We start from the raw sequence: 72089 nt of genomic DNA on the forward strand, positions 1-72089 counted from the left end.
TTGCCCGTATGGAATATTGTGTCTAAGATGTATTGGATGGTGTGAAGCAAAGGATAAATAGGCATTTCTATCTGTGGGTTTGGTATATGGACGTATGTTTATCCTATTATCACTTCCCCTAAAGATAGTGACGTCTAAGAAATTGATTTCTTGCTGGTTACTGTTCCAGGTGAACTTAATGTTCTCATCCTGTGCGTTTAGCCAAGCGCAAAAGTCCTCCACAATGGAGTTATCACAAATCAGAAAAAAGAGGTTGTCAATGTACCTCCTAAACATGAATATCTGATGATAATAAGGATTGGACCGGTTCATGATATATTTAGCTTCCCATTGTGCCATAAAAATATTGGCGATTCTCGGGGCGGCTGCGCATCCCATTGCTACGCCCCTAACCTGAAGGAAAAAGTTGTCCATTAATCTAAAATAATTTTTTTCTAATATGAGGTCTAGGAGTTGCAGCACAAATTCTGAGCTAGGTCTATGGTCCTGTCTAGCTTGCAGTACATCAGCTACCACCATTCTAGCTGTTTCATGGGGTATTGATGTGTACAGTGAATTAACATCCATAGTTAATAGGGCAAAGCTGTCTTCAACCTGAATGTTCTCCACAAATTGAATGAAACTTCTGGTATCCTTAATATAAGAGGGTGTGTTTGATACTTCTATTTGCAAAAAAGAGTCTACATAAATTGCAAGAGGTTCAAGAATAGATCCACAACCAGACACAATAGGCCTGCCAGGAGGTGGAAAGGTATTCTTATGGATTTGGGGAAGGATATAGAAAACTGGTATCCTTCCTGATTCTTTACTGAGGGCATCGCACACATTTTCCTCAATCTTACCCATGGCCAGAGTTTCATTAAGAACTATTTTAATGAGATGTTTTATCTTGGCCGTGGGGTCATGTAAGATCTTCTCATAGTGCTGCTGGACCATAGTGCTGCTGCTATGTACTCAGTTCTTCAGGATTAAGACTTTTTGAAAATGTACTTACCCTGCTGGGAGACCTTCAGATACTAACAAGCTACAATAGCAGGGTGTCAATGTCAGCAGCAAGCTGGCAGGGAGCTGCCTTTTGCATGAAGCAACTCATGTCATTTTATTGATGATATCATTATGCTATATATGAGATGACATCACAGATGCTCACAAAATAAAATCACACGGGTTGACATTGTTCTCATGGTTAGGTGACAATTCAGGCAAATATTTGGAGCAGCTTTACCATAATCTAAGAGAAGTTCTGGTTCAGGAGGCAAAAAGCAGCCGTTCAGTATTTATGTTGCAAGAACAGGAATAATCCTAGATACGCTAAATGCATGAAAATAAACCAATTTCTCATTTCATAGGGAATTTGGGATCAAAACTAATCCTATCGCTTAAAAAAACCCTTCTTAAAGATTAATGTAAGAATCCACTTAGGAAGGAATTAATAATGAAAGCATTAGAGAAGAGAATCCCTTTCTGTGGATCAGACTCTGTGGATATTAATCCATCATCTACATAGAAATTCACTTTGTATTTAATTACATGTGACCCATTCGCAGATCTGGAAAAAGGAGTATTCTGGATTTTGCATCTAAATCAGATGTTGTGTAAGAATCACAATTAACAAATAAGTATTTTCATTGTATAATACTGATGTAGAATTGATGACCGCATACTCAGAAAATCGGTTTAACAGTTGCTATTTGCTAAATGGACCCTCCGTTTTTAAATTATTTTTTTAAATTTTATTTTCTCATGATAGACATAACAAAACATACAATAGACCAATTTCAAATTTATAATCAAGCAAAACACAAACTTCACCATCACAAATCTTCATAAAGATAACCTCTTTAATTTATAATCATAAAGACCTATCATCTTAACCAGATACTTACATTCCACTCAAATACACTTCATCAATTTAACAAACTATTAAATGTACAGATATCCACTTACCTATTCTTGTTGATAAATATTATAGTAATTTCAGCTCCTTCTAGCCTCTAGCTTACCATAAAACAAGACTGAACAATTATATACATTAAATGGTACTCTATATTCTAAAAATTATAAAAAGGTTGCTGTTCTGCACAAAATAAGGTTTCTTTAATCTACCATCATACATTGTACTGTTTCTGTTGATTTTGCTAATTGCACTATTTACCATATTTTTGTTATCTATTTTTAATATTTTGGGAATGTGTAACAGTCCAGTTAGCAGCTATAATAATTTTTGTAAGAGTAAGCATATCTTGAACCATTAATCGATGTTTTTTGGAACAAACTAATAAACAAGCCTTAGGGTTTCTAGGTAATTTAAAACCAACCATTCTATAAGCTCAAGAGTGAGCTTTCTTCCAAGCAAGAACTGTCATTAGGGAAGATTTTTCAAGCTCTCTAGTAATTTTTCCTCATGAGTAGCACTAGAAAAGGGGATTCTAAGCCAGAGCTGTAACGAAGGTGAAGCATTTGCCTCGGGCACATAGAAAATATATAAATGATGCATCTACTATCCCAAGTTGCTATGCCATTAGGGAAGGGGTGTATTTCTATAAATTCAAATTGAATCAACCAAGCAAGGTCAGCTGGTTCATTAGGCAAAGGCGGCAGAGCCCTACCCAATGCAGCCTCTTGCTGCTTGCCTCTTTTCAAGAAGAGGAGGTTGAGGGGGGACATAATTGCTCTCTTTAAGTATTTGAAAGGCTGTCATTTGGAGGAGGGCAAAGAGCTGTTCCAGTTGGCAGCAGAGGATAGGACTCGAAGCAACGGGCTTAAATTACATGCAGAAAGTTACCGGCTGGATATTATTTATTTATTTTTATTTATTTATTCAATTTATATACCGCCCATCCCAGGGGCTCTGGGCGGTGAACAGTTAAAATTGATAAAAACAAAAACTAAAATCAATATACAAATAATAAAACAAATTAACAAGGTGCAGTGGTGGGGAGAACCTTCCCCACCCCAAAGGTGGGAGGCCGACATGGCACCGCCCCCTTCAATCACCAAACGCCTGGTGGAACAGCTCTGTCTTACAGGCCCGGCGGAACGATAATATGTCCCGCTGGGCCCGGGTCTCCATTGACAGAGTGTTCCACCAGGCTGGGGCCAGGACTGAAAAGGCCCTGGCCCTGGTTGAAGCGAGGCGGGCTTCCTTAGGGCCGGGGACCACAAGTAAATATTTATTCGCTGATTGGAGCGATCTCCGGGGAACGTACAGGGAGAGGCGGTCCCGAAGATATGCCGGTCCCAACCCACTCAGGGCTTTAAAGGTAAGAACCAACACTTTGAACCTGATTCGGAATTCAACTGGAAGCCAGTGCAGCTGGCGCAGGACAGGTGTGATGTGTGACTGGTAAGGTATACCAGTCAGGACCTGTGCCACCGCATTCTGGACCAGTTGTAGTTTCCGGATCAGGCCCAGGGGTAGCCCAGCGTAGAGTGAGTTACAGTAATCTAGCCTGGAGGTGACCGTTGCATGGATCACTGTAGCCAGGTCCTGGGGCGTCAGGTAGGGGGCAAGTTGCCTGATCTGACGCAGATGGAAAAATGCAGACTTGGCAACCGCCGTGACCTGGGCCTCCATCGATAGGGAGGCATCCAGGAACACACCCAGACTCTTTACCACTGGCAAAGTTGCCAGTGGTGTCCCATCCAGGGCAGGGAGCTGGATCCCAACATCTGGCAGCCCCCGTCCCAGCTGCAGGACCTCCGTCTTCACTGGGTTCAATTTCAGCCTGCTCTGTTTCAACCATGCCGTCACAGCCTCCAAAGCTCTGGCCAGATTGTCTGGGGCCGTGTCTGGCCGGCCGTCCATCAACAGAAAAAGTTGGGTGTCATCCGCGTATTGATGACAACCCAGCCCAAACCTCCGCACCAACTGGGCGAGGGGGCGCATATAGATGTTAAATAACATTGGGGAGAGTATCACCCCTTGGGGAACCCCGCACACCAAAGGGTGACGGGCCGATAGATCTCCCCCGAGCGCCACCCTCTGTCCCCGACCCTGGAGAAAGGAGACCAGCCACTGTAAGACTGTCCCCCTAATCCCCACGTCGGCAAGGCGGCTGGCCAACAAATCATAGTCAACCATGTCAAACGCTGCTGTGAGATCAAGTAACACAAGCAGCGCTGACCCGCCTCGATCCAGATGCCTGCGAAGGTCGTCTGTGAGGGCAACCAAGGCTGTCTCCGTCCCATGGCCAGGACGGAAGCCAGACTGGAATGGGTCCAGGACTAGAGCATCATTCAGGAATTCCTGCAGTTGTACCGCCACATTAGGAAAAACTTTTTCACAGTCAGAGTAGTTCAAAAGTGGAATCAGCTGCCTAGGGAGGTGGTGAGCTCCCCCTCACTGGCAGTTTTCAAGAAGAGGCTGGATGAATATTTGTCAGGGATGCTTTAGGCTGATCCTGCACTGGGCAGGGGGTTGGACTAGATGGTCCGTATGGCCCCTTCCAACTCTATGATTCTGTGATTCTATGAAGTAAAGTGAAATAAAACAAAGACCTTTCAAACTTACTCCCAGTCCAAGGTGGCAAACTGTCAGACTTCCTTAACCAAGTCTCCTTCCCTGCTTGTCTTTCTGGACCTCCACCCAGCTCCTCCCCACACTAGAGCTAGAGGGCTTTCCTACCCTTCTTCTCAGAGGCACAGGCTCTTTTCTGGGCCAAAGCCCATGGCTGCCCCCTGCAAAACAACAGAAAGAGGGTGAGGCATATCATAATAAAGAGGGACGGACTTGGTCATTGGAGGGGGGTTACTGACCAATCAGAGGTTCACACGCTGCCCAGTTTCCAGTTGTAGCAGTGGGAAGTAAGCTTTCCTGTGGTGTTGGGTGAGGAGGAATAAAGGGGAAATGGGACAAATATCCACCATGTTAATAGAACATGAGGCTCTAATCATTCTGATGCAATTATCGATAACTTTGCCTAATTGAAAGCATGAAAAGTACAATTGTAAAAACTAGTTGTACCTGATGTAGTTCAATTTTGTGTTTTTACATAGTAAGTCAAATACTCACATATATTAGTTGACTGTGTATGTAGCTCTCGTGATCAAAATAAATGTGTTGTTATTCTTGTTTCTTGTAATTTACATATTTATCTTTTTACTTATTAATGACTGTGAGAGTACAGGGAGGGGGGCAATTTTATATTCTTGCCTTGCGCTCCAAGTTATGGCTCTGTTCTAATTCTATATCCTCCTCTTTTTTGTGTTTCCATTTCAGAAGTGTGATTCTGGTCACCCAATTTACATGAGTCTTGGAAGTATCCAATACACTTTTTTCCCTATGTTGATATCAAGCAGAGGTTGATTCATTTTAACATCTTCTTGCACTGTATGAATTAAATACAAATCTGTTCAAAGAGCAGGAAGCCAAGACTATTTTTATTAATCTTTTCTGCAGTGGGCAATGTTGAAAAGCAGATTCATTTAATATTAAAGTTTCTTCAGATTTCAAAAGCTCTTGAAGGATCATCTGTCTGGAATTGTCTGTGGTATGTTTTCATATGTTAAAGAATTATCTTCCAGAATACTTCAAAATGTTACAAAGTAGCTTCTGTTCATGTCTAGAGTTTTCTTGGCTTGCGGATATTTACGGAAAAATAAAATACCTTCCTTCTTGATGTGCATACTGCTGAACATTATATATATTGTATTAAAATGTACAGCAGTGACAGGATAAGGTGCGATCAGCACAAACTGTTTTCAGCGTCAGGTGGGTTGATGGAATCTATTGCAACAAACTTGGTTCTACCTGTATATTTGTCAATAAAACAACAACTACAGGGACATTACAAGCTTCCAGCACTCTCTCCTCTGAAGGGGGTAAGCCCTACCACTGAAACATCTCACCATGTTCAGAACTTGATAATGTCAATAATTTATAATACTGTGATAAATCAAGTGATGGGGTGCTGTCATTTTAGTGGCTTCTTTACTCATTTAATTTTAACCCCACCTTTACCCAGTGCAGTCCTGAAGGAGCTTTTCCCATTCTCCTCCCCTCCATTTTATCCTCAGAACAACGTTGTGAAGTAGGTTGGGCTGAGAGTGAGTGACTGGCCCAAGGCCACCCAGCAAGATCCTGGAATCTCTGAGATTCTAGTCTGACACTAACTACTACATCACACTGGCTTATCTATAGCTACCAACCTGGAGTAACCGATTAACTTCCCTGTACTAAGTACATAAGGAAAATGTATTGTCGAAGGCTTTCACATAAGGAAACCTTAGTTTGCACAGAACAGAAAAATGTTGACAATTAAGATGGCATAAATGGAGGGTGGAAGGAGATGAGGGGGGTTCCCTCTGTGGCTGTGCTCCCCTCTCTATTTCCATTTCCCCTTATCAAAGCCTTATTTATATTTATTTTCCTCTTCTGTTCAAACGGTACACTTTCCCAGTTGGAAAAGCTCGTGTTAAGAACCTTTCTCATTTTCTTTCTTTTTCTCAAACATGCTAGAGCCAGACAGCAAGATCACAAATCAACCTTTGATCTGTGAAGAAAAATGGTGTGCTGTGATTGGGATTGGGGCTACATGGGAATTTAACAATTTTATAAATAGAAAGTGAGGCAAGTTGTTTAAAAGGGGCGTAATCTTGTTTTCCTATAAATACTAATAATGGTGTGGGAAGCTCAGTTTTAATTAGCAAAACTAACAGGCTAAATCCCCTTTCCCCTTCAAATCCAAATTAAAGTTATGATGCAATTTAGCTTGACAGATGGAGAGCTCCATCATGTCTGGTTTGAACCACATTCGTTCTCCTGTGTAGTCTCACTGAGGTGTTTTCCGCATGGGCTTTTTCATTTGGTTCTGGCCCCATACTGATCTCCTCACTTTGCCTTTAGTGTTCACTTTGAATTTTTGGGTTTCCTCTGGAGTTTTTTCCCAGTTTTTTTTTTAGATCACTTGTGACAGAACCCCAACTCCTAATCCTCCATTTCACTTTGTGGCTACCTGGCCAACTTGACCCTTTCTTGACAAAGGACAATCAGTTCGTTCAGATTCCCTTTTTCTCATTGAAGTACGGAGCCATTAAAATGATGGGACCGTCCTGTAATAGTTCTCTGATTGGTAGCAATAGTCTCATCAGAGATGGAGCTTTGCTTGGAGTAGGTTAGATCTGCTAATCAATCTCACTGAGGAGGCTGGCTTAGGTCAACTCCATTGCCCATAAATAGCTGGGAGATCTGGATTTTCTCTGGTCCCAGCTTTGGAACATCTGGAGACTCCAAGACAAGTGGCCCAGAGGACTCCTCCACTATCTTGATACAGCAAGGAACTCTATTCATGTTCTGAGGAACCTGCTACAATCAAAGTAAAATGTACTTAGCCTTGTTAAACCAACGTTATTGCTTTTATTTCAGACCGTGTGCTGTGTGGTAGTGCCATCTTTCCTGTGTTTTGTATTTTGTCTCTTTTCCTATTTCTTTTGAATCCGCCCACCATTCCTGTTTTTTTCTCTAATAAACCTTTCTCTAAAGATTTTTTTTTGTCTTGCTTAGTACATTACATATCTCTGTGGTATTTCTTTGAATCTCTTCCCTATGTGCCAGACCGTTTGTGTACTGCCTAGTTTGCTATATTTTTTCAGGGTTTCCACCCTGTTGCTCTGTTATTTTGCTAAGACTGAGCTTGAAGGGCCCCTTCTCAGTGGGTCAGACTAGATGTTCTCAGGAACACTGAGTGGTGGTAAGCGACTACCGTGGTGCTTTCCAGAGAAACCTCCGTCTACGGGAGTTCCTAGCAAGGAAAACTACCCCCACAACCATAAACCACACTTTTACCCCAATCTTTTTCTGGAAGCCAATTTTGAGTTGATTTTTATCTCAAGCATAATGTTTCTTTTGGTTTTGTTTCTCCTACTTATTTCTACCTACATTGAACCAACTTTTGCTTTCTTTCCTTTATTAACAACTAGCTTGATGCCCGTGCTTCGCTATGCTATTTAACTACTTTAAATCCAGTTATAATATTTATGGGTAAGTAATGTTTTTGGGTTGGGGGGGCAGGTTGAGTTGGTTTTGTATTATAATAGCATAGTACCTGAGCTTCACAAAAGTGTTTGAATAAAGCGAAGCATGTTGATGCCTAAAACTGATGATGTGAATTTTGACATGTAACATTTATTGAAGAGATTTTTAAAAGGAAAAGATGGTAGTGCAGTAAATAAAGTGAAAAATATGTACAACCTTATTTTTCTACTGAAGGACCTCTTTATAGTCCTCATTGGTGGTTTTCCCCCACTTTGGAGCCTCCACTTTGAGAAGCTTGTGGGTTTGGAAGCCAGGAGGGTTGAGCATGTTGGGGAACTCCACAGGGTAGTGGACCACATCATCCATTTGCACCACTGAGTCCACAGATCTGTACTCCATTTCTGCCCCTTCGAGTGAGTTAAGTTACATTTCATTAATGATGGCAGCCTTGTCTTTCTTGGGAGTCAGAGCGGCACAGTTGCACAGCCCGTCCATGGACTTCTTCATGATAGTGACGATATCAGGGTATATCGTGGCTGTTAGGCCTGCTAGGGTCATCACCGCTGTGCCCAGGCCTGCAGGGATGGTCACCTTTCCATTGGACTCAGGATGTGCTGGTACATGCCCACTGCTGCTCAGTGCACCGCAGGAGTACAATGTGCATATTTCTTTGCCGCATCTCTAAGTTGCTTCCTCCTTTTAGCATCAGTATATCTTGCACAACGTCTGCCAGGCAGTTTCTTGGGGGCAGTAAGAGGTGATGGCTGCAAGAGGTGTGAGGTGGAGTTGGATTGAGGGAGGGGTTGTATGGTGGGCCCTTCGGCAGGTTCATGTGAGACGTTCACATTGAAATGACCCGTAGAAAGGTCATGTACCATCTCCCCATGAACATTTAAAAACTCAGCTGCCATACTAACTTTTATATAAAATCCCTTTTCAGGAGTCTTGTACTGTCTTTCTTCAACTGTCTGCAGTTTCCTTTACCTGATTTTTACCTCAGAACACAGAGAGCAGAACCACAAGTGACAAAAGGCACAGGTTGGACACTTGTCAGCTTCTCTCAAGTTTTGATGGGAAATATAGGCGTCCTGGTCTTACAGCTTGGCTCTCCGACTGCTGTCCAATGGACTTTTCAACTGTAACTTGTCCAGCATTCCGCCAAGCTGCCTACATTTCCCATCAAAACTTGAGGGAAGCTGACAAGTGTCCAATCTGTGCCTTTTGTCACTTGTGGTTCTGCTCAGAGTTTCACAGCTGACCCATCAGCCTGCGAGCCACATAGGAAAGCCAGGCCCCACAGGAAGATTGGTAAACCTAGAGGGTGTCAGGTCTGACTATGTTTCTCATGTGATCTAACCAAAGAGACTCCATTTTAATCCTGTCAGTGTTTTAAGCTCTTCTTTTGCAGGTGACAAGCAGTCCAGTAACAGTTATCTTCAAGAGGAGGAATGTTTTGACTACAACCTTTCCAGCCTTGGGAAAGTTTCACTCTCTCAGCTTCAAGCCGTTTGTTTTGAGAACTATGGGGGGAGGACGGGACTTGCTAAGCTATGGTATTCTGTATCTTAACCTTTGCCTGTCATTCGTAACAATACTCGTGTACCAGCCAAGATATTGCATCTTGGTCAGTGGACTACAATGGTTGTTTATATTCAGTAAAGTCTTTTGGAACCAATGGACTCATGTCTAATTGCAAGAGATAGGCTGGATTGCAACTTTTAGTAAGCCACAGTCTGACAGAGGGGAAGTGTATTTTTACCTTAGGACACATTCAATGACTGGGAGTCATTGAATGTGTCCTGAGTACTGTATGTGTCCTGCATACTGTTTAGAATGTTGGGATGATGACCAATCAAGGCCGCATATGCAAATGACCTCAGGGCAGAGTGGCTGAGTTAGCAGTCACCACAAAAGGAATGCCCTCCCCAAATTTCACTCTTCTAGGTCCAGGGCTTGGGCTGGGCGTTGATGAGTCAGTCAGGACACTTGTCCTTACATATAGAGATAAGTTCCTTTAATCTGAGGTCTTAAACCAAACAGTACAATATTTGTAAAGTCACAGATCATAAATAAAAATAAATAAAATTATACTGGCAATACACAATTATCCCGTTAAGACATAACAAAGGAACATCTCAAGGATACTATAGTGGATAAAATACTTGGCTACAGATTACAGGGTTAATATCCACCAAGGATACTACCTGGGGCTCAATAACTAGTTGCTATTGGCTCGAAATAGGAAGGATCTAATGATCCTGAAATGAAGACCAAAGTAACAAAATATGATCAATGGTCTTAATGGTAACAAAATATGATCAAAGGCCCATCCCCAACTCAGACAAAGCCACAACAATGAAACTCTTCTCCTTTCTTCACCTTCAGCCAGCCAGCCCAAGGTCAGTCCAGATTGGCAGGCTGGGTTGGGAGCCAGGAGCCTCAGCCAGCAAGCTCCGAGCTGGCATGTTTGCCCCTCTGGCATCTCAATCCTGCATGGATTCTTTAGAAACAAGTTCCATGAAGGTTTTCAGCGATTTCTGCTTCCCACAGGTCTTCGGAGGTGGAGAGCTCCCCTTCCCAAACTCCTCCAGGTTTGGGGGAGAAGAGTTGGCCTGGTGTCTGGGATGGGATAGGGTGGGGAGGACAAGTTTGGTCTTAAAGTTTACCTTTCAAAAACTGCTTTTGCTGTTGTGAGGTTGTGTGTTGGCTTTTGAACCTGGAGTTAGACTGTTGCTGTTTATTTCTGGTAGTGGTTCTTCAGGGGAAGGGTGTATTTCCTACTGTTGTTGGTGAACTTTGGTTTAACTTTGGTTCCAGTGTCTACAGTTGCTGTTCATTTTTCCTGATTGTTCTTCTGAGGAGGGTTCTATTTTCTCTTGTAGCTGGGGTACTTTGGCTTAAACTTGGTAGAGTTGGTACAGTTGTTAAGTTGCTTGCTGCTAGTGGAGTTTTGGATGCAGAGGAGTTAGCCGTGTTAGTCTGTGGTAGCAAAATCAAAAAGAGTCCAGTAGCACCTTTAAGACTAACCAATTTTATTGTAGCATAAGCTTCCGAGAATCAAGTTCTCTTCGTGGACTTTTGGTGTGTGCTCCTGTTGGGTAGTCAGAAGGTGAACTTTGCAAAACTCTTTTTAACATAGGCTACTTGTAGGACTTGTTACAAAAAAGCAAAAATTAATTTTTATCTTTTAAGGACCAACAGAGTTTCCCCTTTAATAGGAACAGTTCAGGTGTGTTCATCAAACAGATAAAGGGGCTGCCTGAAATGACATTTGAGAAGGCTGCTGTCCACCTTTGCTCTGGCTCTCTTGGAGCTTTAGAACTGAACAAAACAGAGTACTTAATTATGTTTCCTTGGTGTTCTAGAAATATATTCATCATTATCCAAAAACATAGTTAAATGAAATTTACAAGTGACAAAACAACCAAAGGATTGAATGGAGAATGAATAGGAGGCTGTGTTTCCTTGAAACCATCTGACTTTGAAGTAGTGTCTGCATGTTCTTTCTTAGAGGAGGAATCAGATGTAATATTCAGCCTCTCATCTGCTGGAGCAGACAAATGCTTCTCAGGAGCTTTCAGAGGCTACTGTTCATCAAAACTGTAACACATAGGTAGGGCTTTTTTCTGGGAAAAGAGGTGGTGGAACTCAGTGGTGGAACTCAAGACCGCACAATGACGTCACTTTGGGTCAGCTGGAACAAGGGGGGAGTTTTTTAAAGTTTCAATTGCCCTCCGTGAAAATGGTCACAGGGCTGGTGGCCCCGCCCCCTGATCTCCAGACAGAGGAGAGTTTAGATCAGGGGGCGGGGCCACCGGCCATGTGACCATTTTTAAGAGGTGCTGGAACTCTGTTACACCTCGTTCCAGCTGAAAAAGAGCCCTACACATAGGAGAAGAAATTGGATGAAATAATTCAGTCACATGAGCAGGAGATGCTGTACATTTACAATTAAAAGAGGTTGCCTCACTTATCATCCTTGTTGGAAATTTCCTCTGAGTAGTTGGTACGTTTTCTGTAAGAAGAGGTCAAGGCACTAAATTTCTAAAAAACTCTTAACGGCTTTTATTCAAAATCAAAAAGAGTCCAGTAGCACCTTTAAGACTAACCAATTTTATTGTAGCATAAGCTTTCGAGAATCACGTTCTCTTAGTCAGATGCATGGAGGGCAGAAGGAAACTGGCCAAATATAGAGGAGGAGAGGGGGGGGGAAGGGAGGAAGGAGGAGAGGGGGGATGTAAACAACTCCTTTGATATGGAGATGCAGACAGCTCCTTTTGGTGTGGGGATCAGTTTGCTTGTGTAAAGATTCAAAGGAGTTTGCCGTGTTAGTTTGTAGTAGCAAAATCAAAAAGAGTTCAGCAGCACTGCAGCACAAGCCCTCGATAACCACAGTCCTCCCCGCCAGATGCATCTGACAAAGAGAACCGGCGGGGAGGACTGTGGTTATCGAGGGCTTGTGCTGCAGTGCTGCTGAACTCTTTTTGATTTTGCTACTATAGACTAACACGGCAAACTCCTTTGAATCTTTACACAAGCAAACTGATCCCCACACCAAAAGGAGCTGTCTGCATCTCCATATCAAAGGAGTTGTTTACATCCCCCCTCTCCTCCTTCCTCCCTTCCCCCCCTCTCCTCCTCTATATTTGGCCAGTTTCCTTCTGCCCTCCATGCATCTGACTCTTTTTGATTTTGCTACTACAGACTAACACGGCTAACTCCTCTGGCTTTTATTCAGTAGTTGGAAAGACTTTTGTTTTACAATAATAATAACATAATAACATTCAATTTATATGCCCTTCAGGACAACTTAACACCCACTCAGAGCAGTATACAAAGTATGCTATTATCCTCACAACAATCACCCTGTGAGGTGGGTGGAACTGAGAGCTCTGAAAGATAAATAAAATATCTGTAATAGTGGCATGCTTAGACACTACCAAGACTCTTGTATAAACCTGAGAGCTTGGAAGCCAGTCCACAGCAGATAAATCAATGAAGTTAGGAGGAACTCACAATAGTTTACTCAAAGGAGAGATGATATCCCTTTGAGACTTCCACTGTTCTTCATTCATTTTAACAAGGGCAGTTTGTAACATAACTTGATAGGGTTGCAAAGTCTACTCAGACATTATTAATATTAACAAATGTTTTAAAAATTTGTTTGCTGGCCAGCTCTCCTTATAAATATCTTTATCATTCATAGAGTTCCTCCTCCTCTTCACAGAATCATGTCCTTGGGAATTAGCATGGCCTTTAGTTTCCCTTGAAATTTGCAGACTGAAGCTGCTGTAGCACAGTGGTTAAGTGGTTCGGCCACGAATCAGCACTCTACTGGTTCGAATCCCACTACTGCCATGAGCTCAGCAGGTGGCCTTGGGTAAGCCACTCCTCTCAGCCCCAGCTCCTCAGCTGTATTGTGCAGATAATAATAACACTGACTTGTTCATCACTCTGGGTGGGGCACCAATCTGCCTAGAAGAGCCATATATAAGCACAGTTATAATAATAATAATCACCATTAAAGGAATTACTAAGAGTATGTAATTGATTATTTTTGCTAACTTTTCAAAAATTGAAATTATGCTATGAAATGTAAGCAGACATTGCTCTGCTACAAAATTTAAAGGACTACCTTGAAGCTGTTGCTATTGAAAGTCCTTTTTATTATATGGGGAGGAATCTTCCAAAGAGATACCATTCTCATTAACCTTTTTGTGGTAGCTCCTTGCAGCTGGTATCCAAAAGGGACTCATGAACTAAGGAAGAATCTGTTGCTAAAAGCACTCCTAAGACTGCATACCTGTTAGAAGTAGGAACTGTCGTGGAGGCCCCAGGACAGTTTAAGCATTCTGCTTAAAATCAAACAGTTCATCAATCTTTAGTTGTTTCGGAGTCTTTATGAGGTTCAGAATATCTGAGCTAGACTGATGATACTTTTTGGAGCTCATTTGAAGCTGAAGTTAAACAAAAGTTGTTGCAAATATCAAATCGAATCGAATTGAATACCTTTATTGGCATAACAGGACATACATATGCACAGTCAGCAAGGAGACAACAACAAAAAAAAACCCTTGCCCCATCTCTTAAACCATTCTTTTCATCTTCAATGTACAACAAAGAAATTTAGCCACAGACTTAATGATCCCAGCATTATGTGTGGATAGTTGTTTTGGAGTCTTTACGTGGTTCAGAATAACTGAGCTAGACTGATGATGCTTTTTGGAGCTCATTTGAAGCTGAAGTTAAACAAAAGTTGTTGCAAATATTCTCAGTGATATGCTGGAAATGTGCTTGCAGACTTTCCAGAAAGTGCTCTTTAGTAGCTCCCAGCTCTTAAGATAAAACCTAAGTGTTATTAAAATCTGTGTCACCAGAAGATCACACTAATTCAATTAGAGAATTCAACTAAGAAAAACTAAAAACTAAAATAAATAAAACATTTAAAAAATAAAATAGAACAGAGCTAGAAGCAGAGCAAACAGCTGTTGCTAATCCAGCACCATCTAGATCTAGGTGCCGCAGGTTCTCTGAATTTGTAGCTTTTATTTGAAAAAAAAAGGAAGTCTTTAGATATGCCATTTCTCTTATATCTCTGCAAGGGAAGGGCTTTTATTTTAAAATGAAAGCTGGGAATTCAGAGAACCTGCTGCATCTTTTATTACAATGGTAGGTTGATCGATCAATAAAAAACTGATGATTAAAAAAACCTGCAGACACCCTGGGGGGTGGCCACTTCTGAAACCAGAAAAAGCAGCACGGTTTGAAAAACATGTAGTCATGGGCGCTGTCCCAACAGAGATTGATTTGCCTTGTCCGTGCTGGCTTCTGCCTCCGAGTCCTGACTCTGGGTCAACCCAGGTTAGGCTCTCTGGTTTGGATGTGGGGGGAGGGACTTAGGTTTGGTTGGTAGAGCTGCTCCCCTTTTAGACTTCCCCATGCAAAGACTTCCCCATGTGTTCCTTTTTGATCTTTTAAAAATAACAGGTTGTATAGCAATCTATCAGTATAAGCTTGAGCAAAAAATTTAAAAATACAGGGGGTGCTGTGATATCACTGACAATGCCACAGATGATGACAGCACCCGCACTAGAAAATCCTGATTATATGAAGCACATGAAGAACAAAATAAACTGACTTCACAACTATAAAAATGCAAAGGGAAGGCAGACATGAGGAATAACTGTACCTAAACAGATCCCAAATGCTTGGGAATCGACTGCTAAGAAAATCAGGAATAAATGAAGCAGTTAAAAAGCATTAAGTAGGTAAAAACATTGTTTTTGTTTTTGGACATAGAAAAAGCCTTTGATAGGGTAGAACACCTGTATTTGTTAAAGAGTTTGGAAACTTTTGGTTTTGAGTTAAAATTCTTAGAGTGGGCAAAGATTTTATATTCTCAAGTGTAAGGGTGAGTATAAACAATATACTATCTGCTCAGGTCCCAATCAAACAAGAATTAAACAGGTTTTTAATTGTGTTAATCCTTACAAGCAGAGACAAGTCAAAAGATTTCCATGAATCTAGCTTACATTTAATGTCTCTAATAACTGCTTTAAAGTTATTATTAAACTTTGCGTTATCTAGGCTAATTACTACTCTTAAATATGTCATCTGATTGCTATTTATTTTCATATTTAATATGCCTACATTTTTCGTACATTTATTTTATAGACAGAGACATCACAATATGAGTCTATAATATTTTTTAATTCCACAGAAGATTCCATTACATTAGTTAAAAACAGCATTATATTGTCAGCATATAAATTTGATTTATCTACTGGCTAATCTTCTCAGCAGCAACACTCTAAATGTTACTTGCCACAGAGCCAACCCAGTCTCACACAGACACACAGCAGTTCTGGGGAATGGCTTGCATATACATAAAAAAGGAGAGCCCAAATGGGCTTGGAAAACTGCTGCCAGAGGAGGGAAATTTCCTGCCTTTCTCCCAAGGTTTTTCCTCATGCAAAAACTGTGTGTGTGTGTGTGTGTGTGTGTGTGTGTGTGAAGAATTTTCCCATTTCTGCAGCTGCACATGCACACAATGCCTCCATGTGCAGCAGCAGAAATGGGAAAACTCTCCCCTCCCGTACTATTCCATCTAAAGTAATTTCTACTCCTACAAATTGTCCTTGCTCATCCAATATTTCCAGTTCTGGTTGTAATTGTGGATTAAAATGAAATATTACTCCATTTTTCTTTTTAGTATTAGTGGAAACAAATTCTTTTCCCAAGTGTTTATATGACAAATATTTAATGTCCTTGTATCTAATGTGAGTCTCTTGCAAACATATTATATATTGTTTTAATTTTTTCAGACGGTGAAATTATCTTCCTCTTTTGAGTGGAGTTTAGCCCATTAATATTCCAAGTGATAAATTTGTAATTAATTTTCAGTTTTCATCTTGTACCAAGTTCATCTTTACATCCTTCTTTTGCAATTGAGGTTGTTGAGGGTCCCTTGTAGAGTGTACTGGTATCTCCATCTTCAAGTCAGTTTTATAAGCATCTGACAAAGAGAACTGTGGTTCTCGTAAGCTTATGCTACAGTAAAGTTGATTAGTCTTAAAGGTGCCACTGGACTCCTTGCCATTTTTCTACTACACCAAACCAAACCAAAAGAGCACGCAGGCTCAAGGAAGTCACAGCAACATGCAATTTATGCAGTGCAAAATAAATAGCTATGTCATACAGTCCCAAGTTTGCAGAACTGTAGTGCCCAAACAATGAACTGGTATACTACAAATTCATACAGTATGAGTTCTGCTATTGTAGGGAAAATGCTCTATTAGCTATATACATGCATAATCAAAGGTATAATGTCCACGTTTAACAGTTCTGGCAGCCGAAAAAACTGTCCACAATCGTGAAAAAAACTGGCTTTTCCCGATGTAACACTTCCAGAAATATAGGTCCTAAGACCAATGGGAAAACAATTATTTATCAATCATATATTACATATACATAATCATTCTTTTAATATCGCATATCACAATATTGCAGCCAATTTTTATCTTCGTTTTACAAGTTTCAGCATATAACTTATATAACATATATCATTCAAGAATCCTCCCCAGGAGGATCCAGGGGTGCAGCGGTAAATTAATGACTTGTACTATATCAAAGTCCTTTCAGGAGCTGGTTAGACAAGTTCATGGTTTGTTCCAAGATGAAAAGTGGAACCTTCAATGGTGCCCGGAACTAAGGCCGGCAATTTCCAATTAGTTCTTCGTCCCCACAGACTTCCTCAGGAGCAACCATTTACAACTACATAAAAATGAATAAATATTACATAAATTCATTTTGGCTCATTTATATATTCTCCAATAGTACATTGATTGATTATTTTATATATTACAAATTACCAATGGTCTTGCTAAAACATTTACATATGCTCACCCATCCAAAGTCATTTAACAGGCACATCATCAGTTCACCCAATGACGTGGAAAACTCCTACGTGATGCACTTCCTGGCGTTCACATTTTTATACTAGCACTGATCAAAAAAAGATTTACAATACAGGGAGATACCAATACATCCATGATCTCATCACAAATCGGTGACACCTGCAAGTCACAACCTCAATTTCTCAGTATATCCTGAAATAACTTACAACCTGTAATGACATAATGCCTATACGGGTTACTAAAAGCAATGTGGATTCCATTCTACAAAGGCAATACATTCAAACCAGAAAGCTTTTCAGTGGTAATTCATTATTAAGTCCCCGTGGTGATAAGGTTTTTAGCATATGAATCTACCTCGCCTCCTTTCTCAATAGAGTTAGTTGCGAGTCAGATTCTTTGGTGGTAGTAAAAAGTCCTGCTACTTTTATCTCCTCTGCCTTATGTTTCTCATCTAAAAAATGTTGTGTTAAAGGGGCTTCCTTCACCCCATTACGTATTCTGGATACGTGTTCCAGAATACGTACTCTCAGAGGTCGGGTTGTGCTACCCACATATAATTTTGGGCAAGGGCATATTATTAAGTACACCACTCCCACAGTTTGACACGTTATGAATTGTTTCAAATTAATTACAATCCTTTTACTTGGTAAATCCACTGTCTCCCCCTGCAGCATGAATTTACAAGCTGCACAATGAGCGCAGTTAAAAGTTCCCCGAGGGGGTGGTAACATACCCAATGAATAATCCTCACTTTCAATCTCCTGTAACCCAGAGTGGACCAACATATCCTTAATGTTTTTTGTACGTCTGTATCCAATGTTTGGTGTCATTTCACATCCTGGGATGTCATTAATGATGGGCCAATGTTTATTAATTATTCTCCTAATTTGCCTTGATAGTGGAGTATAATCCATTGCCCATGTGAGCCGGTCTGTTAAATCCTCACTTTTCCTACAAAATAGTGAGTCCCTAGGAGTATCATTAGATCTTTGTACAGCTTCATTAATAATTCTAAGTGGATATCCCCTCTGGCTGAAACGTTCTGCCATCCCTGCACAACCTTTATGAAACTCCTCCAAGGAAGTGGAATTCCTCTATGATCAAATAATCTGCATGAAGAGATTTGTGGATGACGTTTTTATGATTACCAAAGATGATCAATGCATTGAGGGCTTGATGAGATGGTCTAATGGTTTAAGTCAACATATAAAATTTACGTATCAGAGTAATTCACATTTCATCACCTTCCTGGACGTGGTTGTTTTTAAACAGACAGCCACACGATTGGGGGTTAGAACATTCCGAAAGCCAACAGATCGAGCGGCGTATTTAGACTATTCGTCTTATCACCGCTCGAATCTAAAGAATAACATACCATTTAGTCAGTTCCTACGTATTAAGAGGAATGCATCATATTCACAAGACTATATGTATGAGGCTAGGAACATGACGGCTGCGTTTAGAGCACGGGGTTACCCTAGACAGGTGATTGTGAACGCAAGGAGAAGAGCGGAGGCTATTCCACGTACTGCCCTATTAAAGTATAAAGTCCGTAATCGATCGCCTGATAGTCAGATTACTTGGGCTAAGGACTTTTCGCCCATGGCAGGACAAGTAGCGGGCATTGTAAAAAGAAATTGGCACATTTTGCAAGACATTCCGGGTTGTAATTTCCCCCCGCGAATTGGGTTCAGACGCACAAGGAGCCTCCGAGACATGTTGGTTCACTCGGACTTAAAGACACAGGAGGTTGCCTCTAGTCTCCCGCAGCGTCATTACCCTTGCGGCCATTGCAATGTTTGTTCACTCAGCATTGACCTTAAAAATATAGTGCACCCAAAGACTGGTCGCCCGATGTTTGCAAAACAGTTTTCAACGTGTGCTACTAAGAATGTGGTTTACCTTATCCAATGCACCTGCACTTTATCATATGTAGGAAGCACTTCGCGACCAATCAGGTTAAGGATCCAGGAACATATCTCAAAAATTAGAACTCAAAACCAGGAAGCGCCCCTGTCTGATCATTTTAAAACGCATCACAGGAATGAAAGAGAATTCAAGTTTACGGTAGTCAGCACTCCGGGCTATGCAAACAGGTTTTTTTTGCAGTCCGAAGCACGCTGGATTTTTAGACTCAATACTTTGACACCAGCGGGTCTGAACAACGAATTGGATTATTCGGTATTTTTGTAAATTTTAGCCTGCCCACTTTTTGTAAGTCTGTTTTATCAAAAAGCCACCAAGTGGCAGGTTTACAATGTCATAGGAACGTGTATTAATTGATTATTTATGGAATATGTATTTATTGAATATTTATGAAATGAGTATTAATTGAATGGAGTATTTATTATATAAATTGTATTTGGGAAATATGGTATGTATGGTAGTACTTGTTCAAAAGTAATAGCAAGGGCACTGTCTCTGATTTACTGACATCTTGTATGGAGGTTGTAGGTCTCTTTAAGCACTGATTGGATAATTGAGGGGAACAGTATAACAGCTGTTACTGTGAACGTATGAGTACCCGTTCCATTGTATTATTGACTGCTGTATGTTCGGAGTTTAGATTCGTGTAGATGGTGATGTAAGTATATGATTTAGCTACATATCTGAAATTGACAGTTTCGGTTAGCAGCTTTAGCTTAATTTGTTACGGCTTATTTTGCTATGGTCTATTATAGAATTAACGGCCTGAAGAAGAAAGTTGCTTGAAACGAGCGAAAAAGAGAAAAAGACCGGTGCAGCTCGTCGCCGCTGTGGATATAATCTTTGCCGTTGACAGTTTTTCGGCTGCCAGAACTGTTAAACATGGACATTATACCTTTGATTATGCATGTATATAGCTAATAGAGCATTTTCCCTACAATAGCAGAACTCATACTGTATGAATTTGTAGTATACCAGTTCATTGTTTGGGCACTACAGTTCTGCAAACTTGGGACTGTATGACATAGCTATTTATTTTGCACTGCATAAATTGCATGTTGCTGTGACTTCCTTGAGCCTGCGTGCTCTTTTGGTTTGGTTTGGTGTATATTGGGAAGTCGTTCCCTTCTGTTGGTTGATTTTTCTACTACAGACTAACATGGCTAACTCCTCTGGATCCAAGTCAGTTTTGTATTTTTCAAATAATTCCCTTGCTTTAAGGTCTGTTGTTTGTAGGTGAAAGATACTCGTTCCAGTTTGTCCCGTCTGTATATGATCTTTTTCTGTCTGAGCTTCTCAGTTAAAAAGGTTTAGTCTTTTCTCTTACGTAACATTCTCATTGGTATCTCTTTCAGGACAGTCACATCCATGTTGTCTACTTTTAGCTTCTGTTGATAGTGTTGTTGTAAGACTTGATCTTTTCTTTAATTTTGCATCATGAGTGTTGATTCCATAAACAATATTAATTTCTTGATCCAATTCATCTTGATCCAATTGTAGTAATTCTGCTAGGGCCTCTAGACTTTTGTCTCGAATATTTTCTCCTGCAGCTTCTGGAATGCCTCTAAATCTCAAACAGAGCTCCCTCTCCTTTAGTTCCAGAAATAGTAGCAGAAAATTTTTAAGCAAGCATAAAGCCGAGCCCAAAGATATAATGTACCTAAAACAGAGCATAATTGATTTCCATGACATGTTTAGCAGCATGGAAACTTGCTAATAGACACATACCTACATCAGCAGACAGTACCCAGTACCGTAGCTTTTAGACACCGTCCCTACCAAGGCATTGGGTGGAGATACCACAGAGAAAGCACATGTGGGCAGGCAGCTGTTGATTTTGCCCAACTGCAGGATGGTGTCTAGAGAAGACCCTGTCCAGACAAGTGAAGCTGCTATGGCGGAACATAGCGGGAGAGGCAGCTGAGGGACCTAGATATGAGAGACATATATGAGGGGCCTAGGCCATGAAGGGCTTTGCATGTTATAGTCATGAACTTGAATTGAGTCCAGTAACTGCTGGGAAGCCAATGAAACAAACAATATGCATGCTCTGTCTGGCTCCTAAAAGTAAATGACTTGTCCTGTTCTGCACTGGCTGGAGTCTCCAATTTGACTTTGAGGGAAGACCTATGTAGAGTGCATTACAACAGTCTAGGCTTGATGTTGTTTTGCCATGAATCCAGGTGGTCAGATCAGCTATCTCAAGATAGGAGGCCATCTTCCAAGGCTAGTCTTAGTTGTGAGAAGGCCTTTTTTGCAGCTGCATTTACTAGCTTGTCTAGCAGCAGTGCTGGGTGTAGTATCACCCCCATTTTCTTTACTGAGTCAGCCAGGATCAACTGATCCCATCAAAGGTCAGAACTCAGAAGCCCAATGTCCTTCAAGATCTCTGCTTTTCCAACCAGCATCACTTCCGTCTTATCTGGGTTAAGTTTCAATTTGTTTGCTTTCAACTAATTGACAACAGCTGTCAAGCAGTGACTCAGTACCTCTAGTTCGTCCCCGGAGGATTTGGATAACACTATATAGAGTTGGGTGTAATCTGCAAGGAAAGAGATCTTGGGGTTGTAGTGCTCGATGCGTAGACTAACTGTAACCCTAACCCGAGGCTGTAGTGGATAGCTCAATGAAGGTATCAACCCAGTGTGCCCAAACAGTGAAAAAGGTGAAGTCTATGCTGGGGATGATTAGAAAAGGATTGAGTATAAAATGGCCTCTGTATATATTTTTTTTGTTTTATTTACATTGCTGTAAGTATGTTCCTGAAAGGTAATTTCTATGTGTTTTACTTGTTTTTGGTTTGTTTGTTTAGTTTTGTATAAGATTTCTGCTTGCTTATGCTTTGTAGTGTTTTAGTTCTGTATCAGTGTTCTGTTTATTTTCAAATTTTCTGCTGTCCAATACCTTATTGCATTGTTTATTGAAGATCCCAGCGTTGAATCATATTGCATAGTATAAATAAAAACTCACCTTGAGTCTCAGTGAGAAAGGCAAACTATAAATAATGTAAATAAATAGACACATACTCTGCCCTTCTCCCTGAGACTCAAGGCATAGTGTAAGGTGAATACAAAGTAACAGGAAGGGACATCCCATAAGCAGTGCAAGAGGGTCTGGATTGCAAAAATCTGAAAACCAGCAGAAATCTGAAACAATCCTGAAACAAAGAGGAAGCATTTAAGCACCACATTTTAAATGATGCAGAGATTACACAGAAAGAGCATACTTATAGTAACAGACAGGGCATAGCAGAATAGTCCATAGTCCCTATCCTTTTACCAAAGCATCTTTCTGAAACATTTCATTACAAAACATTCCTACTACCTTTGTTTAAAAAAGCCCTCCTAAATAATTCACTTTTTTATAGTTTGCAGAAAGCCATGAGATATCTTTGTAACCTGTTCAAGCAGGCCGTTCCATAAGGTGGGGGAGGGGGTTGCCAGGTCCCTATATCCTCCCAGCGAGAGGAGGGGGACCTGACACGTACTCCATGTCTGCTGCTTGCTCCACGTTCACGCGCGCGTGTTCTGGCGCTTGCATGGTGACGTCACTTCCAGAGGTGACATTGTCATGGCAGCTGTGGGAGCACTCCCATGTTCTGCATGGGGCCAAAATTGGTCCCAAAGGAAACATGGGAGCACTCCCGCAGCTGGCGTGATGACATCACTTCTGGAAGTGATGTGGCCGTGCCCCCTGGGAGTGTGTGCGTGGTGTGTGTTTCCAGAATGCCTGCCAGAGGCAGCAAACTTCCCGGGAACCTGCCTCCTCCCACTGATGGCTGACAGATGAGTGAGCAATAGGGCATACCCCTGGGAGCTTGCCCGCCACTGGCTGGCACCTAGGAACCCCAGGTAGGGGCCTCAACAGAGAATGCATGTGTACAGGCAATGGTTGGTTTTGCCCATTTGCACTGAGAGATGAAAAAGAAGATCCAACAGAAAATCAGGGGCTATTCTATGTGCTTACAAGTCCCACCAAGCAAAATACCCATTAGGACAGCAGGCCAACACAGATAAATTTAGCACCATCCAGATTTTTATTCTGCCTCAAAGACAAAGAAAAAAAAAGAAAAAATTAACATAACTCAGGCAGCCAAGAGCACACCAATTTGTGCATTTAGTCATATATATGGTTGCAGCAAGCTGCTGAGGAATTAAGCATTCAGAATTAGCCATTTACAACATATTCTGGAAAACAATTAATCCATTTTACAAACGGGAAGACTAAGATTATGAGTCAGTAGTTAAAAATAATCTGTAGTAAAGAACTCAAAACCCATGCGGCAGAACTGTAATTGAATCCATTGCACAGTATTCTTAAACCAAACAAACTCAATAAGAGTGCTGGATTTTTGTTTTCTTGGGAGGGAGGAGATATGCATGTAGAGACATTTTTAACCACACTTTTCTCCCCCCTGTCAGCTTCCTAAAACGAAGCTATCATTATGCATCTAAGAGATATCTGTATCACGCTTAACAGTGTACCCTGCGTGGCTCTGTGGTGTCTCTAGCAGTAAATCCTTGGGGGCTGATACCATTCCTTCACCCCAGGCGAATGTGTGGGCGGCTTGTTTAATTATGTATTCCAAAATCAAGTTGTTACTAGAGATGTACAACCTGAATATATACCTTATTGATAATTTTGGGGGTATATTCAGATATCTTGAATGACTATTTGGATTTCTTGGTAATGCCGGTATTCCAAAAGGGATTCAGAAATTTTCAGAATAACCGGACCGGCATTTTAAAGGTCACAACTTTTTTTGCCTTTCCTTTTTGCAGGTTTCCTGGGCAACAGGAGGGAGAGGGGAGGGAGACTCTCATGCAGGCGAATGAGATCAGGCCTTAGGACAGCTCTGTCAGCCCAATGGCAACGATTCTTTCATAGCCCATCACTTTCTGACCAGGGCCAAAGAGGATAAAAAGCAGGTCTAGCTGCGGTTTGACTGGATTTCTGGGCGAGGGGTTTTTTTTTGGTGTGCTTTGTGTTTTTAGAGTGCTGTTCAGGGCTTTTTTTCAGCTGGAACACGGTAGAACAGAGTTCTGGAACCTCTTGAGCGGCACAGAGGGCAATCTCAACTCCCCTCTGCCTGGAGATCAGGGGGCGGGACCACCAGCCATGTGACCATTTTCTCCGAGGGCAACCCGCTGAGTTCCACCACCTCTTTTACCAGAAAAAAGCCCTGGTGCTGCTGATGGGCCCCTGGCCGCTGTGATCTGCCTGTGCCTTACTTCATCTGCCTGCCTGGGAAGACCTCGTGTGCCAGGAGGACTGTTTTGGAGTTTAATTTAAGATATTATTTAAAGTCTTCTCTTTTATTTGCAAAGTGGATTGGAGGGGGGCACCCTTTGTTTTCTTCTCCAAAATATTTTGCTTTGGTTTGTTCCATGCTGTTGTTTTGAAGGGCTTGTTTGGCTTTATTTTTTCTTGGGGGCCTGGATGGGAGGTGGGAGCCTTTCCCCATCAATTTCTGGTTTTCTTTTTGCTGTTCTTAGTTATTCAAAGCCTGGTGCTGTTCTTTGGAGTTCTCTGTCTTGGGTTGTTTGAGATTTTTACATTAACTACTTTGTACTTTAATTATTAAAAGGTTAGTGTTTTGGGGTGTGATTGATTGCTGTTTTAAAAAGTTTCACCTTTTCTTTTGGTATTGTTCTGGTTTTACTGTGTTGTGTTTGGAGGGACTGGTTTCGTGGAGTTTTGGGGTGTTCCTTTTGATTCTAAAAAATCCAGTTGCTCTCAGGGAAGTTTCTTGTTAGGTTTTAATAATAGTCAGGGCTTTTTTTTCTGGGAAAAGGGGTGGTGGAACTCAGTGGGTTGCCTTCGGAGAAAATGGTCACATGGCTGGCGGCCCCGCCCCCTGATCTCTAGAAAGAGGGGAGTTTAGATTGCCCTCCACGCCACCGAGCAGTGCGGAGGGCAATCTCAACTCCCCTCTGCCTGGAGATCAGGGGGCGGGGCCACCAGCCATGTGACCATTTTCAAGAGGTTCCGGAACTCCGTTCCACCGTGTTCCCGCTGGAAAAAAAGCCCTGATCTAATTGTTAACTGTTGGCGAGGGTTTAGGTATTTTAAATACATTTCAACTTAGCGTTCAGTAACAGTTATCCAAAAATGGGCTTTTCTTAAGCTTCCAAATTTAAAGAGGCCAGATTTTTTTTTAAATTGCAGCATAGATTAATGGGTTTTTTAAAATTATTAAGATGACTTTGCTCTGGGCTTCAAAACCATTGAAGCCAGCTGGTTTAAAAACAGGGTTTTAGGCTGACCTTATAGTCTTTCAGGTTTTCAGAAGGGATTTGCTTAATTTGGGTGGGGGGAATTAATCCTTGTTTGTAGGCTAGAAAACTTAAATTAAAATAAATTAAGGCTTTTAAAAAGAGTTCCACTTTCACCTCCAGGCTTGTTCTAAAAAAAAAACAAATTAGCCAGCTTTTAGGCTAGAAAGTCAGACCATTTTTTAAAAAAAAGATTCAACTGAAATAAGCCTGGGTGTAGATTTTTCTTGGGTGTGTGTGTGTGTGAAAAAGGCAATTGCAGGTTAGTGTGGAGGAGGAAAAAGTCAAGAGTAGCAGCCAGGTTTGTGTATCAGGTCCAAGAGTGCAGTGTAGTGCAGCTAGCTTACTTTGGTGAAGTGGTGGTGGAGGGATCCTTTAAGTCAGAGTTGACTTATGGTGACTCCTATTGGGGTTTTCATGGCAAGAGACTGCCAGAGGTGGTTTGCCACTGCCTGCCTCTGCAGCCCTGGTCTTTGCTGGAGGTCTCCCATCCAATTACTAACCAAGGCTGACCCTGCTTAACTTCTGGCTCACCTGGGCTATCCCGGTCAGGGCACTTTGGTGAAGTAGTCCCGTGGAAAAGAATGAGTGGCAGGAGGGGAGTGTAGTGGGGCCCTGGGGGAAAGGCTGAGCAAGAGAGTAACAAGGTGCAGGGGAAGGAGAAGGCTGCAGCTTCCCCACCCCCTCTTTGGCTGGGTGGTGCAATGAAGAGGCCTTGCAAGGTCCTCTTCATTGAGGCTGCTGCTGAAACTCCACCCACAGAGGTGCCTGAGTCAGCAGCTGGCCCTGGGCAGGGGACTGCTGCTCAGGCTGCCTTTTTGCCCGCTTTGGTGGCTCAGCAACAGGAAAAGGGAAAGCCTAAGATGTTTGGGAGGGCTGCACATGGGTGATGAGTGAGTCTTCTGGCTCTTAAGTTCATTGCCCTGCACCCCCCCCCAACCAGAGGCAGTTGGAGAAACTAGGGGAAAGTGGGAGTCTCTTCTCCTATTACTCCAGAGACTAGCAGGTCTTCCATGGAGGTGAGAGAGACTAGAGATGACACAAGAGGAAGAGAAGGAGGTGCACCCTGAGGTGTTGCCATCTCAACACTTTCTACCTTGGACGTCTCCTTCTGCGCTCCTCCCAATACAGTGTCTGCCCTGAGCTCCTCAGAGGAAGCAGCTCCATGCTGGTCACAGGTGCTACTTAGCTTGGATGCCCCTATTACTTCCGTGGTCTGGAAGCACTTCCAGAGGACAGAGGATCCCCATTTTGCACAATGCCAGCTGTGTAGGGCCAGGGTCAGCCAAGGGAAAGACATGGGTCATTGCTCAGCTACTCAGCTCAGGAACCATTTGAAGAAGCTGCACTAGGTGGTGTGTCTTTGGAGCCAGCCCAAATGGGCCCATTGCAAAGCACGGGAATGATGATGTCACTCCCGGGAGTGATGTTGTGACGCCCTCGGAGTGGTAGGGGGCGGAGGATGGGAACAGGGGATCCCCCACTCCCACCAGCGGATCTGGGATCCCTACTTGGGACCCAGGCCTGCTGAAAAGTTTACTCTAAGGCCTCAGACTTCCTTGAGACCTACAGGCCCAGGATCATGACAGACCCTAATAAATATTTTTGTCCTGAATAGTCAAAACAAAACATCAAAGTAACAAAATTAATCTTTGGGGACATAATTATCATGGCTGTTTTCTTCCAACTTCATACTGCTCTATTTATAAAAATAGCTTCCATTCGAAAAGCTGTTTACTTCCACAAGAAAGCCAATATATTCTCATTCTCCCTCTCTGATCTTCATTTATGTTTATATACTTACATTGCAATTTTTTAAAGAGATGTAATTAGATTTTATGAATTCATTATGTTGGCCCAGTACTGCTCCTCCAAGTAAAGACACAGGACAACCACCGTTTGGTTCTTCTTTATTTAAACCATTTATACTCTGTCTCAATGACTCTCAGGGCAGATTGCATAGTTGCAGATATAGTTACAAATTGCATAGTGGACCTTATACATAGTCAACAAGAGGGGACATCTAATAAGCAGCGCAATAGGCTTTGGAGTGCAGAAATCTGAAAACAAGTAGAAATCTGAAACAAATTGAAACAAAAGTGTACACATTTAAACATGACAAGTTGAGCTTTGCAGAAATTACATAGGAGGAGCATACATACAGCGATACACTGTAGTATAGACCACATTCCCTATCCTTTTTAAAAAGAATCTTTCTGAACCATTTCATTACAGAACAGCCATATTACCTGTGTAAAAAACATGAATGATTCAGTTTTGGTTGTTGTGGGTTTTCCGGGCTGTATTGCCATGGTCTTGGCATTGTAGTTCCTGAAGTTTCGCCATCAGCTGTGGCTGGCATCTTCAGAGGTGTAGCACCAAAAGACAGAGATCTCTCAGTGTCAAGGTGTGGAGAAGATGTTGGCAGGTCATTTGTATCTACTCAGGAGGGGTGGGGTTGAGCTGAGTCATCCTGTAAGAGTTTCCCAGGGTGTGGAATGCTAATGGCGGGAGGCTTCACTGTATCCTGAGGAGGTTCTTTTGCATATTTCCAGTTCTGGTTTCCAGTTCTGAAAAACACCAGGCTAACAAAACATTCTATCCCCGACAATAGCCCTGCAGAGAAGATTAGCACATCAAGCACCAATCCATATGCAAAACAGGGTCAGGCAGGCCCTTCCATAAGATGGGGGCCACAACATAGAACGCACACACGTACAGGCAACTGTTGGTTTTCCTCATTTGCAAGGCTGGGCTAGCCGAAGGACCTGCTCAGATGAGCAAAGCTGTTGCAGTAGGGCACAGGGAGAGAGGCGGTTCTGCAGATATGATGGACCAAGGCCATGGAGATTTTGGTATGTGACAGCCAATACCTTGAATTGAGCCCAGTAAGTGATAAGTAGCCAGTGGAGTGACTGCAGAATGGGAGTAACATGCATGCTTTTTAGGGCGGCATGGCAGGAAAACTCCTAGTGGTTTGGAGGAGGCAACCCGCCACCAGCTGGCATCACAAGCAAACTGATATGTGCACCTCCATGCCTTGCCATAATGACATCACTTCTGGAAGTGATGTTGTCATGTGGGGATGGTGGGAGGGTGCGTACACTTTGCATCAGAATCTGCTCAAAATACAGCTTTTTGGGCCAATCCTTGAGGCGTTGGCTCTGATGTGAAGTTGTGCATGCTCCCACCCCCTCAATTGATGATGTCACTTCCAGAGTGGTGATGTTGTGGCAGGGTGTAGGGGATGCAAAGGTAAGTGCAGCAGCCCCTTCACCCCCCCCCCCCGCCCTACCTATCTTCTGCCAGTTGCCAGAGAGACTTGGCAACCTTAACGCTTCTCTGAGCGCCCAATAATAACAGAGCTGTACTGCTCTGTACCATCTAGCCTAGAGGAAAGGGAGCTGCTAGAGCGGTGAGTCTTTTTCTGTTGCCTTCCTCAACTGCTGGGGGAATTTGCTGAGGTTACTGTGTGGGAGGACAGTGTTTGGGGCTGTGTGAGTGTGTAGAACCTGCTGTAAAGTGGTGCCAGTTGGAGTAAGTGTTTCTGTTTGTCTCTTTTGCCTGAGTTGGAGCTGATTGCAGAGGGGGATCATTACTAACTGGAGAGTGTCTGTTTTGCCTGGGGCTAACTGCTGGCCCCACCCTCACTGAGTGAGCCTTGATTGAATTAGGCTCATCCTCACCAGAGGCACATCACAGCCATCTGGGCTCTGAGAAGGAGAAGGAAAGGGACCTGCAGCTAGAGGAGTACTCTTGGAACATGCTTGGAAGGCGATGATGTCGACAGAAGGCCCCTTTCCAGTCACCTGCATGGAGTGTGCCATGTTTGTTTTCCTCCCAGAAGAGAAGACGGACTTCACTTGTCAGAAGTGTAAGCTGGTCAGGCTCTTGGAGGAGAAGATTAAGAGACTGGAAGAGAGGATCCCCACCCTTCAGGAAATCCAGGAAGGGCAGGATTTTGCTTGGCTGCTCCATGTATAATTCTAATTAGCAAATTTTAATGAAGACTGAATATTTCTCCATGCAACAAAAAACAAAAAGAGGAGTGTTGGTTAAGGGTGTGCAGTTCGGGAATCCGAATCCTGAAAAAAACCCGAATCACCCTGATTCGGGGTGACTCGGGGAATCCCGAATCGATTCGGGAATCCCGAATCGGCATGCCCCGAATTGATTCGGGGTGATTCGGGGCGATTCGGGAAAGCTTTTTCAATGGGAAAAAGAAGCCTGGGGGAGGCATTCCCCCCCCCGAATCAAGCCAAAATTGGCGGGAGCCTTCCTCTAACTCCCCTCTAACAACCCCCCAGGTTTCAGACAGATTGAACTTTGGGGGGTCCCCCTATCCTCGCCTATAAAAAGGCATAGCTTTAGGTTGCTGCTGCTAATCTTCTATTTTGTGCTTGCTGCTGCTGATCTCCATTATTTCCTATGGGGAAAAAATGAAGAGGCAGGCTTCCTTTGCCAGGGGTGGCATTTTGCATGCAAAATGCCCCCCAACCCTCAGGGGCCATTCTCCCACCTTTCCTCCCACCCCCACCAAGGCTCAGCCTGCTCCCACTTTGGGGGGGGGCATTTCATGGCCTCCCCAAGTAGGTGACCTTTTCTTTACAACCTACAGCTGGGGGTGGCTTGTCTTGACAAGCCCCCCAACCCTCGGGGGCCCTTCTCCCACCTTTCCTCCCACCCCCCACCAAGGCGCAGGCAGCTCCCACTTGGGAGGGGGGCATTTCGTGGCCTCCCAAAGTAGGTGCTCTCAGCCCCCAAAGTCCACCCCCTACAGCCCCACACAAACCCAATTCCCCCCCAGCTGCCACACACAGACCCAAACCCCACATTAGCCCCTCACAGACCTAAATCCACCCCCAGCAGCCCTACACCCATAACCCCAGGAACAGGCTGGCCAGCCCTCCCCCTTTGTTCCCTATGCTGGGAAATTCTAAACTCTCTTTCCCAGGGCAATTCTGCACAGCCCAGGGGTGCCACAATGGTGGGCAAACTTCTGAGTGCCAACTTGTCCCTGGGAAAGAGCACCTGACCTGACACACAGACAACCACCCCCTGACACCCCCACCACCTACAGAGATGGCTGGCCAGCCTCCCCATTGTTCCCTATGATGGGAACCAACTGCACATCAAAGAATAAAACATGAACAACACAAAATACAGTTTTTAAAAAATTATTTTCTCCCTTTCAAAGTACAAGTAGGCAAAGCATTATGACACATTACACCAGCAGTCCCCCACAAAGAAAAATAACACAACTCTCACTTAACATCAGAGAATCACAAAAACACAATTCCTGTCAAAAAAACTTTATTTCTTTAACTGCTTTAGGTTACACAGTAGGAGGGCATAACAGGACATGATAGCAGTGTACTACACAAAATAATACAACCCACTTCACCGTTTTTGACAGCAATTGTGTTTGGGTGATTCTCTGATGTGAAGTGGGCTGTTATTTTTGTGTAGTACACTACTTTCATGCCCTGTTGTGCCTTCCTACTGTGTAACCTAAAGCAGTTAAAGAAATAAAGTGCTTTTGACAGCAATTTTTGGGGTGATTCTTTAATGTGAAGTGAGTTGTGTTATTTTTGTGTAAGATACTGCTGCCATGCCCTTTGGAGGGCCCCCCTGCTGTGTAACCTAAAGCTGTTCAAGAAATAAAGTGTTTTTGACAGGAATTGTGTTTTTGTGATTCTCTGATATTAAGTGAGTTGTGTTATTTTTGAGAGGTGGAATGCTGGAATGCCCTTTGGTGTGCCCCCCCCTGCTGTGTAACCTAAAGCTGTTCACGTCAAATCACACTAATTGTCCCCCACACAAAAGGACTACACAATTCACTACACATCAAAGAATCTGGCCAGCCTTCTCTGTAGGTGGTGGGGGTGTCAGGGGGTGGTTGTCTGTGTGCGCCAGGTCAGGTGCTCTTTCCCAGGGACAAGTTGGCACTCAGAAGTTTGCCCACCATTGTGGCACCCCTGGGCTGTGCGGAGTTGCCCGGGGAAAGAGAGTTTAGAAGTTCCCAAAGGGGGAGGGCTGGCCAGCCTGTTCCTGGGGTTATGGCGGGTGTGGGGCTGCTGGGGGTAGATTTGGGTCTGTGAGGGGCTAATGTGGGGATTTGGGTCTGTGTGTGGCAGCTGGGGGGGAATTGGTTTTGTGTGGGGCAGTAGGGGGTGGACTTTGGGGGCTGAGAGCACCTTCTTGGGGAGGCCATGAAATGCCCCCCCAAGTGGGAGCAGGCTGAGCCTTGGTGGGGGGTGGGAGTAGAGGTGGGAGAATGGCCCCTGAGGGTTGGGGGGCATTTTGCAGGCAAAATCCCACCCCTGGCAAGACAAGCCTCCCCCAGCTGTAGGTTGTAGAGAAAAGGTCACCTACTTGGGGAGGCCATGAAATGCCCCCCCAAGTGGGAGCAGGCTGAGCCTTGGTAGGGGGGTGGGAGGAAAGGTGGGAGAATGGCCCCTGAGGGTTGGGGGGCATTTTGCATGCAAAATGCCACCCCTGGCAAAGGAAGCCTGCCTCTTCATTTTTTCCCCGTAGGAAATAATGGAGATCAGCAGCAGCAAGCACAAAATAAAAGATTAGCAGCAGCAACCTAAAGCTATGCCTTTTTATAGGCAAGGATAGGGGGACCTGGTTTGGGGGGCCATAACATGGCCCCCCAAAGTCCAATCAGTCTGAAACCTGGGGAGTTGTTAGAGGCGAGTTAGTGGAAGGTCCCCACCAATTTTGGCTTGATTCGGTGGGAAATGCCTCCCCCAGGCTTCAGAGAAGCCTGGGGGAGGCTTTTTCCCTTTGAAAAAGCTTTCCTGAATCGCCCTGAATCGCCATTCCCAAATCGGCTTGCCGATTCGGGGACAGCGATTCCCGAATTGGCTTCTCGATTCGGGTATACCCGAATCAGGAAAGCCAAACCACTGTGCCTTTGCACACCCCTAGTGTCGGGCTTTTGCCCAAGAATTAATTCAAGCCTAATACTCTGCATGCTCTCAAGTACTGTTAAATAAGGCAGCTGAACAGGATTCTGTTTGCCTTTCCACTGCAGCATTTTACTCCTTCGCATCTCCCCACCACTCTAACAATCCCAAATCAACCAATTTAGAAAGAAATGGAATGAAGGCCGCAAGAGTGGAATGATGGTCCCTGGGACCAATTGAACTGCTCTGGGACTGGAATGACATCCCCCAGAGTGGAATGACGGTCCAGATGCAACCAGAGTCCCTCAAACCAGAAAAACTGTTCTGAACCTTGAATGACAGCCCCCAAAGTCGATTCATTGGTCCCTGAGACCAAAAAACCTCTGGGCATGGAAAAACAGCCACAAGAATACAGAGCTCTTGGGCCTGTTCCCCACACCTTCCCCCCACCCCTGGCCAGGTAAAAGGCGGTGGGGGGCAGTGGTTGGGGAACTCAGAACCCTAACTATGGTGGTTGTGGCACCACCAAAGAACAGGGAAGTGATCGTGCAAGTAATCTTTGCTGGGTTTCATCACACTATGTTTCTTTTAAAGGGCTGTATTTTTTAAAGTTTATTGTATAGAGGATCAAACAATGAATCACCCCGTTTCCTTAGACCTGAAGGTTTCTTTATTAACAATAACTGTAGGGCAGGTAACTTGGCTTGAAAAAGAAAGAATTAAGAATACTTAACAAAAGGTAGTTCCTGTACTAGGGATCTCAATCACCTGATGAGGGTGGAGGATCCCCTGCTTTCATCCTCCACCTCCACTTACCTGGCTGACAGGGGAGGAAGGCATGGGAACAGACCTCCTGAGCCCTCCCAGTGCAGCACGATGATGTCACTCATGGGAGTGACATCATTGTGCCCCCCCCCCGAGAGCACTCCTGTACTTTGCAGGACTGTTTTGCAGATATTTGAATTTGCAGATATTTGAAAACAAGCAGAAATCCAACACAGAGCTGAAACAGAGCACAAGCAATTAAACCTGACATATTAACACAGAAACTACCCAGCAGAGACATACAGACAGCACAGTGTTACCGGGAGTGGTCTCCTTGCAATAAATATGATTTATGGGGGGATTAGCAAGCAAGGAAGACGGCTATATGAGAGGCAGTAACTGGGATCTATCACCTTTGTATACCAGGTCCCTTCCGACAATAGAACAGCAAGTCTGGTGCTTAATATCAAACAATAACTTTTATTGAACACAAGAACTTCATGCACATACACACAAATTACTGGGGGAAAATAATTACACACACACACAGAATCCTAGGAAATGTAGCCAGAGCTTGGGAATAGAGAGAGGGAGTAAATATGTCTGCCTATCCTGGAGAAGGGGTCCAGTCCATGGAGGAAGAAAGTAGCTTCGAACGCCAGCATCCTCAGCCAAGAGAGCAAGAGGCTTAGGGAAGTGACTCTAAGGGAGAAGCCAGAAAGCTTGCATACTTTGAATGGGGCCAGAGCTCTACCTTTATAGGTAAAATGTGCCCTGAGGTGGAGGAGAGTCCTCCTAGCAGTTAGGACAAAGATTCCAATGGTCAGTTCCTGGGTTAGACAAAAGGCTTGAGTACTTTGATTGATAGCTGCCTGGGTGTGTGAATGCAGGTGCAAAACTAGTTCTAGCTCTGCACAAAAAGGGTGGTTTTTCTTAACCGGAACTAGGTTAAGCACTTTCTAGGGAGGGGATACATTGTGCCAGGAACAACTGTCTATACTTTTGAATGTCATTTGATTGGCGCCTCAATCATGGACAGGAGCTCTCATCATGGAAGGAGGGAAAGGAATGTGCTAAGTGGGGGTGACTCTGTGAGTCCTTTGTTGCTCTGGGCACCGGTGAGGCCAGAATGGCAGTAAATCCAATCAAGCCGTGGTCACTCCGCATTCCAGGGCAGCATTCCTTGCATGCCTGGTTCTCCCGGGCAGGATGTAGCAACGGCAGGGGCCCTCTGGTGTTTATACAGGAGCCATTTTAAACTCCAGAGGCTTGTACACTTTAAATATTACACGCAGCTATATGAAAACTGCGGTACAACTGGCAAAGGCCGGGCTGACTGCTTACAACAGTAATATAGTCCACAGTCCCTTAACTATGGCATCTCTCTGAACCATCTCCTTACACTATATCCCCTCTCGGTGTAAAAAACTCACCTGAATAATTCAGTTTTGCATAGTTTGCAGAAAGCCAGGAGAGTGGGAGCCCTCCTAAGCTCACCAGGCCGGCCGTTCCATAAGTAGGGTTGCCAGATGGGGTCTGGAATTATATCCCGGGGGGACAGATGGGAGCAGCAACAGCCTTGTTCTTTGTTAACATCTGTGCATGCAGGGCACGGGCATTCCCATCCAGTGCAATGATGTCACTACTGGAAGTGATGCTGTCCACCGACCGACTTCCTGGTGCCCCAGGCTGGCCTACCACTCTTGGGTGGTGCTGCACAGCTGCAGGAGGCCAGCCAAGCCCCTTGGCAGGCAGGACGCTTCCCCAACCTGGCGGTGGTGCCTCACAACCTCAGGAGGCCAGCAGGGTGCCCAGGCTGAGAGGCCAGTTTTCTGGCCGGCCGACAGCAGCCTGCAGCTGCAAGAAGCTGGGCAGCCAGGCTCATTAAGCAATGAGGGAGGGGCTGGGCCAGGTGTCTAGTATTCGAGGAATGTTTTCCCCAGACAGTCCTCAGCAAAAACCAAACACCTGGAAACCCTATTCATAAGGCAGGGCCCACAGGCAGTCATTGATTTTGCCGTTTGAGGGTGGCTCCTGTAGAAGGCCCTGTTCAGATGAGCGAAGCTGTGTGGTAGAGCATAGGAAGAGAGGCAGTCCTGCAGATAAGAGTGGACAAGGCCATGAAGAGCTTTGTCTGTGATAGCCAGAACCTTGAATTTAACCTGGTAACTGATGAGTAGTCAATGGAATGACTGCAGAATGCATGTTCTGCACAGCTCCCAATAATAACTGGGCTGCAATGTTCTGCACCAGCTGGAGTCTCCAAGTTGACTTTGAAAGGAGACCTGTGTAGAATGTGGATTGTGTTCAGTATGCTTCACTATGAAAATGGTCCAAGTCTCACAGATTTTAAACCCAGATTTTAAATCTCACAGATTTTAAACCCATGTATGAAATAGTGATACAAGAGAATTTTACAGAGTCGGCTCAAATATTAGTTATTCTTTTAAACTATAGCTGCTAATGTTTAATTTACAAACAGATTTAGAATAAAATAGCATTAATTGTTCATGCTATCAAGACTTTGGGATTACAAGTAGCCCCGCCCCCGGTCTTTTAGCTGTACTAGCTGAACAATCTTTTTTTATATTGATGAATGAGAATGGTTTCCTAATGTTTCCTCAATGGCTGTAAATTCTTAGGACAAATTCTGAAATCTATAGGAGGGAAACAGTTCAGAAATAATAGATTTTAAGAAAAATACTTTGTTGTCAGTATGAGATTTTCTATCCTCGAAATATTCTGATACTAGGTAATGTATGAAAAAAGAAATGATCATGGTTCTTACCACTATTATTTACTTAACCTCCACTGCAAAAATAAACTCTGTACACCCTCCTCTTCTTTCTGATTTTTAACCAACTTCCAGAGTATTAGGAAGAATTTTGCTTCGTTATCTTTTTAAAAACTCTTTGAACAGCCTGCTTACAAATATTAACACTAATTGCTCAGGGTTTCCTAACCTGCAAGTCTCCTGGCTGAACAATCCTTTTGTTAAGATGAGGTCTTAAAATGTCAGCTGTTTGGTATTAATTGTTGGGAGGGATGAAATGACACCAGGAAATTCTCTTAAAAGGGAGTTGAAATAATTAACATATAAGATAGTTTCAGTTGGGTAGTCATGTTTGTCTGCAGTAGATTATCAGTAGCACCTTAAAGCACCTTCTCCCCTTTGTCCAGGGAGATAACACATATTAGAAAAACTAACTGGAATAATATCCAGGACTTACTAGAGTGTGATAAGTTTCCAAGAATTGGATACAAAAAGACTAAGAGTCTGAGCAGGGCTTTTTTTCTGGGAAAAGAGGTGGTGGAACTCAGTGGTGGAACTCAGGACCACACTTTGGGTCAGCTGGAACAAGGGGGGAGTTTTTTAAAGTTTAAATCACCCTTGGTGAAAATGGTCACATGGCTGGTGGCCCCGCCCCCTCATCTCCAGACGGAGGGAAGTTTAGATTGCACTCCGTGCAGCGGCGTGGAGGGCAATCTAAACTCCCCTCTGTCTGGAGATCAGAGGGTGGGGCCACCAGCCATGTGACCATTTTCAAGAGGTGCCATAACTCCGTTCCACCACGTTCCAGCTGAAAAAAAGTCCTGAGTCTGAGAGCAGAACCACAAGTGACAAAAGGCACAGATTGGACACTTGTCAGCTTCCCTCAAGTTTTGATGGGAAATGTGGGCATCCTGGTCTCGCAGCTTGGCTCTCCGACTGCTGTCCAATGGACTTTTCAACTGTCACTTGTCCAACATTCCGCCAAGCTGCCTACATTTCCCATCAAAACTTGAGGGAAGCTGACAAGTGTTCAATCTGTGCCTTTTGTCACTTGTGGTTCTGCTCTGAGAGATATCCTGGTCCACTCGGATTTTAAAGTGCAACAACAACAAGAGAATCTCCTATATGGCCATTATGCATGCGGCCACTGTTATGTACGCTCTTTATGTACCCGTATTGAATCATTTATACATCCTCGCACTGGCTCTCCACTTTATTCTAAATGCTTTTCAACATGTGCAACTTTGAATGTAGTGTATATTATTGAGTGCACGTGTTCTTTGATATATACTGGCAGCACAACATGTTCCATTAGACCTCATATTCAGGAAAACCTATCACAGATTCATACCAGGAATAGGGAAGCACCTCTCTCTCTCAGCATTTTGAACACCACCACAACCATGAGCGAGAATTCAAATTTTCAGTACTGCAGGTGGACGGCACTGTTGTAATTGTACGTTGTAGATTTTGGGCAGGATGAAGGTTTTCAAACAAACTGAATTCCAAGCTGGCGGGCTTGTTGCCAACGAGCAAAGAAGAAAACCAAATTAATTGAACTTTGGGACTTAGCTTTTACATGGACTTACTTACTCTGCATTGGTTTACTATTTATCTGATTGAATACAAATTGTTATATATTGGCACTTAGGATAATATATGATTACACTTAAGAACTTGGACTTTATAATAACATTAATATTCTATCATTGGCTTGGATTGTTTTTGGTCTCCCCGGGAGGTTTCCCTCTGTTTGTTGTTTGCACCTGAAAGACCAACAAGAATTTCCAGGGTACAACCTTTCGAGAATCAAGCTCCCTTCATCAGATATGAGTAGGAAATATGTTGCCATTATAATCAATCAGAAAAGCACTCAGCACTAAAAATGACAGGAGTAAAAAGTCAATTAAAATTTAGCAAAAGTCTACATTCAGATTGTTTTTTAAAAATTAAGGTAGGAAGAATCTGGATTCTTTGAACATTGATATATCCTAAAAGAATCAAATATTCACAGGTTCATGCATCCCTAGAATGAAGGTATCTAGTCACTAATTGACCATGCAGAGTCCTCTTGGTAGAAATAGCAGGTGAAATTTGAATAAGCAGGTAGATTGTGCACTGGATTGCTTTTTAGAATTGGGAAACACAATTCTGATTGTGGGTTTCATCCATGCTTATTCAAGAAGGGGTTGCTGCTGAAAATTGCAACTCCATATTGAGTTCTCTTTGCTCCAATGTTTAGACACACCTGTGATATTGATTCATATCACTGGAAGCATCACTATTTGGAATACTGGATATTGTGACACCAAAAAGATTGGACCACCTTCCCTATGAGAAAAGGCTGTGGAATTTGGGGCTATGGTGTAGAACAAAAGTGACAGGCAGCTCAGTCCTAAGCCCTGAGTCAACGCCTCCACTTGTGCATCGACGTAAATGAGGTGACAGTCTGCTGCTCCCTATGGACATGTGCAGGAGAGTGCCATGGGTGCCCAAGTGCAGCAAAGTGAGGTGCGGCCGCTGCCAGGAGCACCCACCCACCCTTCCCCTGACAACCCTTCTCACACCAGCCAATGGCCACACTGCTCACGTGACGGGCAGGCGAGGGCACAGCCAATGGGGATGCCATGATCCCCGCTACCCACCAACATCCCCCCTGTCAGGGAGTAGGCATCCCTGCCAGGGAGGGGGGCAGAGGTGACAGTGAAAGTCCAGATTGAACACCCACCCTCTTGCTCATCCAGCCCCCATTTCCAATGAGGGCCAGGCCGGTGGCCACAGCTTCATATGCCTGGAAATCCCTGCTGCCACCGCCTCTACCATGAGAAACAGGTTCCCCCTCCCTGAAAATTGGGACCAGAAAGCCTGCAGCACTTGGGAGCAGCCTTCAGGATCCAGAGAGACAGGTGTGTGTGTGTGGGGGGCGTTCTTCAATGAGTGACAGGAACGCCCATTGGAAACCACGCAAGAGGTCAGAAGGGAGTGCAAAACACCCACAGACTTGTGGCGGTGCCATTTGAACACATCACTGCATCACAATGATGCAAGAACGTGGGTTGGACTTGGACCTCAGGAGCCACACTTCAGTCCAGGGGTGACGCCCCCAGGGGGCTTACAGCCCGCAGAAGCAGAGAAACTGCTCCAGGGGCCACCATTCACACACCCCGCCAGATTTCCGAAGCCCATCCCTGCTTCTGCAAACAGTGAAATGGAGGGTGGTCCATCTTCCCAGAGGAGGAGCCCTGGAGATCCTCCACATCCCCCACCTCCTGGCAGTAACTTCCACCTTCCCCTCTGCCTGGCTTATCAGATGCCAGCAGCTCAGTCTGTCAGAGAATGAACATCCTCAGTGGAGCCTCTCCCCTGCCCTGCCAGACTTTCATGGACTACACTCAATTCCCATCCTACTGCCTGAAGTTACATTGAGGGGAGGGAAAGGGGCAGGGGAGCTGGACAGGGTGCCACTTGACACCTGCTCCTCCTGGCAGCAGAGCTCACCCCATTGACCCCAGCCCAAAGCCAGGAAAAATTTGTGGGGATGTGTGAGAAGACGTCCCAACGGGGAAATGGGGGCAGCCACAGCTACTGTCAATGTCAAGGAAGAGAGCAAACAGACAGCAGTTCCTTGTTTTTCAACACATTTTATTAAACTCAAAAAGGTGCACAGGTTCTCTAGAAGTATTTTCTGCCAATGTGGCCGAGCTGCAGGCTGCCTGGGTAAACTGCTCCCTTGCAGGACCTGAATGGCACTCGCGGAGGCTTACCGGGGGGGGGGGGCTCAGACAGCCATGCTCTTTGGTCTCCCGGACGAGTGGCGATCTGCCTGCAAGTGAAAAAGACACGTGTTGCATGTGACCCAGGCTGGTGCATGGCTGAGGCCAAGCCCAATCTGCAACGTCTGGGAAGGTGTCCAACAAAACGATGGAAGCACCGCTCGTGCAACACTTTCTCAGTCATCATAGAGAACCTAGGGATCATAGATACTCTGTGATTCAAGCAGTTAAGACCTCTCCTTTTGGGGATATGCAACAGGAATTTTTGAGGAGGGAGTCCCTTTGGATTTTTAAGTTAGACACTGTAGCTTCCAGAGGTCTACATCTGATGTTGGACTGGTCATGCTACCTTTGAATTTGGGTCTCTTTCTGGTTTGTGCTTGCTACTATGTGCTGTATCTTTAAATGTCTGTACTACTTGTTGACTATTAGGGTATATGTAGGGAGTTCCCTGTTCATTAGTTTCACCTGGTATCTGGGGTCCCATTTGGGTTTAGAGAAGCAAGATTATTTCTGACCTTGGAACTGTAAGTAAATGAGTTTATGTAATTCCATGACACAAATTTCTGAATGTATATTTATTGAATTAGCATTTTTGTTATGATTTATAAATATTTCAACTGTCTATCAATGCTCTTGAGAAAGCTACACCGAAACAGGAATCCAGCTTGTGCCCTGTTGAGCGGATGATGGCTGTGATTCTTCCCCCGCGTGTCCACTGCCTCCATTGTGGGCTCGTCGCTTCGCAAGCCAACTTCCGCTTGCTCTCGACTTTGGGCTCCGGGAAAGGAATATAAAGAAGAAGAGAGCTTGGTGTCCCATCACATTTGGGCTTTTGTTTACTTGGGCTTATCTGTGGGGTTGCATTTCTTTGTGGTTTAAATTTGCGGCATTTGCCTTTTGGAAAGTGATGCTCTTATTTGTCATTGATTCATTGTATTGTTTGTGGATTAGCACTGATATATATACTGCTTGCAATTTGAATGCACGAAGACCTAGCTGTTTCAGATAAATGGACATACTTTGTTAAAATTTTAGGTGTATGTACGTTATTTTACAGCTGCATGGTGTCTTGTTAATATTGTGGGTCATTTATTCTAAAAGTAGCCTCCTCTTTTCATTAAAGCACAGTCAGATCCTGCTCAAACAGGCTGCTTCTTAGCTCAGCCGGGCAGTTCTGCCCCTCCTCTGGCCAAGCAGGCTCACAGAGAGAATTAGCACCTTCTTGGGCAGCTGCTTTGTCCACTTCCTGTTGCAATATCATAGGTGGATGGTTGAGCCTGGCCTGCCTTCCCAGAGGCCCACGGAGCTGCCTCCCCAGCTGAGCATGCAGTGCTGATGCCTGTAATGTGAGGTGCCTCTGAGCATTGCAAAGGGAGCAGAGGAGCTCCATGCCAAACAGGCCCTTGCTGGTCCTCTCTCTGTTGGTTCTAGAGTAAGGGAAATCAAAAAGAGTCCAGTAGCACCTTTAAGACTAACCAACTTTATTGTAGCATAAGCTTTCGAGAATCAAGTTCTCTTCATCAGAGTTAGGGAAGGTACTCTCAAATTCATCATGTTTTAAACTAGCATCTACAGCAGAACTATTGAGATAGTCCAAATGTTTAGCTTTCAGTAGTTAGCATCTTTGTCCCATAAATCATAGCTCTCAAATTTAACCAATTAGCTAGAGAAAAATAAAGCAGGAGTCCAGTGGCATGTTAAAAACAAACAATTTCTCCAGTATTGTCGAAGGCTTTCACGGCCGGAGAACGATGGTTGTTGTGGGTTTTCCGGGCTGTATTGCCGTGGTCTTGGCATTGTAGTTCCTGACGTTTCGCCAGCAGCTGTGGCTGGCATCTTCAGAGGTGTAGCACCAAAAGACAGAGATCTCTCAGTGTCACAGTGTGGAAAAGATGTAGGTCATTTGTATCTACTCAGGAGGGGTGGGGTTGAGCTGAGTCATCCTGTAAGAGTTTCCCAGGGTGTGGAATGCTAATGGCGGGAGGCTTCACTGTGTCCTGAGGAGGTTCTTTTGCATATGGATTGGTGCTTGATGTGCTAATCTTCTCTGCAGGGCTATTGTCGGGGATAGAATGTTTTGTTAGCCTGGTGTTTTTCAGAACTGGAAACCATGCTCTGTTCATTCTTAAGGTTTCTTCTTTCCTGTTGAAGTTTTGCTTATTCTTGTGAATTTCAATGGCTTCCCTGTGCAGTCTGACAAAGTAGTTGGAAGTGTTGTCCAGTATTTTGGTGTCCTGGAATAAGATACTGTGCCCTGTTTGAGTTAGGCTATGTTCAGCGGATTTTTCAGGTTGTCCAAGTCTGCAGTGTCTTTCATGTTCTTTTATTCTTGTCTGGATGCTACGCTTTGTGGTCCCGATGTAAACTTGTCCACAGCTGTCTTTTGGTGCTACACCTCTGAAGATGCCAGCCACAGCTGCTGGCGAAACGTCAGGAACTACAATGCCAAGACCACGGCAATACAGCCCGGAAAACCCACAACAACCATCAATTTCTCCAGTGTTCACAAGATTGGTTCATCAGAATACATCTACTTTTATGACCATTCACAGCTACAATCTTAAATGCAGGGCATTTGTTCTCAAATTTCTCATTCATGATTAGCTTGAGAATCTCTTCTCTGTTTATTGTTTTGTTTGCAACTAGTTAATGTTGAGTGAGTTAAGAGAAAGAAAATTTGGAAAGAAAATTCTTCTAAACAGAACATAAGAATTATTGCTCTATTTGTCACGTCAGTTAACAACATTCACATCACGACGTTGAAAAGAGCTTTTTAAAATTTACTTTATTTGTTGAACTTAGTTTAGCTTTTTAGCTCTGCCCTTCAAGCTGAAAGCAAAAAGTTGCGCATGAGAAGGTTCTGCTTGTTGTTACCTGAAGACCGTAATTGCCACTTCCTTACAGCCAAAATAAAAGCATTGCGCTACCCATGGCTTTGTTGCTATGGCAACTTTAGTGTTTGCTGTTTCTCAACATGTCATAGAGAAATAGGGCAAGAAAAGGCCTCTATAAAAGATGACGGGCGTGCATGTTTTCTCTCTTCAACCTGCAGATGGTTTCTAAAAGAGGAATCAAGTGTATTATTTCCTCATGGCCCTCTTAAGGGAGAAGGCGTTGTTGTCAACAGCATTGTTCCCATTGCCATCTCTCATCATTCTCTCCAAGTATTTCTTGTTGACCATTTTAAACTTGGGATCTTAGTGGAACCCCCTGCTGCAAGGTCATGCCTGCAAGGAAAGTTTTATTAACAGTAGAATTTGCAGTGCAGTGGTAAAGCAACCATTATAATCATATCTCCCTTAAAAATCCTTTTCATTGAGAACAAAATCCATTTGTCTTGTTTTTGGACCCTCCCCCCCACATACACACACAGTTGAGTACTACAGTAGATGATATATGCAGTTGTTTATATTAACAGTCTGAGGGTTACAGGAAGAAAATAGCTGAAACTGGCAGCTATAATTCAAAGAGAGATGAAATATATCTCTAAGCCAACCTCAGAGTGTGCACTCCCCAACCCCTAGGCACATTTGTGAAGTAAGAATTCTTCTCGTCCGGGGATGTTGATTTGATAGTAACTAATCAAAATTTAAGTACGTCCTGTTAATTAATCTCTAATGGATAACTAATCTGAATGAAATTTCCTCCAGCTTTTGGATTTAAACCAAATTTATTCCTTTTATCACGGTGGTTCCACAATATCTTCAGCTGTATTCTGTTTTCAGTTTCCATTTCTCCACACTGTCAGTTTTTTGTTTTCCTGGAACAGTGAAGGTGAGGTGAGGTGAGGGTCATTGAGGAAAGAGAGGAACTCAGGATGTCGAGCCTTGTCCAAAGTCCATGTCACATAACATTTTTTCTGCCTAGCTGTTCTGTTTCCCCCATAGTCACTACTGACATACTGGTAAAAACAGAGATCCAGTCTGCTGCTAGGCATACAAACAAAAGAGGCACCCCCGGTAAAGACTGCAAACCTCAGCAGAGAAATCACACCAAGGGGTAGAAATGAAAAATGAACGCAATAGCTAATTATTCTAGAAATTTATCAGTAATTTAGAGGTGCAAAGTGACTAGTGCAATAAATAATACTTACAAATATTTAAAAGCCTATTCAAAAATCAATCCTCATACTATTATAGAAAGACAAAACACACTCATAATACTTGACACTCACAATATTTGCTTAACGATATGCAAGTGACAGCCATTTCTCAGAAAGAGACGTAATTTCAGTCCAGTTCTGAAATGATAATGAAATTTATGCTCTTTTCTTTCAGATTGCTGTGCCAGAGAAGGATGCTCCAATGCGGATGCTAGTACAACAGGTAAATATTCCACAGTAATGTTGTTTCAGAAAAAATAAACTTTTTCTTTTCTTTTTGTTTTAGGTGGAGCCGTGAAGACTAGGAGAAGGACTCAGAAGGATCCCCCTGCCCAACAAGTGGCCAGCTATAAATTGATACTTGTTTCATACAAAATAAGCTTCATCAGGGGCCATATGTTCAGTCCACCATACCAACAAGATTCCTACAAATAAAAAACTTTTTTTTACAATTTTGTCCATTTTCTCAAACAACCATATACATGTACCAACTGTACCCAAACTTCAGCCAAGTATAAGAATCAACAGTTCTCAAGTGTTTATTCTCGGTGGACCACAAATTCGGCCATACACAAGTGTTAACGCACCATGGTAAACTATTTCTAGAATGTGCAGCTGCTAGAGACAGCAATTAAAGATACAGTAACTAGTACAAGGAATATTGCTGTATATCATTTTTACAGAAAGCAGGTTAAGTTTAGATCAATATTGAGATCCCAAGGTTGGAGACTTCCCAAAGTGTATGTCCTCTCCAATTTAGACACTTCCGATTAGTTGGAGGTTGATACTTCAGGAGATGGGGACGCTAATATGAAAACTCTAAGAAACAAGACAGTACCAGTTCCCTTACGTCTTTTTTAGGGTGAGGTACCAACTGGCCATTCAGGAGAGGGAAAAAGAATGTTTGATATTCAACCTTTCTTCATGCCAGTTGACTTCAATCGAAATGGATGTGCTGGAAAGAGGGTTGGGCTTTGTTCCTACTCTGGTTTACAAATGCTTGGAGACCCGCATTGATTTATTCAAGTTAATTAGACAAAAAAAACCTTTTAAATTATTTTTGATGATCAACCACAATGTCAGAGAGAAGAAATTGGAATTAAAACTAGATCTATCTTTATGCCCAACGTCTCAGACCCCAAAATCGATGTATTTGAGTATGCAGTTCTACGAGATTTTTCTCTTACTGAAAATAAACCTTATAGAACCTGGCACAACTTATCAAAGAATGAATGGGCAGCCCTCAAGAAGCTATATGGGTACCCCACCATCACAAGAAAACCAGCAGATAAAGGTATTGTAGTGTTAGATACAGAAGTGTACATGATAGAGGTGCATCACCAATTGCAAGATGCAAGTAGCTATTTATCGATTACACAAGATCCCACGACTTAAACAGCCGGCTTAATTAAGGTGGTATTAGATGAGGCTTTGGCCCTTGGAGAGATCTTGGAGGGGATATACAGAGCATTAATGAATAAAACACCCTGGGTCCCCTTATTTTATATTCTACTCAAGATCCATAACGGGACTTTTCCAGCTCCCGGCATACCCATTGTATTGGGTAGCAGTTCTATTCTAGAACCTCTTGCCATTTATTTGGATACATTCTTCCAACCCTTTGTGACAAGTACACCTGCCTATGTCAAAGACATAGGAGCCTTTATGCGGATGATAGAGGGTCACTCCATAGGGCAAGAATTTGTTTTCCTTACACTAGATGTCATGTCATTATACACTTCCATTCCGCATGAAGGGATGCGAGCTGTTTTAGAGACCACTCTATACCAATGGAAGAATCAGAACCCAACTACCCCATTTCTTCTCCAATTATTAGATCTCATTTTGGAGAAGAATTGGTTTAGATTTGTCAAGCAGTTCTATTATCAGATTAAGGGGATAGTCATGGGGTGTTCCACTGCCCCTAATACAGCAAATTTGTATGTAGTGAATCTGGAGTCGAGGTACATATATAATCAGGACCCCCCACCCATTCTTTGATAGGATGGATTTATATAAATGCTTCATTGATTGTTTATTTTATTCAGGGGGCAGGACCAAGTTGAAGTGTTTGGAAGATGGAGGATAACAACAACAACATTCGATTTATATACCACCCTTCAGAATGACTTAACACCCACTCAGAGCAGTTTACAAAGTATGTCATTATTATCCCCACAACAAAACACCCTGTGCGGTGGGTGGGGCTGAGAGAGCTAGAAGCTGTGACTGACCCAAGGTCACCCAGCTGGCTTCAAGTGGAGGAGTGAGGAATCAAATCCGATTCTCCAGATTAGAGGCCCGCACTCTTAACCACTACACCAAACTGAATCAACTAGATGTAAATATCAAATTTTCATGGCAGGCAGATCCTAATTATATGAATTTTTTGGACATAGTTATATATCGGGACAACCAATTGGGAATAGACTGTTTAAGAAGACAATGGATAGAAATTCCTATTTCAAATAGTGATCATATCACCCTAGACACAATAGGGACAATATACACTATGGACAAATGCTCAGGTTGAAACGAAACTCCACCTCCATAATTAATAGACACTGGCATCTTGTATCCGAAATCAGAGGGTGTGAAAGACCGCCAACAGTCGGCCTCAGATGAATGACAAGCATCAGGGACATTCTTGTACATTCCAATCAGAGAATCTCAGATGATATTTGAAATAGATCCACTGGGCACTTTGTCTGTGGCCACTGCCGTGCTTGCCCCATAGTACTCACAGGAGATACAGTTACATTAAGGGATAGAACATCAGACATTAGACTAAAACATTTTTCCACATGTCAGACTGTGGGGGTGGTATACTTAATTGTGTGCAGTTGCAATAAATTATATGTAGGCAACACTATATACCCAGTAGGCACACGAATAATGGAACATGTCCAGAATAAGAAATCAAGTGATGGATGCCCCGTTAATAGAGCATTTTGTCTTACCATCAGAAAGAGACTGAGTTTCAGTACACAGTGTTATATGTCAACCAAAGGTACTGCTGTTAACATACGAGAATTAGTACAGAAAGAAGTGTATTGGACATACATTTTGGGAAGTCTCCAACCTAGGAGTCTCAATATTGATCTATACTTAACCTGCTTTCTGTAAAAATGATGTACAGTAATATTCCTTGCACTTGGTCACTGTATCTTTAATTGCTGTCTCTAGCCACTGCACGTTCTATAAATAGTTTCCTGTGGTGTGTTAACACTTGCGTACAGCGAATTTGCGGTCCACCAGGAATAAGCACCTGAGAACTGTTGATTCATAGTGTTGGTTGTTATACTTGGTTGAAGTTTGGGTACAGTTGGTGCATGTATATGGTTACTTGAGAAAATGAACAAAATTGTAAAAAAAAGTTCTTTATTTGTAGGAATCTTTTTTTTCTCCTTTAAATTTTTCTTTATTTAAACTATAAACTACACATCTCAAGACAGTAAACAACAAACCTAGAAAACAAGGGGGGAAAACAAACACACATTTCTAAACATAACATACTAACAATACATATATCTATAAGATTGAGAGGAAGAGAAACAAAAATTAAAAAACACCTAGATTACACTACAAGATGAGTTCCGATTTTCTCCGCCACAAGTATATATCATTTCTAGAGTCCTACTTATTCTAAGTTAGTCACAAAACCCCTCTTCTTTCTATTGTTCCTGTTTCTTAATCCATAAATGCAGATGTCATCAAATCCTTGTTATCCATTCCATGCAAAAAGTCTATTAATGGTTTCCATTCAGTCAAGAAGTTAGCTAATGTCCTTTCTCTAATCAATGAAGTAAGTTTTGCCATTAACGCAAACTCCAAAACTTTTGTCAACCATTCCTCAACTGTAGGCAATGTTGTAGTTTTCCACTTTTGTGCATAAAGTACTCTTGCTGCTGTAATAAAGTATAAAAACAGTGTCCTAAAACTTTTTTCCAACTGGCTGTCCATTATTCCCAACAGAAAAGTCTCTGGTTTCAGCTGAAGTTTAATCTTCAAAATCTTCTGCATCGATGATTGTATCTGCAACCAAAAACTCTTTGCTTTCTTACATGTCCACCACATATGAAAAAATGTCCCTTCTTGTTTAGCACATTTCCAACATACGTATGACGCTCCCTTATACATTCTAGCCAATTTTTCAGGAGTCATATACCAACGATAGATCATTTTGTAAAAAAATTCTTTAATACTGGAGCTTAGTGTAAATTTCAGCCCCCTTATCCACATATTTTCCCATTGCTCCATTAATATATCATGTCCACAATTTTTCGCCCACTTAATCATGCATTCTTTTACTTGCTCTTCCTCCATCTCAATCCTCAACGAAAGTTTATACATTTTAGAAATAACATGTTCATCATTTGTACAAAGGGCTATTTCAAATTCAGTTTTGGATTTGGAGGAGTGCGAGGAGCTGTTCCAGTTGGCAGCAGAGGGTAGGACCCGAAGCAATGGGCTTAAATTACATGCACAAAGGTACCGGCTGGATATTAGGAAAACCTTTTTCACGGTCAGAGTAGTTCAAAAGTGGAATCAGCTGCCTAGGGAGGTGGTGAGCGCCCCCTCACTGGCAGTTTTCAAGAAGCGGCTGGATGAATACTTGTCAGAGATGGGCACTGGGCAGGGGGTTGGACTAGATGGTCTGTATGGACCCTTCCAACTCTATGATTCTATGTAATTCTATGTAATTTCTCAAAGTCATAATGACTCTTGTCTAATTTGAATCTCTCAAAAAATTGCATATATGGGAACCACTGACAGGCGTGCCCTTCTGCTCTCCTGATTTAATTTTAACTTGGTCTTGTGAGAATTCCAATAAATCCTGATAAGTTAACCATTTAAGTGGACTAACCATTTCCCTTCTAAAATGAGTTTCCAGCGATGACAGCCAGAGAGGTATTTTCAAACAGAACCTGGGTTTGTATTTATTCCATACTCTCAGGATTGCACACCTTACATAATGATTATTAAACTCTGCATTGGCTTTAACTTTGTCATACCATAGATACCCATGCCACCCAAATTTTAGATCATGGCATTCCAGGTCCAGCAATCTTCTATTTTTTAACAATATCCATTCCTTGATCCAAACCAAACAGTTAGCCGCAAAATATAATCTCAAATCTGGGAGGCCCAAACCTCCCCTTTCTTTTGCATCCTGTAGAACCTTAAATTTAACCCTTGGCTTTTTGCCTTGCCATATAAATCTCAATATATCCTTCTGCCATTGCTTAAATGGTGCCTCTGTCTTAATATGGTTGTTTTGGAATAACATACAGCTCATATTTGACAAAGTAATACCCAAATATTTTACCTTTTTCTCAACTTTAAACCCTGTTATGCTCTCAAGTTTCATCTGATCTTGTATTTTCATATTTTTAGTTAAGACTTTGGTTTTCTGCTTATTAACCTTAAAACCAGCCACTACACCAATTTCTTTCAATTTTGTCATTAGAGTTTCAATTCCTTTCAAAGGGTCCTCAAAAATCAACACCAAATCATCTGCAAGTTTGTAGGAGTTTGTAGTTCTGAAACAGGAGTTTGTAGTTCTCCTGTTTCGCCTTAACACCTTGAATTCTCTCATCTTGTCTTATGTCCCTATTCAAAACTTCAAGCCCAGCAATCTCGTTATCATTTCAGAACTGGACTGAAATTGTGTCTCTCTCTGAGACACGGCCATCACTTGCATATCTTTAAACAAATATTGTGAATGTCAAGTATTGTGAGTGTGTATTCTCAATATCTCTCCTTTTGTTTCCTGACTTTGTATGGAAGTTCTAGATCGCACAGAAGTGTGTAGCACAATGATATATAATATATATTGTGGAGGGGAGGGGTTTTCTATGATTGCAAAAAAAGGTCAATTAGTATGTTAGTTACTCTTACTAAATGAAAATATATTATTTTTAAAGAGAAATTAAGATATTTAATATTCATTATAGGTAAGGGGCTGTGATTAGTTAACCTTTATTAAAATAAATGGGTAGTTGTGATTACTTCAGTTCAAAAGGGAAAAAAGAAGCTTAAATGCCAGAAATTTATAGAAATAATAATTGTTTATGTTGAAAGTTAGAATATTTGCAGTGAGTTTTAAGGAATTACTCTAATAAAAAAGAAACAGTGTCTCCACGATTAAAACAGATGGGCAGATGTCTTTTTACACAAAGTACACTGAAGGACACTGAAAAGAATGGCTATGATGTCTATCATAATGAGATATAAATTGTTCTCGTTTTACAAAAGAAGGCACATATATGATAATTAAGGGTTGTATGAATGGGTTGTTTAAAAAAAAATTAAATCTTTTTCTTAATTGTAGAAAACAAATATCAATAATAAAATGTATGCTATATCCACAGACCAAAAAGTCATCCAGTAATGATGATAATGATGATAAACATACAAACATACTGTTTTGTACAGATAGCTCTTCAATTTATTTTTTATTTTATTTACATCATAGTCCGCCTTTCTCACTGAGACAAGGCAGATTACACAGTGTGAGTCAGTGCAGTCCATTTCAAAGACATTTCAGTAAACAATGTGATTGGGTATATAAATGCAAATTTGCAAACCTTTAAAACTAGCAGGCGCCTAATACAGAGTGGAGAGTGGAAGAAATGCTAAATAGTCCCTGTGTTCCATAAAAGATCTTGCTCTTGAATATCTTGAATAATCTGCATTGTGATGTAGTGCGGTGTTTCGAGCATCAGGCTAAGATCTGGGAGATCCAGGTTTGAACACACACACACCCTCTGTCATGGAAACTCGCAGGGTGTTCTGGGGGTCAGTTACACACTCCCAGTCAAACTCTCTTCATTGGGGAGAAAGGCAGGGTATAAATTAAGAAATTAATAAGAATATACTATAAATATACTAAGTCAAGGATAAATTCTCATTCCAGCATCCTTGCCACCACAAACAAATAGTTGTTTGTGCTAGCAGTTATGCACGCATAAAAATCTAAGTAGTGCTTTTGCCAGCTCAAATCCAACACACATTAGTATGTATGATTCGCAAGGCTTAATGAGAAATATGACTTGCAAATCCATTCTATGCACAACAGATGTGGAATGGGTCCCAGAGCTCAGCACATGAAAAATGACTAATGATGTGCTACTCCAAACAAATACAATTAGTTTTGAAAGCCACCTACAGAGTTGATAGTTTTGAAAAGCTTGCCAACATACATAACAAGATATGTGCAAATTAATTAGATTAACTAAAACAGTGTGAGAGAGCCAGTGTAGTTACAGTGCTGGAGAAGTATCTGTGAGACCCCGGTTCAAATCACTGCTCTGCTGTGGAAGCTTGCTGGGTGACCTTGGTTGGTCTTATAGGTGCTATCGGACTCTTGCTCTTTTTTACTGCTACAGATAGACTAACACGGCTACTCATCTTGATCTATCCTAGTATTGTTGTGAGCAGGGCTTTTTTTCTGGGAAAAGAGGTGGTGGAACTCAGTGGGTTGCCCTCAGAGAAAATGGTCACATGGCTGGTGGCCCCGCCCCTGATCTCCAGACAGAGGGGAGTTTAGATTGCCCTTCACCCCGCTAAGCACTAAGCGGCACGGAGGGCAATCTAAGCTCCCCTCTGTCTGGAGATCAGGGGGTGGGGCCACCAGCCATGTGACCATTTTCAAGAGGTTCCGGAACGCCGTTCCACCGCGTTCCAGCTGAAAAAAAGCCCTGGTTGTGAGGATAAACTAATATGAGCTGCTTTGGGTTCCTATTGGAGAGAAAAATGTGGTATGAATGAAGTAAATGAAAATTCACCGAACAGAAACACTGGAATGTGCCCCCCCACTAGGCAGTACAGTCAGAATTCAACACTATCAGAGAAGAACTTTCAAATATTTTTTCCATTGTTTCTTCCCATGGAACCCTGAACCAGGATACTACAAATAAAGGCATTTATGGAAAGATCACGTGCTTGAGGGATAGAACTCACAAGTGTATTCTACGAAAAGTGGCCTCTATTGTAGGTTGTACAGTCTATAATTCACTGTAGCATACAAGTAGCAAAGGGATGAATGTTCTTTGTAAGTCTCAGGTTGTCCTAGAAACGATGCAATATACATGCAAGTTGTATGAAAGAGATTAGGCTCTATGCCCTGTAAAGCAAAAGAAAGAACAACCGATGTATCATTATGCAACTGCTAAAGTGCTGAATTAATCATCCTACCCAGGCAAAATAACAAATGGTTTGCCTAAGGAAGGAGAAGTAAGGGCAAACTAATTAACACTGAGTCGGTACATACGATGGAGCTGAATTAATGAGGGGGACATTCTGCAGGTTGCTTTGCTGCTAGTGGAAAACCCGCTACCAACAATAAAAAATCGGTGTTTGTAGGAAATTTTGCCTTAAAATTATTTTAAAATGAAGGATTTCAGATTAAATCTTGATAGCTAGAACAATATGAAACACAGCTATTATTATAAACCAGTAAATTTGGAAAGTTGCAGAACTTAGAAGAACTCTTGGGGGGGATTTTCATCTCCCCCATCCTATCTCAGCATTCCCTCCTTCCCTCTCCTTGCAGCTGGTGCGGATTCTCCCCTTGCCCTGCTTAATTCCTTCTCTCCTGGCTCATTGTGCAATCCTATGCAAAGTTACTCCAGAATAAGCCCATTGAAACCGATGGGCTAAGATGTGAGTAACTTTGCATAGGATTGCCCTGTCAATTCTCTCCACCTGCCACTTTCCCTCCAGTCCGTCCTTCCTTCCTTCCCCCCACCAGGCCCTCGCATTTTCCTTCCCCTTTTGCTCCATTTTCATCTCTTCCCTCCCTCCCTCATCTTCTTGTCTGCCTACCACTTTCCCTAGGCAATCCAAAATGGCCACCAAGATCTCTGAGAAATAAATCTTGCAAGATGTCACTCAGCATGTTAAATCTTTTGTATTTTATTTAATCTCTTCCTTTTAAAAAAACTAAGATTGTTCTGTACCTAATCCCACTGTGCATTTTTTTTGATGTACACTCTGTTGCCATGTTCAGAATTAGATATATAGCCATCCATCCTTTGTGGCATGTTTTAGAGGGGTATAACCAAGAAGCCTTCAGAAGCTATTTAGAGGAATTTCTGTGGGATTTCAACAATAATTATAGTGATGTGGCTCACCCACTGAGGTGGAAATGTGTGAAATAGAGCTTGCCTCATATTCTTAACACTGAACTGTATTATTTTCTATCTGAACACCTGCCTTAGAGCAGCAGGGGACTGACAGTGAAAGCACCACTTTTTTAACAGCAAGGCAATGGTAAACAATTGGATTCTTAAAAGAAATCTTTTTATAACTTTTTTCAGGCTTTGCTCAACAGTTAGAATTGAAAACTTCTTAGAGTCAGCTGTTAATTTAACCTGCTTTCCCACTTTTTATTATTGATTATTTCAATCTTTGAGATTTCTGTCTCAGGTATTTTTCTTAGGAGGATGCAGCCCTCTGACGAACATGTGAAAGAGCCTTACCTGTTTTTTATCTGAAGATGCTAGCAATTATGAACAGTAGGCACACAAAGCACGTATACTCTCACTGAATGATGGGCCCTCAGTTGCATCTGTATGATGATAGCTGAAAAGAATTGCCACATTCAGAACACCTCTGATAACACTGCCTTAATGCTCCATTTGTGGACATCCCAGGACAATCTGATTGGCCATGATGTTTGGGTTCCAGCAAGCCTCTTGTTTTAGTCCTGCATCTACCTTCCATTTTTCAGCAGATTGGCTTACTACCTAAAAGGTCAGCTTTGCCTCATTCCCAGCCTTCCCAGAGTTGAACCGATTCATTCCTGTTTTTTACAGGAATGCTTTTGCCAGTGAGCCACTGGGTGTGTGTGTGTGAGAGAGAGATTGAGCGTGGGAGAGAGAGACTCTTCTGTTCTGTATTCTTGGGTTGCTCTCCGGATCCTTGTGTCATTTTGCCTTGCCAAGTACTCTCCCCTAGGCAGGGCTTTTTTTCAGCTGGAATGCGGGGGAACGGAGTTCCGGAACCTCTTGAAAATGGTCACATGGGTGGTGGCCCCGCCCCCTGATCTCCAGACAGAAGGGAGTTTAGATAGCCCTCCGCGCCACCGGCGCAGAGGGCAATCTAAACTCCCCTCTGTCTGGAGATCAGGGGGCGGGGCCACCAGCCATGTGACCATTTTCTTTGAGGGCAACCCACTGAGTTCCACCACCTCTTTTCCCAGGAAAAGTCCTGCCCCTAGGGCATTCCTGCGACTTTAATGCTGTATGGGAGAGATCCAGCTTTTTCTTTTTAAGCAGAGTTCCCCTACCAAGTGAGCTCTGGAGGTGCCTGGGTGAGTGGCAAAACTTCTTCCCTCTGAGTCCACCAGGGAAAAGAGAAGGGGCTTCAAATATCCATCTGCAAAACTCCCAGGATCATGGGAGCTAAACGGCCTGCCATGGCCCTTCCTGCAGAGACGAAAGCTGAGTTTGCTATGTTTTTCCTCTCGTTGCATCCTGGTAGTGGGGAGGGGAGAGGTTGACATCTGGGAGACAGCATACTAGCATCAGTGTACAGCAGTTGTTTGTTTCCATTGATGACTTGCCTGGGGCTTCATAGGTATGCTGTTTTTTGACCAGTGGGTGCAGGCAGTATTGCGAGGGTCCATAGTACAGTTGCCAGGGCTCATTTTGAGGGGGAACACAGAGGAACGCAGTTCTGGTAGTTCTCCAAAGAGGTCACGTCAGGTGGCCCCGCCCACCTAGTTTTCAGCAACTTTGGGCCCATTGTGGCCTGGATTGGGGCCGAAACAGCCAGGATCGGGTCTCTGATGGGTGGTGGATCACTCTCCGGCACAGCAGCAGCCCAATCCTGACCATTTTGGGTCCCTTTTTGGCTATTTTCAGCCCCCTTTTTGCCATTTTGGGCCCAATTTTGACCCTGAATGGCCAGGATTGGGTCCAAAACAGCCCAGATAGGTGATATCAGGGGGTGTGGTATATGCAAACCAGTTATGCTAATGACACACTTCTGGTGATGTCAAGGGGTGTGGCATATGCTAATGAGTTATGCTAATGAGTTATGCTATTGAGTTCCTGCAGCTCTTTTTCTACAAAATGGCCCCTGACAGTTGCTATGCTCTCTATGCTCGCTGCTCCTCAGAGCTAGGTTTCTGCGAAAATATCTCTTCTCCATGGAGAGAGCATAGGATTCTGCCTAGCTATGCTGGTGCCACGCAGTAGCATCCAAGGCTTAGCAGAGCACGGCCTTTCACTTCCACAAGCAGGTGATATGGAGGCAATTTTGTGCAGATTCTTCCCTCCTACTGTAACATGCTGAGATTTCCAAAATTGCCACGCCTCACAAACTGTGAGTGAGGCAGGAGATCTGAGTGGGAGGACAGAACTTCTGCTGGCAGAAAATGATCTTTGGATTCAACCCAGTGAAAGCTGCACTATTTCAATAAATGCATATCAGTCCTTCCTACTGTTGTCCAGACAGGTGACATCAGGGTTCAGAATCAGGACAATGGAAATATCAGAAAGAGAATAGATACAGATTGCCCATCCCTGTTGTCACAGAAACCCTACTTTTCAGTGCTAAGGGGTCAAAAGAGATATTACATAGCACTGTTTCCCAGCTTTTAAGAAACAACCTTCAGGAATCACCACAGAAGGCAACCATTACAAGTAGAGGAATTACGGGGAACTGGTGTTGCTTAATGCTTTCTTCCATGGGCCATATTTCCATACTAAGTGTAACACCCATTTCAGCTGCTTTTCCACCTCAGGGAAACAGCAGGCTGGAGTGGGAAAAAATCACAGGAGGGGGAAGGGGGAAGGATTATGCCCCCCCTCCCCACTATTCCTATACTCCTGATTGTAGCTCCTCATCACAGTATTTCAGGTGGCAAGTCTACATTCATCTCTTGTATAATATATATTTCAGTTTCTAAGCACTGGATTTTTCTTATAACTTCTTGCTGCTCACAGCCCCGATGTATTTTTACGTAATTCATGATTGCCCTTGGGTAGAGAAAATAATTTGAGTACTAAACACCTGCATATCATCCTGATTGGTACTAGAAGAAGACGGCTTCTGTAAATAAATAATTGCCTATCTTTGTTTGCCAGGGTGGCTTAGAACAGACGGGCTTGCTGGCTAAAAACCGGCTCCTATCATTCTGTCATGCAACAGCATGACCAAGAAACAGAACTAGGACATAATAATGTGTAGAGGAAGGCTGCCTTGGCTTCATGTGATCCAATTAAATTCTGTAGGGCAAAATAAATAATCACAGTGGAAAGGGAGGGGATCCCATCTCTCAGTCTAGACATTGGTATCACCTGTGGCAGAGTGTTGATCTCGTCTCTTTAAGCAGGAGGACTGGGAGCAGGTTTAACCACCATCACCCCCATCCCAAAAACGCTTACCTTGGACAGCTACTATTCAGTCCTATTGGGAATATGAAAGGCTGCACTTGGTGATGATTTTGTGAACTGATAAAACCTGTCCGCTCTCTGATTCTAGGTGCTTCTGTCATTACCGAAGACACCACTTGTGTGCTCCTCCTCACTCCTCCCTTGGACAGAAAAGGACCACGTGTTTCTGGCATTGCTCCAAACCAGCAGATTGGGGAGTGAAGGAACTGCAAACTGGGGGCACAGCATGTTCCTTGCTGCCTACTCCTCTTCCTCCTCTGGGCCTGCAGATGATGTCTGGTTTGGGACGTAGAGGCAGAGGATAGGTCCATTAATGGGCACTATCCATGACTAGAGGGAGCCTTCTCATCTCTGAATGCCAGTGGGAGGAGGCAGGGTAAGCAGTCAGCCCAGTCTCCACCATCTTTAATAGCTATTTAATATAGCTACCTGTGATATAAATCACAAGACCCCTGGATTAAAATGGCAGTTTGGCCTGCAAACAGGGGAATTCCTGCTAGCATGAATGGAATGCCACATGTAAATGCAGAGTGACCAGTGGTGATTAGTTTTACAGTCTCTCCAGCTCCAAAAGGAATCCAGAGCAACAAAGGTCTGGCAGAGTCATCCCACTTAACACATTCCTTTCCCTCCTTCTGTGATGAGATCTCCTACCCATGATTGAGGAGCAAATCAATTGGCATTCATAAGTATTTTTAATTCATTCCTGGGAAGGTACATTCTCCAACTAAATTCATCAACGTAGCTCAGGTGAACTCCATTAACAAATTGCCTCTTCTGTGCAGTCCCAGAAGAGACCTTGCATTCTCTTGCACACACCTCAGCAGCAAGTAATCAAGGTAATCAAACCTTTGTTATTCCCAAGAACTGACCATTGGAGCCTTTGTCCCAACAGTTGGGTGGGCTCTCCCACCTCAGGGCATTTTTACCCTATAAGAGTATTGCCCTGGCCCCATTCAAATCGAGCATGTTTATTGGATCCGAAGCGCTATTCCCTTGAGGTTATCCCAAGCCTCTTGCTTTCTCTCTTGGCTGAGGACGCTGGACATTTGAAGCTACTTTCAATTCCTCCGCGGACTGGACTACTCTTCAGGATAGGTAGATATACTTTACCCTCCCTCACTCTATTCCAACTTCTGGCTAGCTTCCTAGGACTTTTGTGTGTGTGTAACCATTTTATTACTTACTGCTGTGTGCGTGTGTTTTTCCTCTTCAATAAAAGTTTGCTCTTTGAATTTAAAGCACCAGGCTTGTCTGCTATCTGGGAAGGGACCCCATAAAAATTGGCGGAATAGATCCTGTAGTTACTGCCTCTCACACAGTCATCTTCCTTGCTGCTAACTCCCCCCCCCCACACACAATTCTCTTATTGCAAAGAGAACAATTCAGGTAACAGCAGCAGAAGGAAGGCCTTGGTCCCTTTGCGGGGGCAAAACTGACCATTACATTTATGGGGACATTTCCTGGTAAGCTGATGGCCTCCCCCACCTCTGGGCCGGGCCAACCCAGTAGCAGAAGGGTTACCACCAGCCTTTGCACATTGAGGGGGGGCAGTGGTTCCTGCCCAGACCTCGCGTGGTGAGGGAGAGGCAGTGCCCGTTTAGCAGGACAGGTGGGCTGCTCTTCCTTCAGGGGGTGCGGCCAGGGCACGCCAGGGGCTTGGAAGGCAGATCGCTTCTTCTTCCCTCTCAAAGGGGGTTCCGGGACCATTTCCCCCTTCCTGCCCTCATGACTGGCTTATTGGCTCTTCAGTTCAACTGGAGGGCCCCTTTGTGAAATGGGTTGCTAGGATAGATGGGTCACTGATAGCCAAACTGAGCAAGGCATGTCTTGAATTGGGGGAGGAGTCCTGCACTTCCCTATGCTCTGTCTGAACTAGTAACTTCTGTTCTGCAAAGAGAAGAAGCAGGCGAGTGGGGAAGGGGGCAGGACCAAAATACATACTCTGATGTAAATCCCAGTTATATATTTTCTCCCTTTCCCGCCCCTCTTTCCTGCTCACTACCAACCTTTTTTTTATCCCACCCCCCACCCCCAGTCTTCAGTTTAATTTATTACTTATTTACTTCATATTATACCGTATCTTTCTTCCCAGTAGGGACTAAAAAAACCTTCTCTCTATTTTATCCTCACAACAACCCTGTGAAGTAGATTTGACTGAGAGGGTGTGGCTGTCCACATCACATAGCAAGCTGTGTGATCTTTCTTTTCTGTTCATGGCTCCATTCTTTAGATTTAAGTATCCACAGACTTGGCTATGTTGAGAATTAGATATATTGCTAAACAAGGCAACTTCAAGGATCATCTGTTCTCTTCTTCCATTGTTTCCTCTTTCCCTTCCTGAAAGCCTCCATACCTTCTCCTTCTCAGTCAGCCTACCTTTATTTCCCGTCTTCAGCTTTTCTTCCCACTGGGAGCCTCTATCCAAGAAAACTTAGGCTGAGTTGTGCTATACTGGCCAACAGGTGCAGTTGTGCGATGGGGAACCTGCAAGGATTTACAGAGGGGCACCTGATTCCCGCCCGTAATCCCTACACCATTTCCTTTTCCTTCTTCTTGTCACCCCCCCCATTCTCACGTTTTCCTGCTTTCTTCTCTCCTTCCCACCCACCCACCAACATTTTACCATGTGAAGTATGCTAGACTGAAAGTGACTGCCTCAAGGTCAATTAGTGAGTACGATGGCAGAGTAGGGATTTGAAACTGGTCTCCTATAACCTACTTTGACACTTCAACCACTACACAACACTGCTTTTTGTGAGGTGGGTGCTGTTGCAAGCAGCCCATCCTGGTTAAGTCCTGCAAGTCAGGTGGTAGCAAGTAGCCCAATAGTTGCTGCCAGGCCTGGACCTAATGAGTCCTCCCTCAAAGGTTGAAACAGCCCTGGAAAGAGCGACAGAAACCGAAGCACGAATACTGGCAGTACCTTTCTCTGGATTTAAGTATTCACAGATGAGGCCACGTTGAAAATTAGATATATTGACAGGATGGAACCCAAAATGACTTTCAGAGGCATATCACCCCCCCCCCATTTCCTCTTTTACTTCCCTAAAAGCCTTCCCCTTTTCTTGCTTTCTTTTCTTTCTCATCCGCCATACAATCTACCTTTATCTGCTCCCCTGTCTTCAGCTCTCTCTCTTTTCCTCCTCCTGGTAGTCAATACCTGGGAAAGCTATGGCAGCATCTCTCTCCAAGCCAAAACCAGGGGAGTGCAGAGGATGACACCTGCCAGGGGGCAATTTTTTAAAAATTGACCGAAAAATAGCAAAAATGCTACTTTTGGGGTTGAGTTTTACTGAGTTGGCCCTAGCGCAACCTGTCAGTTCTGAATCATGCTGGAAATGTTGTGTTCACTAGGGGAAGCTGGTGCACAAGCCCTTTGCACGTGTGCCTGTTGGACTGTCTCCTGCCTTTCCCAATGCCTTTCCGCCCTGCTAGCCAGGAGAGCAGTGGCATGGTGGTGGCTGGGGGGTGGGGGATCCCTCACCATAGTGGGGACCTGGCAACCCTGACCTGGTGCCCCCTCCCTTGCTTGGTGCAAGCTGAGCAAAGCACTGCCTCCTCCTTTGCCTCACATGGGCTGAGCCAGGCACCATTGGCTCCCCCACCTCACATCACATGGGGCTCAGGTAAGGTGGGCACCACCTCCTCCTTCTTGGACGGGCTTGGTGCTTCCCCTCTCCTTGCATGCAGCTCAGCCTTCTTTCACAGGGTTAGTCTGGTCCAGGTGGTGGTGGGGAGAAATCTGAGAATGTGTAACTGGCCCAAGATCACCCAGTGGTTTCTGTCATATATGCCTGTCTGCATATCTGCCATGAACGTATCCTGTGTTATGTACTGGTCCTCTGAGGGCATGAGAAGTTTCTTATTGATGCTAAGTCAGTAGGTTATCTCACAAGTATTTACTTTCTCTTTCCCCGCTGCCTCCAGCAAGTGTCCTTGAAGGCTGGCTGCAGCCAGCTCAAAATGTATCTTTCTTGGGAACTGAGATGATTTCATTCTTTATTCTGTCTAGCCTCAACCTAGCTTCTCCCTTTCACCCCCCCCCCGGCTCTTTTGTGCCCAAAACTTCAACGGTCCCTATCCTGATGGCAGGAACCTCCCCTATAACTAACACTACCAACCCCATCCATGTCACTTCTGCCAATTCAGCTGTCTGAGCACCTTGAACTTGATGGATCTCTAATAAAGTTACTTCAGCTAATACACCTGCGTGTTTGCTGTGGAGAACTTGGGGATTTTACCTGCCAAGGACTGACAGTTTCCGTGCCAGAATGGGGGTTTGAGAGCCGAGCATGAAACACTAACCACCGTACCACACAGACTTTTGTGGGGTGGCAGCTGTTTAACAGCAGCAAACAGCCAGGCCTGGCTGTAGGGTTGCCAGGTTCCCTGACCTTAAAACTGGGGGATAAGGGTGTTGTGCAACAGGCATGGTCCTGGGGACCTTCACTTCCTTTGTCATGTCAGGAACGATGTCATTCCCGGTTCAACAAGGAAGGCGCCAGCGTGTGCACTCCAGAGCTCCTGGGCCCTTTCCCCCATGCCTTTTCCAGGGGAGTGGTGGCGCGGGCAGAGGCTGGGAGCAGGGGATCCCCCGCCCCCACTGGGGGACTGGCAGCCCTACCTGGATGAGTCATGCATGTTGGGTGGTAGCAAGTCACCCAATGACTGCTGCTGATCCTGCCCCCAATGAGTCCTCCCTCAAAGGCCCAAGAGCCCAGCAAGTCACTCCTCTTCTACTGACAGAAACCATCCCTGGAATACTGGCCAAACTGTTGGGGAATCTGTTTTTTAAAACTACAGGTGCTCCTTTTATCATTTGGTTTTTTAAAGCCCCTAATAATAACTTTAAAAAAAAAATTCAGATTATTCTGCAAATCTTCCATTTTCCAGGTTTGTTGAAAGATCAATTTCCTCAGATTTGACTGGGTTGAGAATTAGATATTGACAAGTGGGAGATTCGCAAGGACTTGGGAGGGGGAATCTTATTTTTCCCTCCCTCACCATGTCCTCTTCTTTGCCCCCCATAAACCCTCCCCCTTTTCCAGCTTCCTTCTGCCCTTCCCACCTACCTTTGTCTGCCTCCTGTCTTCACCTTTTTCTGTTCTCCCCCACTAGGCAGCCTCTTCCTTATGGCCCATTTGCATGGTACCAGCTGAGGGGCTCAATTGCATGGTGGGGAGAGCCAGTTTGGTGTAGTGGTTAAGAGTGCGGGACTCTAATCTGGAGAGCTGGGTTTGATTCCCCACTCCTCCACTTGAAGCCGGCTGGGTGACCTTGGGCTAGTCACAGCTTCTAGGTGCTCTCTCAGCCCCACAAACCTCACAAGGTGTTTGTTGTGGGGATAATATACTTTGTAAACCACTCTGAGTGGGCATTAAATTGTCTTGATGGGCAGAATATAAATTGAATGTTGTGATGATGATGATGATGATGATGATGATGATGATGATGATGATGATGATGATGATGCAGGGACTTGTGGGGGTACTTCACCTTTCCCTGTATCTCCTTCTCCACACTATTTTGTCTTTCCTTCCTCCAAGCAGCTCCCATATTCTCACCTTTCCCAACATCCTTTTCTCCTTCAAACCTAGTAAACAACTTAACCTTTTATCTGCCTCTCCATAATCTATATTTATTGATTTACTTCTTTTATATACTGTCTTTCTCCAGAACAGGGACCCGAAGCAGCTTACATCATTCTCCTTGCCTCCCTATTATCCTTACAACAACCCTGAGGGGTAGGTTAGGCTGAGAGTGTGTGACTGGATCAAAGTCACCCAAGCAGCTTCCACAGCAGCTTGGTGATTCGAACCTGGGTCTCTCAGATCCTGCTCTGAAACTCTAACCCCAGTGGTGGGGGCTTCTATTTAACAGTAGCAAGCGGCTGATCCTGGGTAAGTCATGCAAGTCATGTGCTTGCTTCTAGGCCTGGCTCCAATAAGTCCTCCCTCAAAGGCCAAATAGCCCTGGAAAGTGCCCTGCCCCTTGCTTTTTGCTGACCAAAACGAAGCCTGGAATACTGGGTATAACTGTTATGGTTGTCCAGCAACAGCCACTCAGGGAATCTGGTTAAAGCTACAGGCACTCCTTTTATCATTTTTTTGTTTTTTTAAACCCTGCAATGCATTTTTTTTAAAGATTTCATATTTTTCTGCAAACCTGGGCATTTTTCAGGTGTGTTGGAAGATTTGTCCTATCTGTTCGTGGCTCCAATCTCTGGATTTAAGTATCCAAAGATCAGGGCCACTTTGCTATTAGTACATAAGTTACTGATGGCTCTGTCACACATTGAGTGTGTACACAGCAACTCAGAGATGGCCAGACTAGATCCTTTCCCCTTACATAGTAGTTTCATATATGTGTATGTGTTTCCACATTGAGAGTGTTATAAAATATAGCCTTTCACATGCTTCCTGATGTGGCATAATCCAAAAAGGCCATTTTGCAAACAGCACAACAAACTAGGCAAAGACATAATTACCAAAGGTTGAAATTCAGGCCTCATGGACTTCTAGTCTCTTCAGCCCATCCTCCAAAGGTTAATTCAGAACATGTTCTCTGGCAACAGAAGATTCTTACACAGAAATCAACTAATCACCACAGAGCCTCCTATTGTATAAGCAAAGGAAGATATTTCTAGGCAGTGTGTGTGGTGTGTGTGTGTGTGTGTCATGTGAGAATTAATTACAGCGTTACATTACTAAATCTGGCCAAAGCCTCAAGGTTTATACTGTGAAAATTAACAGTAGGTTCTTTTCTTCCAGTCTCTTTCCAGATGGCTCCAGCAAGCAAAGACTGGAATGAGAAGTTTCTTCAGCTGTATAATTATCATAAGCAGCTCTTCTGTCACTGGTGCTGTGCTCTTAAGTAGCTCTCCTCTGTATACTCCTGCAGTTTATACTTCTCATCATTATTCAGTATGGATCTGTAACTCTTTCACAAAGACCTTCTTAAATATACTGCTTTATTATCTTCCATTTGAAATATATGCAAAGGAATAAACAAATAAGTTAACTTACAGAGACAGAAACTCACATTTTTGTGAAAAATTTCCAGATGGCTAATGATTTGGGAAGGGGGGTTTAAAATGTATGTTTCCTGTAGTGCCATATTCTGCATCATTCCCCAACGGAGCTTGTCAGACCAACTTGGTTTCCTTCTTTGATCAAGTGACGGGCTTACTGGATCATGGGAACGCTATCGATGTGATTTACCTGGATTTCAGCAAAGCTTTTGATAAGGTCCCCCATGACATTCTAATGGGTAAACTGGAAGACTGCAGACTGGACTATAGGAGAGTTCGGAGGATAGGGAACTGGTTAGAGGACTGCACCCAAAGAGTGGTGGTCAATGGTGTTTCATCAGATTGGAGGGAGGTGTCCAGTGGGGTACAGCAAGGCTCGGTTTTAGACCCAGTAATTTTCAATATTTTTATCAATGATCTGGATGAAGGGGTAACCGGGCTACTCCTTAAATTTGCTGATGATACCAAATTGGGAGGAGTGGCAAACACCCAAGAAGATAGAGCTAACATTCAACAAGACCTGAATACTCTGGAGAAGTGGGCAGTTGTGAACAGGATGCAATTTAACATAGATAAGTGCACTGTATTACAGCTGGGCCACAAAAATGTGAAGCACAAATACAGGATGGGGGACACACTTCTGGGTGGTAGTGTATGCAAAAGAGATCTTGTAGCAAGAGTGGACTGTAAACTAAATATGAGCAGTCAGTGTGATGTGGTGGCAAAAAAGGCAAACTCAGTCTTGGGTTGTATCGAAAGGGCCATTGCACTGAAATCGCAGGAGGTCATGGTCCCTCTCTATACTGCCTTGGTCAGGCCATACCTGGAGTACTGTGTGTAGTTCTGGAGGCCTCACTTCAGAAAGTATGTGGACAAAATTGAGAGAGCAACAAGGATGATCAGGGGTCTGGAGACAGAGCCCTATGAGGAAAGGCTGAGGTCCTTGGGAATGTTTAGTTTGGAGGAGATTGAGGGGGGACATGATTGCTCTCTTTAAGTATTTGAAAGGCTGTCATTTGGAGGAGGGCAAGGAACTGTTCCAGTTGGCAGCAGAGGATAGGACTCGAAGCAACGGGCTTAAATTACATGCAGAAAGGTATTGGCTGCATACTAGGAAAAACTTTTTCATGGTCAGAGAATTTCAAAGGTGGAATCAGCTGCCTAGGGAGGTGGTGAGCTCCCCCTCACTGGCAGGTTTCATGAAGAGGCTGGATGAATCTTTGTCAGGGATGCTTTAGGTTCATCCTGCATTGGGCAAAGGGTTGGACTAGAAGGTCTGAATGGCCCCTTCCAACTCCGTGATTCTGTGATTCCCATTCAAGAGGTAAATGTGTTAATGGGATGTATCAGTGCAGATTATTCATAAGAATGTGCTCTCCCATACAGAAAACATACCCATTCCCTTCATACAGAAAACTCACTTGTCCAGATGAAGACTAAACTAGCACTTTCTCTGATGTCTAATATGGAGTGATTGGGAGGAGATCAAGTGATGAGCTTGCTGGAAAAAAAATTGGTTTTTAATCCATTTACAAAATACTGACAATGTGCAGGGAAAGAGAATTTTTTATTAAAGAGAAATGTATCAGTATTTTGTGTACAGTTCTTTTGCCTGTTGTGTGTGTGTTCTGGATTTCTGCTGGTCCTGAGGTTGCCAACTCTGGGTTGTGAAATTCCTGGAGGTTTGGGAGGGTGGAGCTTAAGAAGAGGAAGGACCTCTGTGCAGTATAATGCCATATAGAGTCCCCCTCCCCATCACCCATCTTCTCCAGGTGAACTGTGGTGTTCTGTCACTGTAGTGGTGCAGAAGGATTGCTATGCAGAAAGAATTCTTCATCAAGAGACTTGTAAGACACCTAAAGAGTATTTCACATTTCAAACTCAAGCTGTCAGCCCTGAGGATCTGAGCCAGATGCTGACTGGGGAGGAGAATGGAAAAATCGGCTGCCCGTCAATTATTGAGCTCAAGTCAAGGTCATGACCGTCACATTCAAAGCCCTTCATGGCCTTGGCCCCGCGTATCTGTGCAACCGCCTCCCTCCCTATGTTACGCCACAGCAGCTTCGCTCATCTGGACAGGGCCTTCTGCAGATACCACCCTGCAGATGGGCAACAGCAACAGCTGCCCATACATGGGCTTTCTCTGTAGTAGCCCCCACCTTATGAAATGGTTTGACTGAGGAGGTCAGGAAAGCCCCCACTCTCCTGGCTTTCTGTAAACGATGCAAAACTGAATTATTCAGGAGGGCTTTCTACTTAGATTATAAGGCTGTATCATCAGAAATAGCTCAAAGAGATGTGTTGGTAGGGACAGCGTCTATAGAATTAGACTATGCTATCTGCTGGTGTAGATATGCTCCTTCAAGGGGAGTCTCTACGTTGTTAAACATGCCATGACAATTAGTTATACTTTGTTTCGGCAAGATCCCCGTGCTAGGCTTTGTGCTTGTTATAAAATTTTCTGCTACCATATCATACCCTATTGCATCTGATCAGTAAATAGCCTAACTGTTGTTCATTATTGTATTTTGTAGCTGTTGGTTATATTGTAGTTCATCTGCACTGTGTAATCTGCCTGGGGTCTCAGTGAGAAAGGCAGACTATAAATTATAAACAAACATTCTGATTCTGCTACTGTCACATTGAGTTTAGCTCTCTGTTAAGCTCAGAGTCTGTGCTATTTCATAGTATAAATCAATAGGAAGATCAGGCTTTTTTTTCTGGGAAAAGAGGTGGTGGAACTCAGTGGATTGCCCTCGGAGAAAATGGTCACATGGCCGGTGGCCCCGCCCCCTGATCTCCAGACAGAGGGGAGTTGAGATGGCCCTCCGCGCCGCCAAGCGTCTGGAGATCAGGGGGCGGGGCCACCGGCCATGTGACCATTTTCAAGAGGTTCCGGAATTCTGTTCCACTGCATTCCCGCTGAGGAAGATGGTTCAGACAGTCAATAAACAACACATTAGGGTAAGCAGAGCAGCCTGCAGGACAGGAGACCAGCAATTCAGATGAAGGCGAGGGAGGCTCATACCTCTAGCCGCTGTTGTTTTAAGGCTGGGACCTGTTTCCTCCTCTGACAACTGAGCTAACACAGACTTTAAATCTCTGGCTTGTTTTTATTTCTCCTGACAACAATGTTCCACAGGAACAGCATAGATGGCGCTGGTTGTGACTGGTCATAAGGCCTGTACAGATAAACATAAGGCCAACCGAAGCAGCAGCCAGGTTTTTCTGATGAGAGGCAGACAAGCAACGAATAGCATCTTAACAGCATAAAACTGGTATTGCCCCCCCCCCCAAGCAAAAGTCACACAGCCAAAGAGAGGCAGCATGTCTCTGAAATATGTGTCACTTATTTGCCAGACATCTCTGTCAAAAAAGCTGCCAGCAATACAAAGCGGAACATGAGGCAGCTTGATCATAAATAGCTTCTTTTGTGACAATGAGTTCCTTAAGCAGGGATGGAGAAACCCTATTGTACAAAAAATCAGCCTGCATTGTGTTTGCCTGATTCTAATTAACAGCTTTGTCCTCAGCCTTGCACACAGAAATTTTCTTCTAATTTTTCTTAACAAAGGGGATGGATTTCATTGTTCCATAGAGGCAGAAGAAACCAGTATAACTGAAACTCTTTAAGCCGACCCATACTCCAAAGTTTCCACACAGATGAGATATGACTTCTTGCTTGGAATACTTTCTTCTCTGTGTAAAGAATTTACACACACGCACACGCGCACACACCCAATAGGGAATTACTGACAGAAAACAGAGGTTTGAAAATCAGGTGTGCCACTTCAGATTTTTCTCTGTGTGTATAAAGGGAAGAGAGATTTCAGAGGAAGACAAAGTTCCAAGCTTCAAAAACATATTCTTGGATTACATTTTCAAGATTAAACTGAAAAAGCAATGTATCTTAAGGGCAAAATCAGTTATTTGATTACAGGACAGGGAGCAATCCCTAAATACATAAGCAACGCTGACTGGAGGCTGTTAACCTGTATTTCTGTATCCAGACAACTGAAATTCTGAAGCATTTCCTCTCTGCTTAAGCAGCAATTCCTATTTGAAGCAACAGTTTCTGGACAGGAATAATAAGAACTTGGAATTTTACCCGTTGTCCATTTAAAAGAACTCTGCAATTCATAACTTGCCCTAGAGCTTATTCTGTGTGTGTACTTAGGGCACAGCATTGGAAACCTGCCCTAAATAGAATGACTAGTTAATGGTACCATGTTCAACAATAACATTCACAGAGTGACCACCTGCCAGCCACTATCTCTCAGCTTCAACTTCTTCACAGGGTTACAGAAGATAATACACTTCGAGTGTTTTTTGCATCTAAGCATGTTGATGGAAGTGATTGTAATGAGTTGGAATATATTCCTCTTCAGAGGTCTGTCCTTCTCTCCATTTCCTGAACATTTCCTTTTTCTCCCTTAGCTTATTCTGGAACTCTCTGTTCATCCACATTGGTTTCTTGGAGCCCTTACCATGTGTCCGTCTTACTGGAATAGTGAGGGCTTGAGCTTGCAAAAGCTCCTGTTTGAGAAGAGCCCACTCTTCACTCACTCCTTTCCCTTCCAGCACACTCCCCCATGGAATGACTCTCATCAAGCCTCTGAGTTCAAGCCCACCACCAGTGGGTGGTGATGGCAAGGTAGCCGTGATGGCAGCCACTCCAGAGGTCAGCCGTGAAATGTACTGTACGGCCTTTGGCATTCGAGTGCTCCCTAAGCACCATGTCTCACACAGACTGGTAGAGGGCAGGAAGGACTCGACACCCAACAGTGCGCCATGACGGTATGGAGAACCATGAGGCAAAGTGCTGAAGCAGCCTTGGAAGCCCACACCCTCCACAACGGATAGAGGGAATCCTTGCAGGGCAATCATCTCTGCCACCACACGAACACCTGCCTCCTAAGCCCTTGACCTCACCCTTTTCAACGGCACTATCTCCAACCCCGATGGAACAACCTCCCCAAGGGCGGCCTGCCTGACCATTCGGCTCCCACCAGCAGCACCCTTGGGGCAAGGTTTCTTGCTTGGGGTGGATTCCGGTGACCCTCCCACTGATCCCAGCTCAGAGAAGCTGGCAGCCCTCTGTCTCCTCCAGCCGGATGTTTCGCTGGCTGAGGACAGAGACCACAGGCTCGGGTGGTGCATCTTCAGGTGCCTGGTCAGGACCATCAATGACAGGTGCTTCAGGTCATTGCCCCTGCACACCAGGCCATCACAGACATGGCACCGCACTACACGGGGGTCATTCAGAAGGGCCCGAAAGTGCCTCCATACAGAAAGTTTGAACCGTGGCCCACTTACTGTTCCAGGGGAAGGAGGACGAAGGGTTACTGGCTGTGCTGAGGAGCTGGCAACGGAAGACGGAATGAGGGGTGCACTGCAGGCAGGGACGGCACCAGGAGTTTGGGATGGGGATAGGATGGATGTTTCATCGAACCCCACCCATTCCTACATGGATCCCTCACCCTTCTCCTCCTCAACCAGTTTAAAGAGTTCCTCTTCCCCCAGAGGCAAGAGCTCTTCAGCCTCCTCTACAGCCCCCACAGGTGATTTTTGGGGAGTGGGAGACTCTGCTGCCCCTGAGGCCCGCCCAGTACTGCTTCCCGTGGGGCTATCGGGACAATCTTTGCACTTCCCCCCATGACCACCCTTGGCCTCTGCCTGAAGCCTCATTGTGCCAGGAAACAAGGGTTAAGGAGGAAAGGAAAGGAGAGAACACTGTGAGCCCTCAGCCGAGGTGCCCAATGAGCTTGGCCCCAGGGCCTGGCAGCAGCCCTAGAACCAGAGGGAAAGGCTAGAGTGCTAGGCCAGCACTCCCCCCATGACCACCCTTGGCCTCTGCCTGAAGCCTCATTGTTCTAATGTGAGCCCTCAGCCGAGGTGCCCCCTGAGCTTGGCCCCAGGGCCTGGCAGCAGCCCTGGAACTAGAGGGAGGTAAAGTGGACTGTAAACTAAATATGAGCAGTCAGTGTGCTGTGGTGGCAAAAAAAAAGGCAAACTCAGTCTTGGGTTGCATCATAAGGGCCATAGCATCGAAATCGCAGGAGGTCATAGCCCCTCTCTATATTGCCTTGGTCAAGCCGCACCTGGAGTACTGTGTGCAGTTCTGGAGGCCTCCCTTCAAAAAGGATGTGAACAAAATTGAGAGGGTGCAGAGGAGAGCGACGAGAATGATCAGGGGTCTGGAGACTGAGCCCTACAAGGAAAGGCTGAGGGCCTTGGGAATGTTTAGTTTGGAGAAGAGGAGATTGAGGGGGGACATGATTGCTCTCTTTAAATATTTGAAAGGCTGTCATTTGGAGGAGGGTAAGGAGTTGTTCCAGTTGGCAGCAGAGGATAGGACCCAAAGCAACAGGCTTAAATTACATGCAGAAAGGTACCGGCTGGATATTAGGAAGAACTTTTTCATGGTCAGAGTAGTTCAAAGGTGGAATCAACTGCCTCAGGAGGTGGTGAGCTCCCCTTCCCTGGCAGTTTTCAAGAAGTGGCTGGATGAATAATTGCCAGAGATGCTTTAGGCTCATCCTGCATTGGGCAGGGGGTTGAACTAGAAGGTCTGTATGACCCCTTCCAACTCTGTGATTCTGTGATTATTATTATTATTATTATTGCACCTTTAGTACTATTATGTTAGTTTAAAGGCAACCCCTCCCCCAATTAGGCTAATTAGCAACTCCTAATTGACAGAACTGTAGACCTAGAAGAGACATGAGAGAATGATCCTCTGCATCTGACCAATTTGACAAATTAGTCCAAATCTTTCCAAAGAGAGCAAGAAAAACTAATGCCAGCAATGCTTAGGTTTCATGAAACCAGTTGCTGGTTAGTTCTGTCTTTTTAGAGGAGGTGGTTTATTTAAGATGAGAAAAGCTGCCTTCTCTGTAATGCAATCATTTGATTCTAAAGGAAATAAATTGAAACTGTCCAGAAGCACATGATGTAGCCTTTGTATCCTTCACTGGTACCACATTCCCCATCATGGTCTTCTTACAAATCACATTCTGTCATTGGGGGGGGGGGTGAGAGAAAATTAAAAATTAAATTAATATGTATTAAAAACAATACAATAGAATATAGTAAACCTGCATTACAAAATTAGAAAATGATGCAATAAAAATAGTATTATACAATGCAGTAAAAACAGCACAAACCTTCGGAGATATTAAAATGACAACCTTGTTCCCTGTCAGGTCTTGCCAGGTAAATCCACAAGCACTTCACAGCATCACTCAGGTATATAAGTTAAAGTTACTTTATTGAAGAGAAATACCAGTATCAAGATGGTTAGCCAGGATCATTGGCTGAAGTGACACAAGGTAGCAAAGGAAGGTTAGTTACAGGGCACAGTGCCCTGTTTTAGTTTGGTTCTGTTTGGCTTTGCCAAGGATGAGCTTGCACTGGGAGTGTGCTTCCGGTCACTTACACCCAGGGCTTTTTTTCTGGGAAAAAAGGTGCTGGAACTCAGAGGGTTGCCCTAGGAGAAAATGGTCACATGGCTGGTATCCCCGCCCCCTGATCTCCAGACAGAGAGGAGATTGCCCTCCGCGCCACTTGGCAACACAGAGGGCAATCTAAACTCCCCTCTGTCTAGAGATCAGGGGGCGGGGCTACCAGCCATGTGACCATTTTCAAGAGGATCCGGAACTCTGTTCCCCCGCGTTCCAGCTGAAAAAAAGCCCTGCTTACATCCTTGCTCTTGTGTGTTTGTACCCCAAGAACCAGCCTGGGAAATTTCCTGTCATAAGGAACAATGGAGAGTGGCTGTGGGCAGCTTGCTCAGGTGGTACTTGGGGTGTGTGGGGGCTTCAAGTTTAGTTCTGTTGAGCTTTTTGTGTGTGGAGGTTGCGTCTGGAATTGTGCCTTGGCCACGGCAGCCTTGCTGCAATGTGTTTCTGCTGTGGGAGTCAGCTTTGACCTTGCCCCCATAATGGGTGCAAATGGAATGGCTGGGGGCACCTTCTTTGGGGGCCTGTATGATTGGACCCCAGAGTCCAATCTTCTTTAATCTTGGGGGGGGGAGGTCTTTAGAGGACAGTCAGGAGTAGGTTCCCTGAAAATCTGGTGAAGTTTGCTTGAAAAATGACACTCCCCCACCCCCTGGACAGCCCCTGGATTGATCTCCCCTTAGGAAATAATGGCTGCATTAACCTGAGTCTCCGCGTTTGACCAAACCAGAGAATTGGCCCCAGATTTTGGGAATCTTGAATTTTTATGGAACCCCCCTGAATCCTGAATTCCCTGATTTTTTTTCTGTTGCACACCCCTAACAGCTACACCGCTCAACATTTGTAAGCTTTAGCTCGGTTCAGATGCCACACACTTGAGCGAGGCCTGTGCTTCAAGCTTAGAACACATTTCCAGCCTCGTTTTGGATACAAGTGAGGAGGAAGTCATAGCTTGAGTTTAAAATCTCCTTCTAGCCTGGTTTGGGACACAAGGAGAGGGGGAAGGAAGTTGCAGCTCAAGTCTGAAATGGATTTTCTTCTCTCCTCCAGCTGCTACCCCATTTTTTCTGCATGTCTGAACAGTAGTAGCAACAGGCACGCTATTCTGGAAGCAGCAATCGATATAATCCTTCCCCAAACAAACACTTATTCAGATTTTAGGTACAACCACACCAGAAAAGATAGGAACTGAACCGGCTATTGGTTTATTTCATTCAATACCTGCCTGTGTCATGGTGGCTGCTCTTGGAGGATAGGCAGGTATGGC

The sequence above is a fragment of the Eublepharis macularius genome, chromosome 16 (assembly GCF_028583425.1).
Source record: "Eublepharis macularius isolate TG4126 chromosome 16, MPM_Emac_v1.0, whole genome shotgun sequence".
NCBI classification, from domain to species: Eukaryota; Metazoa; Chordata; class Lepidosauria; order Squamata; family Eublepharidae; genus Eublepharis; species Eublepharis macularius.